This window comes from Tinamus guttatus, unplaced genomic scaffold (genome assembly GCF_059628265.1).
Source record: "Tinamus guttatus ecotype Peru unplaced genomic scaffold, ASM5962826v1 Tinamus_guttatus_pri_ptg000240l, whole genome shotgun sequence".
NCBI classification, from domain to species: Eukaryota; Metazoa; Chordata; class Aves; order Tinamiformes; family Tinamidae; genus Tinamus; species Tinamus guttatus.
In genome coordinates this window covers 7,371,893-7,443,981 of record NW_028288774.1, presented here as the reverse complement: position 1 = coordinate 7,443,981, position 72,089 = coordinate 7,371,893, and the positions used below count along the sequence as shown (strand labels likewise).

At 38.2% G+C, this 72,089-nt stretch overlaps 1 protein-coding gene and 1 non-coding gene across 2 annotated transcripts; both read left to right on the top strand.

Moving 5' to 3' along the window:
* Window positions 1–54,437: 54,437 nt before the first annotated feature.
* On the top strand, window positions 54,438–64,985 carry EIF4G2 (eukaryotic translation initiation factor 4 gamma 2). The gene is made up of 22 exons (XM_088525680.1): window positions 54,438–54,631; window positions 55,284–55,394; window positions 55,526–55,591; window positions 56,032–56,157; window positions 56,481–56,583; window positions 57,239–57,370; window positions 57,460–57,526; window positions 57,608–57,759; window positions 58,172–58,282; window positions 58,878–58,961; window positions 59,042–59,140; window positions 59,452–59,593; window positions 59,687–59,847; window positions 60,296–60,409; window positions 61,257–61,382; window positions 61,583–61,687; window positions 61,772–61,987; window positions 62,321–62,579; window positions 62,769–62,973; window positions 63,297–63,508; window positions 63,694–63,815; window positions 64,140–64,985. Exons 1-22 carry the CDS (start codon window positions 54,438–54,440, stop codon window positions 64,203–64,205), a joined length of 2,973 nt encoding a protein of 990 aa, XP_088381806.1. The 3' UTR covers window positions 64,206–64,985.
* Window positions 60,451–60,612, top strand: LOC148594514 (small nucleolar RNA SNORD97). The gene has a single exon (XR_015913453.1). It is a non-coding gene; the product is annotated as a small nucleolar RNA SNORD97 (small nucleolar RNA).
* Window positions 64,986–72,089: the final 7,104 nt, after the last annotated feature.

Sequence of the window (72,089 nt, the reverse complement as noted above, 5' to 3'; positions counted from 1 at the left end):
TGGTCTGATTGCTGTTCTGGCAGTCAGACATGCATTTCATATATACAGGGACTCTGCTCTTCTATAGTTTCCTCCAGTGCACTCCTCCTTTCCTGAAGATTTCTTCCTGTGACCTGCCTCCTGAACATGAGAGTTCTGCTCTCCGCTTCTACCCTCTCCCCAGAGGGATGGATGCCACAGCGGACAGGCATGGGGAGCAACCAGCCATTTTAATGGTGCTCTCTGTCCCTGCTGCTCCCTGTCACTGTTGCTGACTGCTTCCAGAGCAGTGACAAAAATAGCAATACTGGATTGAAAAACCTTTGGTTAGCAGCTCTGAGCAACCCTAATAGAATACTCCCCCTTAAAATGGATTAAGCTCCATCTTAAAAGCATTTAGTGTTTTTTTTTTTTTTTCCCCTGCTCTTTCTGGTTATAAGAACAATACAGATCTTTGCTTCTCTGAAATTCATCGTTTCCAGTCATAGTACATTTATTTTATTTAATTCCTTTCTTGTGTTCTCACTCAGACCATCCTTCTGGTTCTTCTGAGTAAAAATTTTAGCAACAAGTGATTTTATAATCATTTGTTGTTTATAAATCAGTATGTTGTTTATAAATCAGTATTTTATAAATCAGAGACTCAGGATGGACCAGATGTGCTTGAATTAGGTTACCATTAAAAAAAATACTTTATTCATAGCAAAGCTATCTAATAGAATTTTTCTACCATATCATCCCATAATCTTTTAAAGATGAGTGTCCTCACTTGAGCTAGTTGGACAAGCCAACGAAACTCAGAGAATAAGATCCTCCCACAGAAACAAACTGGATATGAATAGCACCTTCCCCATAATCAGGAGTAAAATGACAAAGTGTCAGTTTCTTAACATGACAAGTCCCAAGTACAGACCTAGATGGTCCACTACTTAAAAAGAGGCGGGGGGGGGAACTTTCTGTTATGGCCCTTTAGTCATTACTATGGCTCTACAAATAAATAGCAGGTTTTTGTATTCATCTTCTGAATACTCCTAAACTGGAAAGTATTTGAAGCACTCAATCTTTAGGAGGAATTAGATAAGCTTTAAATGTAGTTCTTCTATCATCTAGTATTTCCGAGTTTCCTTGGAAACTGTAAGGCATGCCTACAGAACAGAAGGTAACCACTTCATTTTGGTGGCCTTTACTGTTTACTTTTACCACACTGCATGTTGAAAACAACCCAGGTGAAAATAGGCAAATATGTGGATCAAAATTGTTCACATACAAATGAGAGCAAAGGGAACCCAGCTCTGAGATGGAAAAAAGATAGAGGTCACAAAGGGTATAAATGCAAGTAAGAAAGTAGCAACTAGTAGCTGACACAATGACATTTTTCTGAGACGGTATAGAAAATTGATAAAATAAGAATAAAGAGAAAAACAGCTAAGCAGCAAACTATAAATACTTCATATTTAGCAGAAAAGCATGAGACAGAACTTGCATAGAGTGCATACAGTTTGATGTCACCTTTCTTAATGAATTTATTTCCAATTAATACCTCTCTGCCTCAGTGCTAGTGGCATGATGAGATCTTCTAAAAAAAGCTTTCGCTCTCTAAAGCATGATCATTGAAATTTTTCAGCATTACCATCAAGATAGTTTTAGCTCAGAAGGAATGCCTAAAAATTTTCAGGATCATGAGAAGGCACTGGAAGGATTGGTACCAGTCCTAGAGCGAATTGCTAGCCCGTTACAGTCATAAACATTTTCAAATCATTTTCAGAAAGTCAGAATTTCATTTTACAAATGGTCAGGGCTGACAACTGAAAACCAAAAAGAAAAGAGTATGAAACTTTTGAACTTATCTGTTGTTTGATTTTTTTTCTATTTCTTTTATCCTTCAGTATTTTTTCCAAAAAAAATTCTATTTGCTGTAAATTCCTCTAATATTAGGATTATGACAGAAAAAAAGAGATTCAAAATACCGCATCTGTACATATATAAGCTTTCTGGATCACATACTCTGTTACCTACAGGTTACCTACATTAACTTTTTGTGTTAATGATTAGCCTACGAATCAGTTAATGTCCTATGAGTTACCCTAGTATTTCTTCTCCTGGTTATAATCATTAATCTTCAGCAAAATTAGCAATAAACTTTCATGCTGTGCCATGCATTTTCACTACGTGTTACTTTCAACATGTATGTGTTATTTTGCAGCCTTTGAAGATGAAGTTATAAACCTAGCCTGACAAGGGATGCTAGGAAGCTGATTTGCAGAAGATTTTCATGTGAATTTGCAGTCTTTGCAAAATACTTGCCTCACTAGTCTTTCAGATTCTCACAACAGCATCTTAATTCCCAACACTTTCTCCAGTGAAAATATGAAAGGCCTTCTATTTATTTCCAGGTGCCCCATAGTAGTGTAGTGTAAAGTATCCTACAGTAAGTACACTTTCCAGAAATACTACCTTTATGGTAAGCAAAAGAAAGAGATATAGAAAATATTTCAGTCTTGAATTGCCTTTCGTTTCAACATACCAGCTAAAAACCACAGTGCAATTAAATAAAGCCCTTCATCTTAAATACATGCTTTTAGGAGAACTCATCCCAGTTGAAACTTTATTTATATATTTTAAAATACAGTATTTCACACAGTTTACCAATCTTGTGTTAGCTAATATGGAGAAACATAAGCCTTGAGTACACAATAAATTTCTTCCTTTAATACCAATACTGCCTGTAAATTGTGTAGCTCAGCTGGTAGACCATCTGGACCAGTGCCAAAGGGATCCAGTCTTTCCCTCCAAAACAGATGGTTGCTTGAACCACCACCACCAAAAAAAAAAAAAAAAAAAAAGAGCTTACATCACATACAAAGTGCTCCAAAATCAAACTAAACCACTCATTAACTTTCCGAGTAACAGAGGCAGGCAGGAACAGAGGACAGAGGAAGAAGCTTTTCACTCACAAGCTGCTTTATGAAGAGGAGATTATCTGTCTTTACTAATATCCCCACACACATGCAGAAAGCCTTTCCCTCCCTTGGCCTATTTCCTCACATGTAACACTGAGCCATTAACATCCTTCCTGAATTCTGACGTAGATGACACTGATGCAAATTATGGATCTCAGTAATATTGTGCTGCTGAAATGGATATAACTGATATTTAGATCTTTTCTTCCTTTTTCCACAACTAATTAAAATTCCAGGGTATGGACAACTGTTGTCATACTCAGAGAAAGATAAATGGATACACAGAAAGCTCTGTGTAATGCATGTATGGAATAACTATAGCAGACCAGAAAGGGCAGAATTAACAGGGGCTCTCAAACAGGTAACAGCGCTAAAATGCTATCAGTGTTTTGCCACTGTACCCTAGAACATCCTACTACATCTGTAGTCTGTGAAAAAAGCTAACTTTAAAATGTATTCAAGAAGAAATTGATAATTCCTTCAAAAGATCTTTAAGAATACTAAACAAGTCATTACATAGAGATACTACTCAAAGGAAATATTCTCTTATTTTATTAGGAAGTAATGTGAGCATATTTAACTTCAAAAATGCAAATACATTATTGTACCAGTGTAATTATATGATTAGATATATCCAATGCACTTAGACTTTGTATGCACAGGTTGCTCATTCTTATAAAGAACATGGGTAGGAATCGGACAGCTAGAACTTGAGAGATAGGCTTTTGGGAAAAAACACATGATTTTCAAAAATTCTAGCACCATTCCCCATGGAGCTCTAGCCTTTCTCTCTCTCTCTCTCTCTCTCTCAACCATAACCCTAGCCCTAGAACTAGCACTAAGCCTGGCCTCGCCAGGCCTAGTGCTGGCCTGAAGGGCAAATATGCTTCTAGCACCAGTATGTATATGGCGCTACATTTCCTTTGGCCTGCCCTTTCAAGTCCCACTCCCCACTGGGCTCCAGCCTTTATTTCTCAACTCTAACCCCAGCCCTAAGCCTGGCCTCACTGGGTGTACTCCTGGCCTAAAGGGTAAATATTCTCCATATCGAGACTGATGTTACATATCCTTCGGCCAGTCCTGTCTAGTGCCGCTCCCCATGGGGCTCTAGCCTTTCTCTCAATCCTAAACCTAAATCTTGTTGGCAGCCAAATCTCAGCTCAGTGCAGAGGTTCAGGCCATAAGGACAAATGTTTGTAACTTAGTTATCTCTCAATACCTCCTAGTAAACACACTCCTAATTAACCAGAAATTCCAAATCAAATTTCATACGGCTTGTAGCTTTACTACTAACATTTCATAAGGCAACAATACACTGATTTCACAAGACTAATGATGTGTCACTAGAAAGACGGAAATATTGAAAACCCACTATTACTTCATGTATCTGAAAACATATATACATTCAAAATATATATACTATACAATATAGTTTGAATTTCTCAAGGAATAGGTAAATGTATTTTTCAGAAACCAGGGATGGAACATGAAAAAAAGCATTGATAAATAATATATTTGTGGTACAGATTATAATATATCTTAATATCAATCAGGTAGTTTACGTCAAAATGAATCTAGAAGTCATTGACAGTTAAACAACCCTCGATCTCACCACAGTAAGACTTCTCCCATCCCATCTAACTTATTTACATTTTGTCACTGAAGCACTTTGTACTTAGGATAGGATCAATTCACACTGAAAAACAAACAAGGTCAAGAGCATAACACCTCATTACCCCTACAGGAAGAAATTTTAAACTGAACACAAAGTAGAACAGAGGAAGCCAAAACAGAGACAGGCAGTGACTAGGCCAGCAGCACAAAGCAAGGTGCTCCAAGCCTTCTTTCCATAACTGTCTGCAGATTGTCTTACAGGGTTCTCAACATGTACTCGGAAATTCAAGTTCTTAATTAACTTCAAAAATATGACCAATCTACAAAATGCAGCTTTTGATACAGCAAAACACACTTTCTAAAGTTATTTGAATTATAGAAATGAATTAAGTGTTTTTTACCTCTGCCAGTTAGTCATAAGACACTGACTGTATTCAGCCTGTACCCAGGCTTATTCTGTATGTTTTGCTTCATTTATCTTTTGGCACGTAAGTTTTACTGCGCTGTAAAGTCTAGCAAGGAAGATTATCTGTGGTAAAGCCTGGTTTCCTAGAATAAAAGCTCAGCCCATTAGAGACACGCACATTCCCCTCAAAGGGTGTGGTTTGCATGTTTAATGTTCAGCTGTAAATACATTAAAAGATGGCTTAGGGTCAAAATTGTAGGAAATCCTGACCAGAATCAAAATCTGGCACTGTTGTTCTGTGCCAGAAAAATATTCTAGACTCATATGCAGAAAAACACAAATACACAGCTTTCCTAGAGTAGTCCTCATGCCTGCATCAGTCAAGGAACCTCAGAAAACAGTTTTATTTCGGGAGTCTCAGACTCTAGAAAGCAAAGTCATTGTTTTGCATCTCCAGAACCTTTTCTCTCCTACTTTTAGGAAAAGGGAATCACAGACAAAGAGCCAAGTTGTGATCTGATCATGAAGATATTCATTTGTAAGGTCCTGATGAGAACAGCAATCTGCAGCAGATCCGTCAAAGTCCCAGGGCAAAAGAGTTGGGGGATAAAGGTTGCTGCCTTTTTTTTTTTTTTTTTTTTTTTTTTAAAAGAGCAGAAGAAAGGAGGAAGAAAAGAGCCTGAAATTCAAGACAGACAAAACTTTCTGCCTGAAAGCTATTGGCTCTGTGACAAACTCCTTCCTCTCGTTCTTTTACTCTTCAGTTAAACCATACATACACCTTGGCAGGTTCACCCAAGTAGCACCAAAAAGCAAAGCATCAATACCGATACTGTGTTTTCCTCATGAGAAGATTTTAATTCCTTATTTCCTGTGCTAACTCGGCACTGGCGAGACCGTGTTCCTAGTGCTCTTCAGTTTCACCCTCCTCCAAAACATCAGAGATTTGCTTATAGAATAGCTTCTGCAGCCTTTTTTTTAGGAAACAATACACAGGAATGAGAAAACATGACATAAGCACCGCAGGACCTGTCTGAAAAACATTATTTTCATGGAACGATCTGTAAGTGAAATAAAAAGAAATGCCCAACTGAACCTCAGTGTAACATTGAGTTGTGATTAAAAATGATACAAAGACTCATCCTCAGCAATGCAGCTACCCCACAAAAGACATCCTTCAGGAGTTTATATAGGAGGGAAATGGCTCTGTACAGACTTCACATTAAGAGAAACAGCAGTATCATAGAATCTTAGAATGCTTAAGGTTGGAAGGGACCTCTAGAGATCATCTAGTCCAATCCCCCTGCACACGCAGGGTCACCTAGAGCACGTGGCACAGGACTGCGTCCAAGCGGGTTTTGAAGATCTCCAGAGAAGGAGACTCCACAACCTCTCTGGGCAGCCTGTTCCAGGGCTCTGTCACCCTCACTATTAAGGAATTCTTCCTTAAGTTCCTGTGGAACTTAAGACGCTTCAGTTTCTGGCCATTTCCCCTAGTTCTGTCGGTGACTCCCACTGAAGAGAGGCCAGCACCATCCTCCTCACTCCCTCCCTTGAGGTACTTATAGACACTGCTCAGGTCCCCTCTCAGCCTTCTCTTCTCCAGGCTGAACAGGCCCAGCTCCCTCAGCCTCTCCTCATAGGGCAGATGTTCCAGGCCCCTGATCATCCTCGTGGCCCTGCGCTGGACTCTCTCCAGCAGCTCCACATCCTTCTTGTACTGGGCGGCCCAGAACTGGACACAATACTCCAGATGTGGCCTCACCAGGGCTGAGGTAGAGGAACAGGGACCAAGTAGGGATTAAGCTGCGCTGTCAGTCCCCTTACTTGGGCAGATCTCAGCTCTTAGGAAGAGTTCCTTAGAAGAGTCTTGCCTGCAGTATTACAGATATCCCTCCCAGGAAAGAGTTTGATGATGCAGCAAAAACAGGCCAGTAAAGGAGAGAGCAGGAAGCTTTGCCTGCCTGCATCACAGATTAATCTGTATGAGATGTAGTAGGATTATGCTACGGAAGACCATAGAAGTACAATAAACATCTCTACCAACACCATGCCCCCCCTTTCACCACCCCCACCACCCCTCCCCCCCCCCCTTTTTTTTTTTTTTTTTTTTTTTAACTGAAATAACTCTGTAAAGGAGTGAATTTGAGGACTGGGTATCCAGACTGCCTTCCAAACAGGCTGCCTGCATAACAGCTCCTAAAAATAACATAATGTTTCTAAAATTTGTCCACAAGAGTATCACCACAAGGGCGGTAAAAGGGGAATATAAATACAGAAAAAGATCTGCTATAGCAACTTTTTCCCATGACCCGATACCTTACACACTGTAAAACATCAGTGAATGCACGAGCAACGCCAGCATGGGAAATATCATTTTGTCAGTTTGGAAGGAGGTCAGTAAGAAGGTTACAGTATTTTCTGCTGTGTTTTCCTTCCTTCCAGAAGGACAGGCATAAAGATGATTACAAATTTGAGAAATAAAGCAAAGAAACAATAACACATTTTCCTAAAAACCCCAATCCTCCTTTTGCTAACATGGAAGCTCTTGAAAGCCAGCTAATTGATCCAACTGCAGTTTTTAGGAGCAAAAATTTTGTTACACTCCAAAAGTCTGCATGCACAATTACAGCCAAATCAATACTGATACTCAGGCTATAATACCACATTATATTGTAATGATAGGGTAGCCATCATAATGGAAAGATTTGCACAAGAATACACTGATATAAACAGCTTTACAAGCTAACTTCCAGAAAACAAACAACCCAACTAGTTGCACACACTGTATTCTCCAACAAGAAAGCTAACTGACCTGTTCAGGCACCTGCTTGGAGGAATCCCCTGAGCCAGGGCCCTAGAAGGAAAAGAGGTTCAGGAGAGTTGGCTAATATTTAAGTACCACTTCCTCCAAGCACGGAGTTAGTGCATTCTCACAAGAAAAAAGTCAAACAAGGCAGGCAAGAGACCTGTGTGGATGGGCAAGGAACTCTCGGTAAAACTTAAAGAGAGAAAGAGAGCATACATAACGTGGAAGAAGAGTCAGACCACTTGGGAGATATATAGGAACACTGTCAGAGAATACAGGGATGCGGCAAGGAAGGTCAAGGCCTAGGCCTGTTTGTAATTAAATTTAGCAAGAGATGCTACGGAAACAGGAAGCGATTCCACAAATACATTAGCAGCAAGACAAGGACTAGGAAAAATGCGGGCCCACTGCTCGAATGGAACTAGCCTTGATGACTGAGGAAGGAAGGCAGAATTACTAAATGCCTTTGTTGCTTCCAGCTATCCTAGTAAGGCTAGTCCTTTTGAACTAGAGCCTGGAGACAAGAGAAAATCTGGAGGAAGGAAGATTTCCCCCTGGTTGAAGAGGATCAGGCTAGAGATTTTTTAGGCAAACTAGACATCCACAAATCTATAGGCCTTGATGGGATGCACCCACAGATGCTGAGGGAATTGGTAGGTGTCATTGCCCAGGCACTCTCTGTCATCTTTGAAGGTCAGGAGGGGTGTCGGAGAACTGGAAGAAAGCCAGCACCAATCTAGTCTTCAAAAAGGGTGACAGGGAAGATCCAGGAAACTATAGGAAGCAAATTTACTAGAAGTAAATTTATTCATCCTCCTAAAAATGCTAACTGAACCATACATAGATACTACTTTCAAATGAAATATATGGGCATTTTAGACATGATACAATAATAAACCCAAAGAAACAGAACAGAACACTCTCAATAAATTATTTTCAACTTTTTTTTTTTTGATGGAAGGTTTTTTGTATATATTCGTTAATCCACACACCACAATCTCCAGTGTTCTTCCTAAGGTCCTGTCCTGAGACACCTTTCCAAGGCAAAGTCACTACTGATTTAGTGGCAGGATTTATTCCTTGGAGTCCTACTCCATGCTGCAGATTAACTGTCACATTGGGAACATGGCACTGCTTCCAGCAGCACTCTTGCCCGGCTCTGCAGGATCTTAATCAGTGGGATCTCAAAAGGAGCACAGAGAAATCAAGTGCAGAAAACATAGCAGATAGAGCTGTTTGGATTCATATTCAATAATGAACCATCGCAACTGGCAGAGAAAACAAGATGGCTTTGGAAACTGAACTGATTTTCCCAGCTACATGGCTCTGTTCATGGTGACTAGAATCAGACACTTGCAGGTGCATCACATTTTTATGCCATTAACTGCCAGGTATGTGGTATCCTTAATTCTCAGTCCTTTTGTGATCAGTCTGCTGGTCACTAAGAATTATTCAGAACTATGAAGGTTTTTGTTTGTTTCTTTGTTGGGGGTGGGGGGGAAGGGGAATATGGAAGGGGGATGGACTATGCCTTGACAGAGGTAAAAAGGATCAAGCTTTTTTCTTGTTAAGCCAAGAAATTACCTAGCAACATTGACTGTTTTCCTCCCTAAACACATAGCTTCCTTATATATGTTTTACCTACTGAATCACAGCTTTGGGAAAAAAATAAAAATAAAAATTCACTTACGAGCATTCATCCCTATTCAAAATGACACTGTTACTTTTACAATGTCTCCCAACGCTACCGTTCACCAGTTCCCAGACTGCAATATAGAAGCTATTTCAAAATCATGTTAAATGACGTCTTAAAAGGCTTAATGCCACTATGCTACTTCCTTCCTTGCACTGTTTGGAGCAGCTCCTGTCACCTCATTTGATCGGCTTTAACATGGTTTTCTAAATTTAGCGATCTAGGGCATAGCCTAGTTAAGGATTCACTGCATTCCCTTTAAAATTCCTGGAAACAGGAGCAAAACTATGATTATTTTAAAAACTCCAGTAATATGAATATTAATGTTTCTTTATTTTATGCACATAATTTCAGTTGAGATTGTAACTGATCTTTCTCTCACTTACCATTCGAAAGACCTTATTCAATTCATCCTATCTAGCACAGTAATTTATATTAGCCTGTGAAATCTTTGAAATAGGGATCCTATCATTCATCAAGTACCATCTACCTCTGAAAGTCAAAATGCCTGTTGAAATACTAGGATCTCTGTGAACCCCCAAGTCTTTAAGCTTCTACTCAAAATAAGCAACAGTGATGAAAGGACTAAAACAGTTTTCAACCTGTTTTAGCCAGCCATGGAACATTTATTCCCATCGAAAAGTAAAAGAGATTCTGCATTTACTGTTCTCAGTTAGAAGTCGCTGTTGATACTCTGAGCTTAAGAATAGGCAGGTATATTGAAATTTTTTCAAGTTTGGGTTTTCCAAAGTTTGCTAGTATAAACTCTACAAAAATCTCAAAAGAACTGTTTTTCAAAAAACACTCAGAGATTCTACAAAACTTCTTAGAAGCAGCATGTATTCAGCACTGCCATAAGCTGTAATTGCTACTATCTTGGCAATGGAATCTGGATTTGTACCTACTCATGTGCAGTTTACATAGATTTATTCCTTGGGTGTGCCTCAAAGCCTACATTCTTTTTCTAAAAAATTAGATTTTATGAGTGTTAAAGATATCTCCTTACCAAAGCAATGGGGATAAGAATGGGTGATTTACTCCACAACAGACCATCTCACTGTGTATCTTGCACTAAGCACTGGTGGGAACATTCATGTCTTCAGCCTGTACACTGTAGTCAAGAATGCTCAAGAATGGAGATGTGAAGCAGCCTTACACAAACACTCATGCTCATTTGCCCACAAAACACCCAGCAGTTTCACAAGCACAGACAGATCAAACTACTACAGCAGCATTCCAGCAGAACTGACCAACTAGGATACTAACAGCATTTCAGTGCTCAGTAGCAGACCATGACAGTTATTTCACTTGTCCAGGTTGCTGGGCAAACAGAAAGCATTTTGTAAACTCATGCTAAATATATATGATGTATATTTAAAGCATGTTTGTTCTATGTTAAAGATTTTTTTTTCTTTGAGAAATTGTTCTACCTGAAAAAAGCAGCAAGAGTTTCAAAACGCAGAAGCAGAGAGTTAAATATATATATCTTTCACAGCTGTAGACAAATGACTAAGCCTCTGACTGGGTCCTGGCATGAGGTCAAACCTCACTGAACAGGCCATGGAAAATTACTGAATACGACAGGCAAAACTGCCAAAGGCTACATAACACTGTAAGAAGGCACCAAAAGTTACAGACAGTGCTATGATAAGTGGGTGGGTTTTGCAGGTGGAAGGTACTGCTGCTTGGATAAATAAATAAACAAACATCTCTTACATGCCAGCCAAGACTTGCAGGCATATACCCACATCAAACAAACAAGCTCTGGTGTAATAAAGTACAAGTTCTATTATAATTGTGATCCAGGGTCTTTAATTCCCTGCTCTGCAAACAGAGGAGAGTTAGAGCATCATTCATTAATCCAAGTGTGCCACTTCCACACAGCCCCTGCTAGCCAAAGCGGCTGTAAGCAGCGTGACAGCTACTCCAGGTGCCTGCAGTTAAATTTGCCAAGTAGCCTAAAGCTGCATTTGAGACATTCTAGAGAAGGAAGATTAACCTTACACCTTAGTGGGTGGAGCACGTAACAAAGTAAACACAATGTTCAATGCATTGAGGCACTCTGTTCAACTCCTGGATCAGTTTAGTGTTCTAACATCCAGTTATGTCTGAAACATATGGCTGTTGTCTGAATAAAAATGCCAATTTTTACACCCTCTAACTTGGCTTTTTAGTAAGAACTCTTTTTGCCTCTCAGTCTTGGAGGCAGAAAGAGCTGCTGGCAGCCTTTTGTGCACACTGTCAGATGTTATTTCACATTTTCTTCCACTCTGTTTTATGCAGCCAAGACAAATGCCTGGGTAAGCATCTGCATCACCAGCCAAGTAAGTGCAGAACTGTTAAATACCAAATGTATAAAATATCTCACTTAATAATAATAATAATCTCTCAAAGGGTAGCTCAAAGAATCAACTTCCATAACACAGGCTGCCATAGGCCAAAAGCTTCCTTTCCAATGGTGTGTGGTGCATCAGTATGAGCAAGAGAGGTCTGACCACAGGCACCCAGGGCAAACCATGGAGGTGGTTTTCTAAGGAGGGTAAAGACCCTGGTGCATGTCAGGAGCTTGTGTGTGGCCAGCTGCATTAGTCAGGCTAAGCAGTGATGTGCAAACGGGCTCTGACGCTAGGCTGAGCTTTGAAGGACCGCTCAAAGAAAGAAGAGACAGATGTTTCTCTTCTAAACAACTCATGCAGCTACCAAGGCAATCAAAGTCCCAGAAAACGTGCTCCAACCACAGTTTAGTGACCAGTTGGACAGGAACTCACCAGATGATGTGGTCACACACTGGCTTCAAGGCTGGCAACTCAACTGGCATATATAGAGGGAGGGAAGAAGAGAAGCCAGGAAATTAAGGAAAGAACAGAACATAGGCCAAGTAGTACTGAAATTAATGAAGGGAAATATACAGAGCAACACAAAGTTATCTAAAAGAAAAATGATCTCTCCCTAAATTCATGTAAGAGTCTTCAGAGCTTCTACAGATAGTTTTCCTATTGTTCATGACCAACAACTTTTTGGTTAACTATTTTGTTTAATGAATCAATGCATAAAAGCAAAGACCAAAATACAACATAATCTTCTTGTTATTTCACGATGAATGAAACAAGACTGTTCTGTGCTAACGCTCAGTGGAAGCAGACTGATCAATTTTATTGGAAGGCTATACCTGCCTTTCCAGTCAAAAGAAAAAGTAAGTTTGTTAAGTCCTTACAGTATTTTTTTCTAAACCAAAACCACATGAACAGTAGAATGTGAAACTCTGCAGGCTTAGGTCTTTGCACACATTACAGAACCATCTACACATATTTAATCACAGTTTTTATAATAGCACTGAAATAGAAAAGCAGTGAAGTATATTTTGCCTGTTGTATTTGAGGGTCAGTAATTATTTTAAATACACTATAAACCAGTCATTCATGTACCAGTATCAGCACTGGAAATAATCTTCTCCTGTAGGGAAAAAAAAAAAAAAAAAAAAAAAAAAAACAGAATTTCTCCCAGGGTGTATTGTGGCAGCATTTTGAACCATCAGCCTGGAAACAGCACATGCAGCCTTCACGGCAAAAGTTAACAGCACTGCACACTGCAGCACACAGGCTTTTTTTAAATGCCGAGTGCAACAACTGGCTGCCAAAAATCTGTCTTCTCAACCTTATTCTCCAGCCCCCAAGAGGTTTTGTTTAAGCCCCAGGAAAGTAGACAAACCTTGGGATCTTGTGACTCACTCTGCATGTTGAAAACACTGCAGGTATTCAATAATCCTCAACACAGTCACCAGGAGATGCCCTTGGGCCAACCTGACAGAGCTTTTGCTGCTATTTTTAAAGAGAAACTTGCTCCTGAAAGAGCAAACTGCTATGCTCCAGTAGCCAAGAGGAGCACACTTAACCAAAAAAAGAGGAGTAAAGTCCGTGAAATGCAATCATAAGGATTACTGCAACATAAAGCCACTCTTTTGAAAGATCTAATCTAATCTAATCTTTCCAGATTAGATCTGGAAGAGAATTTAATAAGTCCCATTAGAAAACAATAGAAGTTAGATTCAAAGAAATAAGAAATAGAAATAAAATGCAATGAATTGTCAAGGCAGTTTTCTTTCAAATTACTTGGTTAATTTAAATATACTAAACCATTAAATTAACAAGTAGCATTTTGTAAGCTAGAGAATTTACTTTAAAATAATTCTGAAATCAAATTTCATTGGTTTAAGTAGAATCTTAAGGTTATTGTTTTAATCTTTTTCCATGTCATAATTACCTTTTAAAAAAAAAAATCATACTTGAATACTTTAGGACCCACTCCCATATTCCACACTCATCTCTTCACTTTTTGGGCACACTAGGAACTCTCGGTTGAATGTGACGTGCTACTATCCTCAAACAAATCAGGCTCCAGTCTCCCACAAGGCCAGTGAGGGAAAAAACAGGACTAGAGACACTGTAAGAAAAAATGACCAGCTGAACAACAACAAAAAAGAAGACCACACAACACATTAGATCCATATGCATTAATATATTGGAAAATAATGAATCTTGATCTCATGCTTTCAAATATACAGCTGGCACCATAGATGATACCAACAACTACTTTTTCCTCTAAGATACCGCCATTCTGTCAGTAGAGCTATACTGCAGAGAAGCAAGAAATTTGTCCTACTTTTTTGGAGAAAGGGCCAGTCCATGTACCATGCGCCTTCTGTCAGAGGCAGATTACCACCATTACCTAGAAATACTAAAGAAACCAGGTAGAAGCTCTTACATTGTCACACAAACTGGTTCTGAGAGCTCCACACCATTTTTTCCATTTAGATTATCTGACAGATAATTCCTTCATATGCTTAACAAATATGAAAATCAGTAGGATCACTAACATAGGCCTCATAAAAATTTATTTCAATGACTATCCAAAGGCATCGCCTCTTACTGAGCAGTACAGCCATCACTTTGGCTGGGCTTCTTGAATAAAGAAAGAAAACACTCTGTGACAGAGACATTGTGTAGGAGTTTGTTTTAGCCTTAATTTTCTGGTGTAAAACACTTGGACAATGGGGTGGTGGCGGGTGCAAATGAGACACAGCAGTGTTTCTTTTGAACAACAAAAAATTTCAACCTAACAACTATGACTAAGGAAAATCCAGAAAAGCTTTAATAACTAAGAGCAGTTTTTTTTTTTTTTTTTTAAGTAAAAAATGTGTTGTGGTATTCTAGTACATAGTACTTTCAATGCAAAGCATTCCATCCTTCTATATTCTTAGAGGACCCCCAAGCAAAATTATGAGTTTGTTAATTTTTTTTTTTTTAACCTGGTAGATAATTCTGATGAAAGCATAAATACTTAGGTCTGATCAGAACATGTCCTGCTTTAACTGAAGAAGAATAAAAAAAAAAAGAAAAAGGAAAAAAAAAGGCATGTTTGACTCTTGTGAATGTTACCAAATCGTCAAAGCACAGAGTGGGATATTCTCCATTTATCCATATAAGCACTGGCTAGAGGCAGGAATTCAATTTAACCTATGTATCTTAATCCTGACCTAGGGAAAGCATTTCATAACTGACATCTACACCAAACCTAATTTTACTATCCTTTAAAGATGAGCACTAGTCAGAACAAGATTAGAGGCACATGCCTGTTTAAATGCAGTGTTTAAATACTTGAAACATAGCGGGCCAATAGACCTTTCTTTCTTCCCAGGGTGCCATCCATCCTAGAGCCCCCACTGTTGGTACCAGGAACACAGCTGAACTATTAGGTTATCTCCTCCTACCTGCAAAGTAAGGAAGCTATCTGACACTTCAGTTACCATTGAAGTAGGCTTCTTTATGTGATATAAATAGCATAGCTCTGGTTAGCAACAGAGTGTGCTGCATTTTCTGATATGAACATTTTCTTCTGAGACCAGTTCAATCATTTCCCATAGGGAATTATGATTCATTCTTAAATGATTCCCACAGTGCCCTGGAATAGCACACTGGATCAATATCTGATTCATAGCAACAAACCTTCGCACCAGTGGAGGGAATCACTGTACTAGGATGAGTCGCTGATTGGATCAGTGGCTGTGGGAAGAAGATTTGTATGCTGCCAGTGGGCAACAACATCTAAATGCTGCTCTAGTATTTGTTTATGAAATGTTGCATGATTCAGAGGGAATCTAATTCTGCTGCATTTCAGGGCAATTCTTGCCATTCATTTCCAGAGCAGCAAGAGGTAAGGAATAATCTGTACACATACTGTTTTCTCTCGTTTAAAGTGCCTATTTATGAATCTTATTAAGTTTGTATCTTTAAGATTTCATTCCCTTCCTTGCTTTTACTTGCCCAATTCTCTCAGGTGAACCAACTACTCTCCAGAAGCCACATCAAAAAAATAAAGTATCTTTTTCTTCAGTACCTAATAGACAGCACACTGCTGCTTCTACAACGGCTGAATTCACATTCTCCAACATACCGCAAGACATGTGCTGCCAAGAGCAAAAAAATAGAGGGCAACTTCAAGTTCAAAACAAAAAACAAGCCAGTTGCAATCTGACAGAAGCACTAAATACCCCAATACTGAAGCATAATAGAACTTAACAAATGAGTAGTATTTAATGAACAGCTTCTCTACATGATCACATCAGAAAGCATCACCCTGTCTGCAGCTAAGCTGTAGGTCTGCATGACTCCAACTCCAAGCTTCCTTCAGGCAAGGAGATTTAGACAATATTCACACATTAAGTGCCATTATTTTAGTATAGAAGCAAATAAAAAATAATCTGTGATATTATCCTTAAATCACATTATCATTTATGTCCAGTTCTGCTTTTAAGATTAGGAATGTAAACAAGCAAATTTAATATAAAGGTTTCTGTTGTTGTTGCTAAAGTCTACTGAATGAATACAGACATGAATGTAGCAATTATCCCAAGTACCCCTGAAACAATCCCTGAAGAACTTTCCTTTGTAAAGCACTGACACAAAAAATGTTCTGTAAAGCTCTAATACACCATTCAGTTCATTTCTCTTTATTTTGCCAGGGTGGAGGTAAGAAAAGGAGGGAAGATCACACATACCAACTTCCTATCTAACAGGAGAGAGGGAAAAAAAAAAAAAAAAAGGACCAAACTTGCTTGATTAACACATAATCAAATTCATTGACTATTCGCACTTCAATACCTTCCACTTCAGAAGCTGAAGGAGGAGCTCCACTGTCACCTAGTTCTTAAGCCAAGACTGATAAGAAATCAGCCTTGACAATGCCTAAAAGACTAAGTCTAGCTGTGAGAAAGACAGCCCAGGGCCACAAGTAAACTGCAGTAATTTAGACCTGCTTATGTTTGGACTATAACTCACAGATGAGACTGGAATACAAACACACTGACCAGGCATTTAGAGGACTCTCAGGGACTAAGTGTTACTGATAATTGAAAATCCCAGGTAGCTTAAAATAGACTAGAATATTTACATATCTATATCATCTCTGGCTAGTCATGCGACATTAACTGTTTAAACCAGCATCTTAGGAGCAAAGGACAACAAACAACAGAAGTTCCAAACTCGACTTTTGTGCTTTACTTTTAGACCACATGGCCACTGCAGTACATAGTCACAATGAAAGGAGTGGAGATTCATGAATTCAATAAATTTGGCCCCTCTGTACTGATTTTGTATCAAAGCAACTTGACATTTAAAGATACGAACTTCACAAACCACCTCAGGAGGATGCTCATTTCAAAGCTCACACATGGCCAATAAATGCTGACATTGTGTGTGACACGCCAAAGAACTCAACATCTGAGCAGCGCTATTGAAATCAAATTACGAAGGGCCAGCTGTATGCAGTTCTAACCCTGAGGATTACTGGAAAATAAACTGCCACAGCTCCAGAAGCATCCTTTGACAACTTAATGGAACAAAGACAAACAAAACCTGTGTGATAGATTTTAAATTGCTGCTTCTAATGGACCATTACAGAACATTGCTTCAATTAATAAGCACTTTAGCTCATTCGTATAACCTAGAATGACTTTCAGGAGTCTATTTACTTAGGGTCAGATCTTCTTTCTTGCATATCAGATGTACAAAGGACCAGAAGAGAGAGCAACATATAATGGAAAGGGATATAATTTTGCCTGTTCCACATCAACCACTTCTGTCACAGGACTGATCAATATGTTTAAGTACCTGAGGCGAGAATGCAGGGAGGATGGGACCACACTCTTCTCAGGGGTGGCCAGTAACAGAACAAGGGGTAACAGGCAAAAATTGATGCACAGAAGTTCAATCTCCATGTGAGGAAGAACTTTACTGTGAGGGTGACAGAGCCCTAGAACAGGCTAGAACAGAGACATTGTGGAGTCTCCTTCTCCGGAGATCTTCCAAACCCACCTGGATGCCACCCTGTGCCATGTGCTCTAGGTGTCCCTGCTGCAGCAGGGGGCTTGGACTAAATGATCTCCAGAGGTGCCTTCCAACTTTAACCATCATGTGACTATGTGACTGCAGAAAATCTGTGTCGCCCACACTTCACCTTATACTAGAGAAAGGAATTAAGGTATTTTTGGAAGCATCCATGCCACAAATAAACAGATAAGTGCACACTCATGTCTGCAGAGCATTAGGAGCCACAAACACTGTATTGGCATGCTCTCCATCTCACAGTATTACACTCTAAAGAGATCCTACTGTTCCAAAGGCAGCAAGCACTCAAAATGAAATTGGATAAATAAATTGGAACATCCTTTAGTCTGGAGAAGGACACGCCTTCTGTTCCACAGAAGAACACTCCCTGCAGCAAGGGGAAGCAATGGTGTAAACTAGAAACAGGGAAGTTCATAATGTTGAGGACTAGTGAATGGCATTAGTATATGGTAGAATACAACATTTTTTCCCTAGTAGAAAAAGTTATCCTTCACTGTCCAGCCAGCTTCTGATTTATTGCCTATAATCTGCCAAAAAGTAGAAAAATCTTTATCTTTAGCGAATTTGGATTTTTCTACCAAAAGGCACATTGGAAATAAGCAGCATTTAACTTTTTTCCAACTTTATTTACAAGTTATTTTATCCACTACTAAAAATAGACTAAAATGTGAACAAATGCTAATGAATACAGTGTATAATCCATCTTTTGATACTAAAAGCATGTTGAATTTATGTAAAACCAAAATCCGTTTTGTAAAGTTTAAGACAAAATGAAGTTTTCCATCTGTATACTTACATGATGATATTTTAGTAAACTCGTCCACAAATCTGTTTTAACGCTTCAGTTCTTTAAATATATGTATATATATTTAAAAGCAGAGACCAAATAAGACAACGAAAAAATAAAAGTTATTGTGGCATTTTGGATCTGCTAGGCACAGAGGAATTTTTACAATAGATGCACATTAACACATGCTTTTAGTGCCAGAGAAACTCAGAAAGTCCTTCTCTTCATTAGCAAATATAATTTAGCAGATTCATCCCCTATGCAGAAATATACTAGAACACGTAAAAACTAATTCCGGGATCATCATTAACATTTTAAGGATTGTTTTTGTTTTTGTAAATAATTCTTAAGGACACAAAGCTAAATAAATTTTTAAAATGTTAACACCTTTGCATATTAAACAAATACAATGAGTATCAAGCTTAATAGTTAATGTATTAGTATTAAATTACCACAGATCTAAGCTAAGAGTGACATCCAGTGGAAGACAATCTTTATTTTCTTCTTTGCTCTATTGTGGAAATAGCTTTATCTCCGATAAAGTTTATAATATAATATATTTGTGTTATGAATATTTGGAAAAGTATCTCTCAGATTACATGAGCCACTGGGATAGTGCAGATGTGAGAAAACAGAAAATTTCATAGGTTTGAAAGCTATGCTGCAGCTTGATTTCTTAGACCTAAACAGACAAAATACTCACTGTGGTTTCATTGCAATGAATTATCTGTCTTGGACTTAACAATTCAACCAGGCAGTAACTGAAGATTTTGCATGCAAAAGTAACAAGCTTATGATGTTATATTTGCACAGGTATTTACTGCCATAGATAACTAATTAAGTAATCTTTGGTGATATTCTATCTCACTTTAAAAAAAAAAAAAAAGGAGGAAAAGGAGAGACTATAGACATTGAAGATACTGTATCTTCATCTAAGACATAAAGGGCTTGTATGCAGAACTGGAAATAGATTCCTTTTACATGAACAAGTCTGCTCCCCTGCTGCATCTCTTCTCTTTTCCTTTCCACTTGAATGCGGGGAAAGAGAGAAGATGTGCTCCCCAGAAACCTATGTACCCTTCTCTGGGAGCTGTGAGTAGTTAAACAAAGGGAGATGTGCTCCCTGCCACTACTGTCATTTCCCACACTTTTTCTGTATACATAAGAAGGAAGAAGAGCTATCTGTGATGTTATCCCCTTCCTCTCTGGAGTTTCCTGTGGCTCCAGACACACTAGTCCTCAGACCACTGACTGTATGTGGAAGGGAAGTGAGGGTGGAAACAGAACAGTTATCTTCCCACTGCATTGGTGCCACTTCTACTGTCTCTGCTTTCTGTCTTCTTTGAACTTAGATTAGGCACGATTTAAGCAAAAGGAGGAGAGAACGTTTTTCACCATGATCTTTTGCTACTGGCTCTTATAATACCAGTGCTCACCTTTGAAACACATTCACAAAAAGCAGTCATTGTTAAGCTATATTCATACAGCATCTGCTGCAAAAGTCTGATAGGTCTAGGGGAGTCACCCAGCTTTGTCAATAAGACACTCAGTTGTTAACAGGCACTAACAGAAAAGCTCAAGCAGACAAATCAATTACATGCATTTCTTAAAGAAACTTCTTACAAGACTGCTATGCACATGAAAGGCATTTTTAAGTATCTTGTCATGCCAGTTTGAAACTAAATCTGAATGCAATATATTTAGATACTGTTCCATTGCTAGGCAAATTCAAATCTACAATCAGGAGCTCCTTTTCTGTCATCTGCTCACTCACAAGGTCTTTCATACAGATTTGCCTCTCCAACAAAAGTGTCGGTATTTGACTACTAGGTTCTAGGTTTAGGAATAAAAACCTATAAGGTATAGCAGAAAGATTTTTCCTTTGGTGTCATCTTTACAATATTCAAAAGCACTACATTTAAGTCCTGTAGTATTTTAAAGACATGGGTTATCTTTTTCCAAATAATTTTCCCAAAACATTCTCAGGATTCCAAATCAAATAAGTGTTTACAAAGATAAAGTAACTAATATTTCTGCTATTCTGCAACAGACAATGTAGTCAATGACAGCGACATATCAGAGTTATACCAAATCATTAGACAAAAAAGACAAGACTTCAAACCTGGATTAAAGAAACTTCTCATGCAGTTTCCCATGCACAAAATCTAATAAGAGCTTAGTGTACTGAGAATCTCATATTAACTCAATTTCATATTTTGGAACAATAACTGTGCATGATATCATGTGCTGTGTTAAAATGTGTGATTTCTTTTCAGCATTCAGCATAAGTCACCCTATGCAGTATACTTTCCATAATCAATGGTAAAAATCTTTCTTTCCCCTTGTCCTTAGAGCAGTAGGAGCTCACAATGGTGGTAAAGGCAGCCCTACCAAGAGATCAATGATACTATCCTAATGCATTATTTTACTCCACAAGAACAGTTCCCACAGGCATAAATGACTTTCTCAAAGACAAAACAATTCAAATGCAAATCTGCATACAGAGAATCTCTTGTCTAATAAGCATGTGCATTTTATATAATACTACAAATTACTAAATGGGCAACAAGCTGTCCAGTTGTGGCAACGAGTGTCACAGCTAAGCACAGAAATTAAATGCAGACTCGTATACCATTTCCTTTTTTGCATACAGTTGAAGACTCTTCACAATGAAAAATAAGCCTTTTGTGATCATCAGTAAAATAGCAACGGCAGATGAATATTGCTTGCCAGCTTAGCAAGTCTTAGATAATAACAAAGCAATACACAGTGAGAAAGAGTGTATTTCCCTACAGCAGACAGCTAAGTAACTCATTGTCATAAATGGAAAATTATCCCAGCAAAGCTAAGTCTTTTGATAAGCAAGGATTAAAATGAGCAGTCCAGAAACCACATAATAGACTGTATGTAAAAATACATGAGAAATTAAATGAAGCAGAACACTGAAATACCCCTTTGTTGCAAATAAAGTACATGCAGATCCTCCAATTATTGCACTGGAGAAGAGGGAGCAGGTTTAGCCAGGAACATGACGGCAAATGTGAAATATCAGAAAGCAGCTCTTTCTTTTAAGACAGAAATAGTGACAACATCAATTGAGAATGATTATAAGTCTAGTGAGGGACATTCTGCTGAGGAAGCATGGAAGAAATCTTAGATAAAAATCAAAAGTTATGCCTTGATGCACTGGATGTGGTATAATTATGAGTAGAATTTGCTTCAGCAGAGAGACAGAGCAATTCTTAAACACTACATCTTTTGAAAGTAAGTTGTAGCTTTTTCCTTGCCATGCATTTATACTTCAGGCCTGTAGCTGGGGTTGCATGAGGAGATATCTATTCTTTTTGTAACACATCTTTATTTTTGTGGAAGAATGCAATATAGTGGAAAATGCAACAACCTCAAAACTCAGCACATCAAACAGTCCAAGAAATATTCTTGCTAAGTTCAGAATACTGAATCTGCCATTTAGACAAAGTTTGTTAAAAGACTAGAGTTGTCTCACTGCAATTTAAAGCACCCTGGAAAGTAGGTAATCCTATATCTCACCAGCAGAAGCACTTACAGAAAGAGAGATTACACTCCTAAAATTAAAAACCATCAAGCACATGTTAAATTGAATGCATAGTGAATAGCTTCAGCCATTTTAGCATGGCTACTTAGGTAGCTACAAGATAGCAATTATAGCTTAAGAATCTTAAATTTACTTGCGCATATAAAAACCAGAGGACAGACCTTCCATTGTTTTAAACAACATAGCTCCGTTTGAATTGATGCACCTATGAATGCTGCGTTGACTGAAATCCAATGAGACTCTGGCAAATCTAGAAAGAAAGGTAGCTAATCTATAGAATTGTCATTTTCCTTGTTTCTGTATTTTAGCATAGTGGGGAAATTAGGTAATGAGGGGTGCTGATGTCACCAAATAGAATTAAGTGCGTCTCCAGACTAGAAAGGCCTAATGCCCTAAGTGAGGAGAGCCAGGTCTCGAATACAGGATGAATCAACAGTCACCCCAACAAGGTCAATGGGTTTTTCCTGACGTGAAAGGGAAAGAGCAACAAGACATTAGGAATCACCTGCAGGCAGCAGAGGGCAAGGCGCTAGAGTCCTCTTTTGATGAAGCATTATTAGGAGGGATCATAAAGGCTAAGGAATAGAAAAGAACATTTATGGTCCTTTAATAACTGAAGAAGAAAAAAGTTCCCTCAAGTCCAAATTCTGAAATAATCTAAGATAGACAAGAAATAATCTAAGATGTCTCTGCATCAAATTTTTAATGAGCATGGGCTGACATGTTATAGATCCAGTGTTTGTCAGTAAAAGCTCCTTGCAGGACTGAAAACTAACTCCATTGGGCAGAGCCCAGCAAGTTTAAAAGCTGTGTAACCATGTATTTTTAAATAGATATTAAAAGACAAATAGAATTTAGTATCACAGTGCAAACTAGTATTATTAAGACAAACCTATATGGCCTATATTTTGAGGGACTGTGGATCCATACTCCAGCTTGAACTCTTACAGCTTTGAGGGACAAGCAGTCAATAACCAGGAGATACAGATTTTCACAGTACCTCATGCAGCATGGCAGACAAATCCTAACATGGACCTGGCGACTACTCTCTACAAAAACAGGAGGTGGGAGAACTTCAAGTATCCAGCCTTCTGCTACTCTGTGTGTCAGGACACGGCCTCAAAGATTGTGAACAGCACTACACAGAAAGACATTGTGTTTTACTTGGCAAAACAGCTTCAGAGGGAATGCAAGTCAAACTACTCCTTTTATAACAAGAATTCTACTGGAACTATAATTAAATACAGAAGAAGCGAGACGAATCTGCCACCAGTATCAGGAAAAGCTAAAAAAAACATCACAACAACAAAACATAATAGTGGTGATGCGCCATCTAACAATGTAACTGTCCTTAAATGCGGGGGAAGCATGTTCAATTTGCTGAAAATTATAACCCTGATAAAGCACTGCACATTAAGTAACAACGTTCAGTGACTGCGGTAGCAGGTTTCAATTCCCCATAAGCGCTCATTCCTACAGTGGCGCCAATCAAAGTGCTTGTCCCTGAGGCACTCTGGAAAAATACCACCGCAGGGGCAGTCACTGCAGATTGATTTCATCAGCATTTGCTTCAGCAAAAACAGAGTTGTACGTTTGATCCAGTGTGTTCATGTTAAAATTAACAGTCCAGGTTAATACCTCCTTTGAGAATCATAAGGGCATCAAGCAGTTTGACTTCTTTTTGAATCAAATGTATTGTAGCACCATCTTGAAGAACCAATAGGGATTATAGCCCCATTAAACTGGCAGAGCAAAACGCACAAAAAGAAATAGCCCTATGCAGAGTTGTTTCCCATGGGAGGAGAAATACCTATGACAAGTATCATAAAAGTAAAGTCACACTATCTTCAAAAGACTTCAGATATGTTCAGATTATAATTCTATGTCCAGTCAATACTCAAATTTTATAGTCTCATTTTATACAAGATATAATTAGAAAGTGGAATGAACACTAAAGGAACAGGCAAAAATTGATCAGCATAAAACATTTGAAAGGATTTGCATATATATTTGTAAATAAGTGACAGGAGGAGTTGGCAGTCATCTTTTGAGGCTTCTAGAGTCTATTTGTCTTGCTGCAGACAATCTTACCCTCAGGTTGCTAGTTTACATCCTCTTAAGGACAGATTATTTCTAACCTGAAACCTGATTTAGTAAACCTTTTACTAAAGCTAACTAATCATACTGACTAGTAATTGTGGATTTGTATGACAGGATATAGCACTGTAGCAAAAGAGAGGCTAAACATCAGATATCGATCAAACTTTTTTTGGATATAAATATTATGGTTAAACCAAGGCTAATTTTTTAATTACTCTTTCCTTACAAGCTTTTGAGAATCCTACATGACAAGGAATAGAACAGACAGTGTTTTATCCAGCCATTAAAGCAAAGGAGCATATACAGTGCTGTAAGCTTTTCAAAAGAAAAGTCCATGCTGCAATCAAAAAATTTTGTGATTAAGCAAACCTCCGACTGTATTAAGATACTGCCCTGCATAATACAACAAAAACATGTAGCATTTAAGAATATTGTTAAAAACAGAATAGAGGCTTTACACTTAGGCTACCAATTCAGCCATTGCTCATCAGAACAAATTTACATTATCTCATACCAGAAAATGGCAAGTGCACATTCCATTAATCTGTATGTATGTGGGAATAATTCTCTTATCTTGGGAGTGAATCTAAACCATTTGAAATTACTTCTAATTATGCTAGAGCAGCTGCACAAAAGCTCACATAAAAATGTGAGTTCCATCGCCCTGTCGGTGTCACAGTCACCCTGGGCTCCTGGCTCATCCTCTCTCTAAGGCAACCCTGCTCTTGCTGGTCCCTAATAGGCTCTCTGAAACACAACTTATTTCCTTGGGAATTGTAAGCAAGGGGGGAGTAGCAGCTACTCATTCGATCTAAGTGGCTACAATGTCAATTAAAAGCCATTAGCACAATTCCCTCTCTCACAGATACAGCAATTTCCTTTCCCTAAAATAAAATTTTAAAAGTCTGCTTTCCCCTTCCAATTAGCTTGCCTGCTAATTGCCTTATCTCCCATTTAAAAACATTAACAGATAACAAATCTCAGATGTTTGGAATACAGGCAGAGAAGGTGGGCAGTGATAAGGTCCTGCCAGAGATAATACTAAGCCAGATAGTTCAGTTCTCCAAGATCAAAACTAGTGCTGCCTCTGCTACTTACTGCAATGAAGAGGCAGTGCAGAGCAGGAGCACTGGTCCTCACCCCACCACCACCACAGCAGGACAACAAAACTATTTACATGGGAAAAAAAAAAAAACTGAAGAAGCTGATGCTTTGGCGATTTCATGGCAAACAAGAGGACTAGAAAAAAATGGCTGAATTTGGTCCAAGTGTCAGGTACATAGTTCATAATCTTATAGACAGGGACTTTCAGCAACTTCCTCAGATTTCCTCAGCTCTTAGAAATATTACTCAAACATATTGCTACACTTTTCTGTGATCAAAACAATTAACTGTTTTGCTTTATTGCCCTGCATGCACAACTACAGACTCCAAAGTAGTTGGAGTTGGAACAGAGGATGCAAGAGTTTCAATCATACAAAAATTGGAACAAAATGAGAAAGATTTCAGCACAGAACTGAACTTGGATTCCAAAAACAATGGAAGTGAAAGTGTGATCAGCTGCACAGCTGCTTAATTCTGTCTCCTTTCTTACTACATTAAAGAACTAAGTCACTTCTTAACATATTTGCTTGATAATCCTTCTACTGTTTTGCAAAGTATCAAACTGCTCCTGAATTAAAGCACTGGTACATCTTCAATTGTCCCTATGCCTGCAAAAGAAGTTCTGAAGTGTGAGGCATGGAGAACATAGACCAAGGATGAAGAGACTGTGAACCACTGTTCGGCAGTTGAACTGTGCCTGTCATTTCAGTAACATGATCATTCCATAGGTCATACACTTAAAAGGTTAGTACCATTTTTTCCCCCCCCCCTTCCTCTAAAAAGTTCAACTTGAGCAAATCAAATGCTTTTACTGTGCTGTGGTGCACACACTATTCTCCAGGACTACAGTGCTGACACCACTGCTTTTCATTCTAGCACTCAACACTGGAATTTGGAAATTAGTATGTATGTTTTTCTAGCAAAGTAAATTTTTTTTGTTTATGTTTTTTTGATCCAACAGCTTCTTCCAGGCCTACATTCAAGTGTATTAATTCAAAACTTTAAAAAAAAAATCAATATTCCACAGAAGGCAAACTAATTGCTTGATAATGACCTTTTAAATGCACAAATTAACCCTAATAGCTTTAAATGGAATTTTAATGAGTCGTTTTGACTATAACTACTTATTTGCTATTTATACCCATAAAGGTGGACAGGGCATTTTTAATTAACTGCAATTTTAGCCTAAGATGTTTTAAGCTGATTCTTCCCACAGAGAAAATACCCTACAATAAGAGACGCCTGCATATGTATACGTTCCGACACTCTCGTACTCTCACTTGACAGTCACTATTGCTGAACTCCTGTTTTCTTTAGCCTCTCGGTCCCCTGAAAAGTTGAAGACATCCTCTGGGTTTTGCTTGGAGTGTTGCTCAGTGTTTAAGAAGTAGCCAAGCAATATTTTTTTCAAATCTCTTACTCCAAATTCTGCTAATCCTATTATACGAAGATTGAAGCACTAGACTGCTACTATTAAAAATTATAAAAGATAGAGAGAAGAAAAATAAAAACTTTTGATGGATACGTATATTTATCATCTATCTATATATTGGATAAAAATAAGATCATCCTCTTCCCTCAAAGAGCTTTTTTTTTTTCCCCCCTCCTGTTAATGTATCAAAAGGAGTTCTAGATGGAGACTTTTCAAATTGAATCCAGAGTTTAATTTGAGTGATATCTATTAAAGTGTACAAATTAAATATTAGAATTGTTTTGCTACTTTTTTTTGGTTTTCAATAATTGAAGGGCTTCAATCCAGACTAAAGGCAATAAAACATTCTCTCTTGCCTGACTGACCAGTTCGTGATCTACATGTAGCCAATAGACTACAAAGAACCAAGGCTGTCAGAAGACTCAAAAACATAAATCACCATCATCAAGGGGTTTTGCCACATAAATAAATTCAAGTCATGAGGAGTTTGCCAAAGTACGAGGCATTTGTCATTCAGGCACATCATAAACCTTTCATGGGTGATGCTGTGTGACATACAGCAATATGGCATGCCTAAATGATGAAACATCAGCTTTTGACCAAACAAGTACACACTTACTGTCAACTTGGCAAGCTGCAATCACCTCCTATTTCTATGATAAAAGAAAGCAGAAAATTGGTATGGCATAAGTGGGAAAAATGTCCATGTGCATTAGGTGCTTACAAGCTGAAAAGTGAAAGTTAGTTGATCTCTGAGAAAAGAGCCAAACTACTTTATTTCACCGTATTATCCCTTTTTCCCTGCTTTGTCTTACCATATTTTGATTTCTCAGGGTTATTAGTTTTATTTATTTTTCTTTGCCCTAACCTCTTTGACTCATCCTTCCTCTATTTTTCAGAGGGAGCACATCTGAACTTAATTTAGAATATGAAATATCTTCCCCCCCCACATTCAATTTCTTCCCGCAAGATGCTTATGAAAGCTGCAAGCCATGGAATTGAGCTGGAAATCTCATCTGAAACTTCTCAGAGGAGCATATGCCAAAACAAATGCTTTAGAATTTTTACCAATAAGCTGACTCTTTACATTACTAATTAGAATACCTACATACATGCATCAAATAACAACTGTACAATATGGTGTAGTAATGGCTTTCAATAAAATATGATCACTGAAAGGAAAGTTGAACACTGTGGACTTCCTTAGTAACTGCTTAAAGACATTCAAACAATGATAACAAACCAAGATTTATTTGTCGTAATAATTCACAAAATCTAATGCAATTGTGAGGCTTACTTATCAAATGCCATTTACCTATATCATACGCTAAACTCTTATGAAACACATACCAATTCTAAAATAGAATTTTCACAACAGATTATTTCTTACAGCTGGAGTGCCCCACGTTTCAAAAACTAGCTTTGAGAACATGCAAAATAAAAGGATATGAAATACATTGTTCCTGATCCAAGATTTCCTCCTAATGGTCCAAATGCACAGTTCTACAGGGTCATTCCAAAAAACTTATCATAGGCTAATACTGTTACTCTCTAATATAATAACTCCTGTAGACATTCCTACTCATTATAAGATAAAATCTTTTGAATAGATGTTTCTCTTTAAATAAAACTTGCTTCCTACATCCTTCATATAAGAAAAACATTTTCTGAACCCTAAAACAAACCTTCACATGGAGTGCAGGTGATAAGCAGGGGAGAAGAGCACAGCTATCCTAAAAGTTTTGAGAAGCTAGGTTCTAACTTGCATATATTTTCACTATATATTTTCCTAATGCTTAATCTGCAGCAGAGCTGATTGTGAGATGCTAATACTCATCATGCATTTTTAACATTATCTTTATTTGAAAGTACAGCTGTTCACCAAATAAATATGTATTAGTCATTATGCCAAAGCTCAGTAGTATGTATTTTAATACCAATATAAATAGCTAAATCATCTAGTCTCCCTTTCAGCAAAGTAATGGAAAAATTAAGCTTTTCCCATTTGCAATGCTTGCAACATGAAGATATTATTTAACATTAAATTAGAGGTCTAGATATTTGACATACTCAAAGTTACAATTCTTTCATACAAGTTTTTTTGAGGTATAACACTGACACTTACTGTACTTCACAAGCACAAACGTTTACCACAAAATTCCCATAAAGTGAACAGTGGTACAGACTATTATTGATACTACTTCCAGCTTTATTTAATTTACAAAAAAAATCATTTTAATCTCCTTAGTATCAATGGATTAGAAATTCAAAATTCATTACGCATTTTTTCCTTCAATTTCAATTAAGCATACCTTTGCCAGCAGAGCATACCAAGCGCAGCAGAGATTCTTACCTTCTTACAATACTCGTTACTGTCCTGTCATGGTTTTCACAAATTTGTTTGCGAGACAGAGCCTCTGAAAATCATGATACAGCAAGTATAGGAATGATAAAAGCAGTCCACTATTAGCTTAAAAATTACACACAAAGCAAGAATAATTAGAGTAGAATGAAGTGAGAAATGCAATAAAAAGCTTACATACTGTGCCATAATAGATAACTATTGACACTTGATCTCAAATCATGTCAGGAGCTTAAGCAGCTACCACATGCCCTATGCATGGCTCAAAACAAACAGGGCATCCTTAAATCAGCAGGAATCAGCAGTACCATTAACAAAAGCTAGTCTAGACAAAAATTTTATAGACAAGATTATATCTTTAAATTACATTTGCAGGTGTGATGGAAAGTATTTTCATTCACTACAGGTCTACAGTCCAGGCTGCTCTTCTAAAGAAAGTCAGAGATTCTTTAGAGGGCCGAGTGTCACCTAGTCTACTCCTATCAAGCACGTCTGAAGGCACTGAAAATTCTCCTGCTCATGTAACTGCTTAGTGAACACCTAAGAAATAGAAACCTAAGGTTTGACTTCCTCCTCATTAGGTAGGAGCTCAAATCCAAATCTCTCCATTTTCCCACTAAATATATCACCAAGAAAGCCAGAAACTATTTTGTGCTATTCAGCTGAATCTGCACAACTATAAAGAAAATGACTCAAGCCCTCATGGACCAGAAGGAAGGAGTACACCGAGTTGCATTTACATCTTATATTTGTTATCAGATAAAAATTATTGCCAGAACAGAAACCTCAAGATGTTACTCTTCCAAGATCGTGAAGTCTGCCCATCACATACTTAAGGAACAACAAAATTACAGATTTCTAATGCTCAGTCGGTCAAAAGTGAGTAGGTTTCAGCCCTACTAAGGAACTTTCCATTTCCATATTAACAACACATTCATTCTTTGCCTTTTAATTAGGGAAGTCAATGCACCACCAGACAGCAGTTTTAAGTGCCTCCAGGAGGGCATTTACAACATATAAATTTGACCAAAAATCAAGCTTTTAAATGCCTAAACTTTAGGGAACTGGAATGTAACTCTGGCTTTTATTCTAAGGCACTGAACATGTATAAACAGAAGAAAACCACGCAAAGAGAAAAAGAAAAAAAAATGAAAAAAGAAAACCCAAATGTTTCAGTCTTACACCGTTAATCCTCTGACAATTTTACAAGGGATTAAGGGTCACATAAGGCCTATCAGCTAGATCTGATATGTCAGTCAGGTGACATGCAGATTAAGCTTCTGCTTTCAGTAACTTAATTTTCCAACACCCAATGCTATATAGAAACAGGCACGGGGTTTTCTACATGTCTGTTCATTAACAATAATTCTCCTTCAAGACACGTCCATCAAGGAGAAAGGCAGCATCAAACTGACATCCTTTCTCACATGCTAAAACATTTCATTACTTCTAACCTACCATGCTACAGAACTGAAGTCCTTCCACACTATTTGTTACCACTACCGGATAACGATTCTGTCCAAGCTTAGAGAATAACTTTTTGCAGCACACAGCATACCCCTACATCTGATAAATGTAGCCATAGCTCTACGTGGACCAGAGACGGAACAATTCTCTCTGTCCTCATAGTTGGTATTGCCAGCACATAACAATCCTGCTTGTGATGTGTCTGCCCAGTGGCAAGCCACAGGACAATGCACTTGCTGCCCAGTAAAAACGACAGTATGACATCTTTACTGGACATTAAATTAGGTACGAACCTTCCAGAGAGGTAGCTCTGCAGAAAGTTCGTTCAAGAACCTTCTCCAATTAGTGTTCTCACTGCAGGTGATTAGATAATTGCCTGAGAAACAGTAAAGATGTCCTAGAGAGTAATCAGAAAATTGGACTAACAAGAAGGCAAATATCACTGCTTAATGGAAAGTTAATTTAAAACCAGCTGTTATTTCAACGAAATCTGTACAGAAATTATGTGTTGTTATCATTAAATTAATGAAAAATATTTGGCATTAAACATGCTCAAACTGATAAAATTTCTTGTCACAATAACATTATTGAAAAATAACCGAATAAATGAGTCAGGCTTAGTCTACTGCCTCTGAGGAGCCAGAGGCTCATTACCAATATCATCATCTAAAACTAATTAGTAGTTGGTGATTGTGGCCTTCTGGCACTAGGAAGCTGATTAACATTCCTCTGAAGCAAACTGGGCTGGGTTGGGAGGGTAGAAGAAAATATTTCCCTTTTGCTTCAGCCTCAAACAGCAAAAAGGGAATTAAATAATTAACTATTTATACCTGTGCACAATGCAGCTCAGTTGCTTTCATTAATCTGTAAAACACAGTGATATTGGATATGCTGGTGGCATTTTCATTATTTGATATACATCAAGTTCTTGAATTTTTTGCCTGGTTGAAAAATAGGAGTAGAAACCTTAGAGTGCAATTTAAATATTTCATTACTATTATTTAATTAAAGAGATGCTTGTTTGACTTGTCAGAACAGATTTCACTAGTGTGTTACAACAGCACTGTCATTTCTCCTCTTGAATGTAATTTGTGCCTAAATACTGTGATGATTAGTGTAATTACCTTCAACAGTACTGAGTGCATTTACAGAAGAGGGATGGAGCAATTACTGAGCATGCCATGAAAAACAGTTCCTTCTATTTCCCAAATAATAGCCTACTTTCCTTCTTTTATCACAGCAGGAAGACAGGCTCACTTAAAAATCCCAAACTGAATTTTAACTCAAATTTATGTTCCATATAAAAAAACAAAACACACACTGTAACGTCATGTGTCAGTAGGCTCTTACTCAGGGGGGACAGACTTGCAAATAAAACTTTCAAAAAATTTAGCTATTTCTGTTAGGAAAATTATATTTTGGTTATTATTCAGCCACCCTGTAAAATGTGTGTTAGCATAAGTTACTTACGCTCGGTGTAAATCCCCATATTAAAAGACCATATGAGCAAGAATACAATAAATTTTACTTGGATCTCCATTCATTTCTAAATGGTTGGAAATGCATGTTTATTCATATACATGAGTGTGTAGAGATATATATGGATAAAGTACAGCCAGAAAATAGAAGACCAGTTGACTCTCTTGAAAATAAAGCAAATGGAAAAAAAAATGTTTGGGTAATATTTAAACATTGTGAGAGCTGGAAGGGTTCAATGGCAAATGCCACACTGCATCAAGTGCATCACCGGCCTCTAGTGGATGTACCTCTTTAAAACTGCCACAGGCTCTTCTGCAGCCTGACTTAGATTCTCCTTTAGTTCAAAAACATATTTTCTTTTATTTGGAATAGTATGATGCAAGACTAACCCCAATCGCTTATCAACTCCACAAAATATAAAGATGCACAAATTCCTAAGTAGATGAAGATTTGTTACATTAGCATTGCAAAGAATACTCATTTTTGACAAAAAAAAAAAATGCTAAACACAAGAAATACCTTGGCACAAATTTGAGGAAAATAGCATGTCACATTCAAAATTTAAAGATTATTTGTGCCATTCCTCAAACACAAGTACTTGAAATGTTGTTCAAAATCACTTCTTCATAAAAAGATTCATCATAACTCTCACATAATTTTTACAACATTCCAATTGCCTTGGTGAAAGAGAAAGTAGCACAAACTGTACACAACTGACAGCAGTAGAAGTAACACTAGTGGATTGTATTCGTTAAAGTAGGACAAACTGAGAATGCTTAAGCCTCCTAGACTTTGGATTTTAATACAGATATTTCCAAAGGCTAATATTTAGAGTGCTCCGACTCAAAAGAAATCTTGACAGTGAAGTCAGCAGTAAGTTGCAGCAATTATTTGGCTTTTCTAGAGTAATAGTAATCGGTAAGGAAGATCAATACCATTTCTAGAAATACATGTCTGAATGTTACAGTATTTCACACTGCTGAGATTTGACTGCATTAATTCTCCGATTTTAACCTAGGTTAGGAGGACATCATGTGGCAGAACTATGTATGACTAAACCAAACCTTCCACACAATTTAAGTGAATAAGTAACTTTTACAGTTTCAAAAAATTACTGCTATAAGTTCAAAAAGTGTTGAATGACTTTGTGAGTGTAGAAGCAATGTCCAGTGTTTACTATTATAATAAAGGAAGAGATTACAAGTATGATCTGCTAATTCTGTTACAAACCATGGATGAAGTAACAGTTTCAAATGTCCTCAGCAAGTAGTCCTTATGTGGGCATTATAAAGTTGTTTTTTTGTTCTGTGTTTAAACTTCTACTATGCTGTCCTATTTATAGGACGAAATTTCACCCTCCTTTGGCAAAATGATCAAATGATCTTTGCTAGAGCAAAGCAATTACCTGTGTACCTGTGACTGAAAATAGTAATAAACAATTCCAAGAAACATTTCAGAGTCCCATCCTATCCCATTAGTCAAATCTCTCCTGAACTCAATGATTGCCAGTGCATGAACACCAAAAATACAGTCCTACCAGATATTTTTGAGATTATATGATTTCTCTTACATTTCAAAATTAATAAATAAAATACCATTATTATATTATTTCCCCTTTCAGAAAATTTCAACAATTCCTTGGAGTAGCAGCTGAAGATAAAACTTGTGTACAGTAGTCTACTTAAAGCCTGATTTCAAAAATTAAAAAGGAATTGTAAAACTAGTAAAGTATTATGGCATCAGTTTTGCTCTGGTGTCAGTCTAAGTAATTATCTAGATCTGGAAGGACAAAAAATAATTAAATACTATGACTAATACCAGACAAACTTTTCTATATCTCCATATCAATAATTTAATTTCAGAAAATCACTAAGGTACCTAGCAGTTCTGAATCAGCAAGAAAGCTAGAAAATAAAAGGAAATTCTTTCTCTTTCCAATTCCTGGTCAAAGGAGATAGATAAAAAAAAAAAAAAAAAAAACACAATCATAAGGACATTAACACTACTTTTCAATAGAAAAAAACCCTCCCTATGGTCAAGAAAAATGTTGTAATGGTAAGTTTAAACACATGATTGAAGACATCTTGAAATATATCTCTTTACAAGAGTTTTGCAACCTATGCTCAGAAAAGCAAAAAATTTCTTCCATTACTATATCATAACTTAACAATCTTGAATTATCTGCCACATTCCTACATTCCTTATGGAATACTTATTGCCAAAAAGAGTATTTGTCCATTACCATAGTTTGACTTAGTGAATAATCTTTGACATACTTAAAACAAACCTTTAAACAAATCCCTGCCGGGCAGCTGGGACAATGCAAAAGAAGAGAAAAAAAAAAAAAGAAAGAAAGAAAAAAAAAAAACACTACCAGTTTTGTGACCCGGGTAGCTATTTTTCAAGCACAGGTTACCCAGCTATGAATAAATAGAAGATGCAAAAAAGAAAACAGATTGAGGTCTGAGAACACCTTTCTCACAAGAATAGCTGGAAGAAAACAAACATTTAGCTACCAAATTTTCACTTCTGTATCTGCATTTTTGTCAATAACAAAGAAAGCTTATTTAGCAATAGTGCTCTTAGATGAAGGGAAGCTAGAGGACACCTCTGCTAGCAGTGAACAGAGGTCAGGCCCTTAAATTTGAATAACTTTTTTTTTTTTTTAATTATGTATGATATTTCAGGACAAGTGAGGTGAATGGAAAAATATATATATTTTGTAGAGGCTAAGCTTGTGTAGAGGCTTGGTTTACAAGATGTGATACCTGCTGCAACAAAAAAATGAATCCTATGACCCAGAGTCCCTTCTAGTCTCACTTTCCTATTCTGTAGACACAGACAGGAAAAATATCAAACAGCAATAACTGAACACTGAAAAAAACTACCTGTAACTCTGCTATTCAGCTTGCCCTAATAAAGAAAAAAAAAGGTAAATCTCACCATATTTGGGGGGGGGGGGCACAGGGTCACTAGTCTCATAATGTTCACATCAACTAAAGTCCCTGAGTTTAAAATACACATTTATGTATTTTGCCCTTCTCACTTGCTGTCGTCTATCCTGCTGAGTACAGCCAACAGCATGGAATTGCTCTTCTTTTATGCTTACTTGCTCTCTTCTACATTATTTGCTTTTGCGCTGTTTCCTCTGCAAATGCATCAACGGAAAGCACATGCAAGAGAAAGAAAAATAGCATCAGTGAAAGCAGACTGGTACTGCAGGGGAGGCTTCTATTTGAGCAACAGATCCCTTTAGATCCACCCCACTTGAGCCACAGAGAAATGAGAATGAATGTACCATCTGAAGGTTATCTTAGCAAACAGGGGAGGGGAAAAAAGGGGCATTTATAAAAGAACAGCCTGTTTTTAGAACCTTGAAGGTACAAGATCCATCTACAAAATACTTTCTGCAAAGGACAGGGAAATCTCCACACACCAAGGGGAAAAAAAAAAAAAAAAAGGAGGTTATACAATGGGATTTCAGTCTCACCTGCTCTCATCAATCCTGTTTGGTAAAGGCAGCAGGATAAAAAAAAAAAAAAAGGCAAATTTCTTCAGCCACAGTGCTCAGACAGCAAGGAAAAACCCTCTATCAGCCAACATCAAAAATAACACAAGGTCATATTTCCTGGAACTCACTGCAGAGGGCATGCCCTGGAGAATGCACCCCTCTGCCATTTTCGTATCTCCTGATTCTCATCAAGCTACTGATTTACATCTCCCACCTGCTGGGTAATCACATGCTATCTACCAATAAGATTTGTTTGCACCATCTCAAGGTTTGCTGTCTTTAATCTTGGGTTTGCCGGTGTACAAAATCTCAGGTGACTGCCCTCCCATACAATTCCAAAAGTAACCTGAAGGAGATTTTAGTCGCCTTAGAGCAGGTTATGCAATCCTGCTTGGCAGGTGTTCAGAGGGGACTTTTCATTTCATCTTATTGTCTTTTAGCAACTTCTTAAGTATTTGGGATGACTTGTGTTTGGCATTTTTACACTTAGCCCTATATGTATACATATATGTGTGTGTATATATATACACACACAAACAGATGGAAATACGATACACTAAAGCAAGCACACCTTTAGAAAATCTGATGTCTGAGTCAACATCGATAGTTGGCAATAGTCACCCTTTCAAAAGTGCCATTGAACACCAGTGAGAAAAGTTATCATTCTGCTATGTTCTTTGTACAAACATAAAGTCATCTCTATAGCCTAAGAAGCATATGAGTAATCTGAGTAATTGAGAAAAATTAGTAACATAGTAGAGCTATTTATACAGAAGGTAAGTCAATTTTTTCTTTATGCTGTGAAATAAGTCAATGTGCACATCCACTCTTTGCAAAAATTCTCAGTAAGACCATTTAAATGTTTTGCCATCTGAGCAGGGATAGTTAGAAGGATCACAAAAAAGAAAAAAAAAACCACCTTCTCACTACTTGTACACAAGTGACCTTCCCCAGGGAAGTCTCTCTGAATTCAGAGGCTGTCTAATAAATAATATTAGTAAAGGTAAGTGTTTGTAGGGTCAGGCCTTAGTACACTAAGCGAGTGTATAGTAACACTATACTCGCTTCTTTGAAAAAAAAAAGAAAAATAAAAGCACTTATAACTCCTGTATTTACTACTCATAAACTGTCACTTAGCATAATTTGTTCTTGCTCTTCCTCTACATCCACAATTTTAATTAAATTGCCTCTGATTTCACCAGCAGACACGCTGAGGAGCTCTCACACATACCTGAACATAACTAACCTGAGCAGTGCAGCTGTGGATGTTTTAGCCACTAAATATGCATTGAGACTCTCAGTATTTAATTTAATTCTGGCTACCATATCTCAAAAGGTTTATGTAGAAAAATAATTTTAAGCTTCGTTTCAATCAACAGTAATGAATGAACTCAACACAAGCAAAAAAATGTTGAATAGTTGTTTGTTCTTGTAGGTCTCAAATCAGCTGGCAGCAAAATTCCTGACCCTCCCTGTAATTTGCAGTTACCCCGTTCTACAAAAGGTTGGTAGAGGGAAACGCCTTTTTATATTTTACAAGAACAGTTTTTAGCATGCTTCCTTAGCTGCTGAATACATATGAACATGCAGAAAGACAGAAAATCAGACTGGGAGTTTGAAGAGAATACAAAACCCTCAGGGAATTAATTAAGGGCTGTAGCCTATTTAAAAAAAATAATAATAAATAAGAACTGGGTAGCATTTAATCAAGCAATGGTTAGAATTACTCAGGTTCAAAATATGATTAAAAACCTGATGTTCACAGCAAGATACTAAGGTTCAAATGTTCAAGGATTAGGGATTTTCCAAGTGTCGTGTACTAGATTGTACACTTTCTTCCCAAATGAGAGGTTGAGGACACTGGAACAAACCTCACAAAGCCTAAAAACCACACCATCTACAATATGAATTGGTTTTTGGATTAGCTGTTAAGAAGAAGGGATGTCTAAGGTCTGGAGCCTCTGCTGAATTCTGTACAAGAAAGCCCCCTTTTGCCATGGATTCTACAGGTTGCCAAGCCTCGCTTTATCCTGTACTCCAGCAAAATTCCCACTGACACGCAGACACGCCGACTGAGTGAAGAAGGCAGTATCGCATGTGGAATGCCAATATGTATAAACAGGTTCAGAAAATGGGGAGAGTAAGTTTGGGTTTAAAGAATGCGAGTTCTACATATTTTTTTACAAATGACAGTTTTCACTGCTGGATTAATTTCCTGTATATAAAACAAATAATTTACATATGTAAAGCTGTATAAGCACTGCAGCTCTTGTGCTAAGGCTTTTCGTTGCATTGGTAACAACTTTCTGTATGCATCATAATCCCTGCTCATTTGATTAACTATTCTTAGTGAAAGTCTGTATAAAAAATGAAATTACCTGTGTCTTGCTTTTTATCTGTATCTCACATACCATGTTATTTTCCATTAAGAACAGTACCAAGTACGGATGAAATAAAGCACAGTGCAACCAGCTACTCCATTGGAGTTTGAACATTAAAATGTAGGGTCCAATTCCGTCATTACTTTAGTATTCAATTATTAGGCTGTCTTCTGGAAATTAATGCACATATTGCTCAGAGCAAGTCTTGTTTCATCTGAGTAAGACTGCAGAATCAGCCTCCTCACATTGCCTTCCCTCACGGGAATCTGCTGGAGCTTTTGTAAACAACTGCAGTCTCAGAAGACAAGCCTTGGCAAGAAAGCCATAATTTTACTAATTTCACAAGTGTTTGAATTATATAACCTTCTTCAGTCCCATCACTGCTATAGAACTGTAATATTTCTCTGCATAGGTGCTTACAGTATTCTATAGGAATGACTAAAAATAATACAAGTAACAACACTGTCACTGTATTATCTGTAACTAATGCTGTAGAGTTACTGGATTTCATGCAAAATCTTAAATTTACCAGGCTCAGAGGTTATGCAGTGTAAGAAGAGATTTTAATTCACAGTCAGTTCTCTTAGTTGGGACTTTAAAAGATAAATATTAATAGTTTTCAAACAGTAAAATTACATATAAAGAATATCCATTTCTGTCCGCATACCCTCCATTTTATTCTTGAAACACTCACTAAATTAGCCCTTCCTTATTAATTTAAGTAAAAGTGGCTTCCAATACACACTGGTGGGTTTTTGTTGTTGTTGTTTGATTTTGTTTTGCAAACTGTCAGTGAATATAGGGACAGTTCATAAGCAAAGGGAAACCTGACAGTCTGGCTGAATGTGCTTGCTCTTGGAACCATCCAAACAAATTTACTTTCAGGTTGGGATTAGATTTTTCAAGGGAATCTCCCATTCACACCCACTTACTCTGTTTTTTTCACACTGCAGAGATCTCAGCACACAGCTGGATTCCTTTCAAGTGAAACGAAGCTGAAAGTTGCATTCTACAAAGCACTTAATGTGCTTCAACTACTCCCGGACTTTCAGTTCACAGCACCAGACTGGATCTAGTCCAAAGCAGACTCTGTCCTTTCCCCCCAGTTGCATAGGGTGTGCACATCAGGGCCTCAGCTTAACCATAGATCAGCTCTTACTGCATTACGCTATTTCCTCCCATAGACAAGGCAATACCAGCTCTGGAGGGGTTATTTTAGAGTCAAATATTGCATTACAGGATGTATTTCCTTTTTATGGAAATAACATTTCCTTCGATGGAGTAACTCAGAAAAACAGATCTTTTTATTTGCATAGGAGGCATGCATGCAAGGTAGTTTTAAATATGCTAGAGTTTTCACGGTGGAAACTCCAAGCTCCAGTGATCACAGCCTAGCATGTTAAGCATCTCAATGTACAAAAATGCTATATATGTTTTATATAGCACTTTTCATTATGCTTACAATCTGCTCCAATACATTTTACCTTAAGTTTAAAAATGTATGTATTTATTTCACAGGAATTTTTAGCAAAAAACTTTAAGTAACTATTGATGCACCGTAACAAAAAAGCAAGTTTAGCAAGCGCAGCTAATCAGTAAGAGAGAAGTACAAAATACGATCGTTTAATACAACACACTTATTTAGTCTGGATATAAGCTCATGATTAACAGCAGTTTTGCCATTTTTGAGGCACTGTTACGCAAAGGTTAAAAAGACCACATGGACTCTATTAGAAGAATTAGACTGTGTTTTTTTTTTTTTTAACTAACCTCGGTCCTTTGTCATACAAATTGAAAAATAAATGTACTTATTCTAAATAAATATCTCTAGAATCTTCGTCCGTACAAAAAAATAGACACAGGCTTTTATAAACTAGAGAATTTGTGATACAGGGTGAAAAAAAAAAAAAAAAAAAGTCCTATAAGAAATGCAACCAACTTCTTCTTTTTTCTTTTTTTTTTTTTTTTGGTGGAACCAGTCTAAAGTCATCAAAACTGGGAGGTTTGTGCAGCATAAAAAACAGTATTTATATTGCAGCTTTTTTTTTTTTTTTGGATAACTGTCTTCATGTTTTCATCTCTAAATTGTTTAGAAGTTGTCCCTCTGTGGCAGAAGTCTCACACACTAAAGGAGAAAATACCAACTTCAACCAGTAAGAGAAAATATGCAGAGTTCTTATTTTTACAGGAGATACAGCTCAGTCCCATATAGCATTTTGGGGGGTTTAAACTGAAATTTATAACTTAACGAACAATACTAAATGTAATAATATCATTCTATGGACATTGGACAGCTTAGTAGATTCCTAATGGGGAGAGGGGAGCCTCCCTTTAAACTGAAAGCTATTCAGTAGCTTGTATGAAATATACATGACATTGTTAAATCTCTGAAACAATCCACCACCAAAACTGGCACTAGCTCTCATCTTTTTTGCAGTTCAATCAGAGGCTAATGCTTGCAGAGATATGTAAATGCAAGATAAGTGTTTTCTTTAAGATTGTCGGAGATGGAGGGAAGGAGAAACTCCCTGTTATTACCATATGTTCTTTATCCCCTACTACACAATATGCCTCTTCGGTGTACTCAGACAGTTAAGTGCACTCAGCCAAGGATACACCATGACCACAGACTGTCATGCAGACTAGAGAGAGGAACAGTGTGCTATCACTGCTGCCAACAACCTGTGAATGTCCCTTGGACCCCACCTGCCTCTCTTCCTTCACCCCAGAAACCCAGTGATGTTTCTCACTGTATAATCCTGCATGTCTGTCTGCACTTCTGGGAGGGCAAGACTGGAACATCTCCTCTTCAGTCTCCCACTGCCATACCACGCTTACCAGCACCACTAACTACCAGATTGCCTCAGTTCCTAAATACAGTAAGTGACATTGAGGAGGTGTGAAAAGCTGTGATAGTGTGTGGGAAACACAAATAATAGCAGTGCTGTGACTGGAGAGTAGAAAACAGGGTTTAAATTCTATCTCCACCTGAAGCCCCATTGCATGGGATCACCCACAGCATGTGATTTCTATTTTTAAATGTTGTATTTTCTAACATGAGTCAGCTACCAACCTATATCTGATCTCAACAGGAAGGACGGCCGAACTTTAATGACAGCTGAACCAAAATTAGAACAGAAAATGGATCATTTCAGTTCCTTCTTTTAGACTATCCAACTTCAGGTGTATCTAACTATGCCATTTACACTGACAAAAGACTATCCATAAACTCCTTCTGTAGACACAGTCAGAAACAGCTTTAAAGAGTAATTCAAAACACAGCCTAAAGTCTCTTCTACTAGAAGAGACCCGTTTTCTCCAACGCTTTTACTTAGAAGACTGACCAAATAATTCAGTCAGCTAAATTAAGGGATTATCCAGTGGGTGATATCACTAATGGGTGACGACAATAACCTTCCGAATCAATCCATACCTGTGAGAGTCACGCCTCCCCCATGTGGGTTTCGTTATGGTGTTTGGGCATCATGAAGCACACTGAGCCCCTGACCCGAGACAGGAGACTCTAAACACTAGCGCAGAAAGGGAAGAAGGGTCCTGGGAGGAGGTAAGTTCAACATCAGTCGTTGATGCACTTCTGCAGTCATTAAGAGTGCAGACATATGGAGCTGCATCAACAGAAGCGCAGGGGAAGCACCAGGGAAGCGATTAGTCTCCTCTGCTCAGTACTGCGAGGCCGCATCTACAATACTGGGCGCAGGATTCCTGCAAGGAGTTTTGGTAGTCAGTTATGAGAGATACAAACTGGAAGGAGTCCAGTTTGTACTGGCCTCTGACTAGGGGACTGGAGCACAGGACATGAGTTGAAACTCAGGCAACTGTCTCGTTTCCAGGAACTGTTTGTAGCTAGGAAAAAAAAAAATGCAGTCAATCTGCTACCATGCAGAGAACAGTTAAAGAGAAGACAAAAGGAGATAGTTTCCAGAAGTGAACAGTGGAATTACAAAAGGCAATTCTGATCGTGCACAAGAAAAATGTCCTTCACCATGAGAGAGGGTAACTGCTGGAGCAAGGCCATTAAAACCTCTGTGGAGATTTCCAGAACTGCAGAAGGGCCTGAGGAACCTCTGAAATTAGCCCTGTTTTGAACCGGACATTTTTTATTTTATCATTCTAAAATTGAGACTCACCTAAAATGTATATGAAGATATATGTTAAATGCATGACATGAATTAGCTAAAAATTAAACTAGTTCAAAAAAAAACGGTCAAATCAATGTGTGACTTAGAAGCCTTCTTCAAGGCAGAATAGGGACACTCTAGTTGCAAAATCACATTAAGAAGAAAAGAAAAATAAATCATTAGTAATAGATTATGATTTTAGTAGAGCAGCAAAATAATCTGGGTAGCACTGGAAATGCAAGTAAAGAATAAGATGGTAGATTTGAAGTAATCGAAATATTAAATACATAAGTTTTATTAAAACTGAAGAATTATTGTGTTTTCTGTACTACTTGCAGTTGCTTTTAAAACTAACTGATCTGTCTCATGATCACTATGGAAAATTTGCAGAGAATAATAAAAATCAATATGTTACAAAAACAATAATAATAATACTGAGCATCCTGATGTAAAAAGATAGATTGTGGCGGATAATATATAAATAGCTCTTCTAAAAGCCCGGAAGATAAAAGTAATTCTCAGCAGCAAGGCTGTCCTTAAAGCTAGTTGAATATGACAGAAATATTTCTGAAAAGGGAGGAAAGAACAATCAGTGCTTGTTTCCAATCTGTTTTGACTGTTGATAACTCAGTTTCAAGATAAACTGAATATGCAAAATATACACAGTATGCTTATATGTGGAATTTACATCTGTATTTAGGTAATTTTGTAGCTGTATATATAGATAAGTATAGGACTTATACAACAAAATGCTTAATACAAATATGGACGGGTTTTGTTTAGTTGCCTAGCAATAAGATCCGACTCCTGGAAGCTAACAAACTGATTAGAGAATGCAATATAATTATTTAATGAGTCTAATATATTGTGAAAAAAGTCAATTCTGTCCAGTGAAATCTCTTCAGAAAATATGTGACACAGATACCACAATACCTAAATTAAAGATTTGTCAGTCTGTTCAGTCTGTCAATACTTGTCATTTTTCCTTTCCTTTCAGTAGAAAGTCTGATTTTATTTTGGGTAATGGATCTGTTTTATAGCTATCTGTAATACAGAGTTTAAAAAAACTAAAATGGCTGAACATTCCTGTACTTGGAAAATACAATATGATTGTACTGAAATGGATGTCATTTACTACACTCATGGAGAAGCAAAAGAATACACCAGGGTTTTATTTCTTATGAGGAGTTCTTATGAGAAGTTGTTTGTTTTTTAATATTTGAGAGGTAGAACAGGAAGGTTACAAGCTGAAGACATCTAGTATGCTACAAGCCAAGCACAGAGTGGAGATACTTCCTTCTTGGAGCTTTACTTACATTCATCTTTTTCCTCTATAGTCTAAGTCGGAATAGATTAGTCTAAATTTCAAAATGGGAAAAGAGAGACCAGTGGATGGGATTTCAGCATTACAAGAAGTGTAGGCTTGAAATGTGCTACCCATGCATTATTTAAACTTGAAACAAGACGTATAGCAATTCTTTATGCCCTTTCAAAGCTCTTTAAAACATTCTCCTTTAACAAAATCTTTCTGACAGTGCTTCACAAGATTTGCTGCTGTTGGAGCTGTTGCTTATCAGTATTTGATCAGTCTGCCTGTGACAGAAGCAGTCATCAGAATTCACTCATTTGTTCTGTTAACACCAGCATAAATCTAAAGTAACTCCACAGATTTCCTATGGGACATATTAAGAGTTTGTCTACACAAGGAAGTAAACACACTATAAAATTAGCCTGAATTTGTAGCACAGTACTCACTGTGACTGTGTCAATCATCTCTACTTATCTCTATTGCCTCAAAATATCTGACATTAAGGAAATCCATGTGGCTAATATAAAAAATCATAATCTAATTGGGAAAAAAAAAAGCTGTAAAGGAACTGGACACACAGACTGGTCTCTTGTTGACTCTTAGAAGTTCTGTATACATTCTGGATTACTAACAGTGATTTCATAGATTTTCCTAAAAGGAGAAGTTCAGTAGAAACTTCTGAGTGTGAAGTTATCCCTCCCCTCTATTTTCCTTCTTTGGGACAACATGGTAATGTTTGCACCTATCCTACTACCAGAAATACACAATCCAAATTTTACTTTTTTCCTATGTCATAAGAAATAATAGCTTGAGCTATTAATTTGACTATAAGGTGTTTCTGGAATTTGAGCATTGATCTCATTTACTTTAATTCCTTTTGCCATGTCACAAAAAATCTATTAAGTTTGAAGTCTTAATTCATTGTGAAAGTAGTGTATTTTACAACCCAGTTTCATATCTCCACATCACTACCAGTTTAAAAACCATTTGAGACCTGCTACCAATTACATAACAATCTAATTTGAATTGAAAGGAGTAAGTATTTATATTTACATGTGACACTTGCTAACAAATCCATTTTGCCTCATGCTGAGATGACACATCTGTGATTGATTTATACTGAACATTTAACATACTGAAATTCAGATGCAGGATAAATCTTCCATTCATTTGCCAATAATTTGCTGTGGAATCTGAAAAACTCGACAAGAAAGGCTGAATACTAGAATAATTTAATCAGTAACTTTCTTATAAAAAGAAATTGTCAGATACTAACAGTCCTGCATTGATAATCTTTAAAAACTGTGTTCATGTGAATAGAAATATTTAATTGGCATTAAGAATCAGTGCTGAATTAGTTGTCAATGTGTAGAAGACACCATTATCTTACTTAGTATGTAACAGGTTACTTTGCATTTGACATTCTCTAATGCCTCACGCTGCGCAAGAAACCAAAATAGTTCACAACCCCAACCAAGGCTCAGTGATCCTGGTTACTTACAGTTTCTCTAGTGTGGAGAAGGCATAAAGAACATCCTAATTCAAGACTTAAGTAAGTTTTTCACATTTCAATATGAAATGTGATTACTGTTTTCTGTATCGTTTTATCAAAACTATTCACGAGCAAATACCCAAGTAATTGTCTAATAATTTCATCTGATAAAATACAATATTATAATATACGTATATGGCATATATATATCACAAAATATTGTTTTAATTTGGCCTAAGATTAAAGTCCATCAAGCAATTTAAATTCCACTCACTGCATCATACAAGAAGTTAGTAATGCCCCTCTTTCTTCAATTAGAGGTCAGTATGTGATGCACTGCTTTAAGTAATCTTCCCTTTTTCCCTTCATTACCATCCACTCCACAATCCTTGCGTTCCTAATCTATTTCTAAAATTCCTTTCAAAAAAAAAAAAATGTAATTATAAGGTCTGCACAAATTCTGCAGATGAGTAACAAAAAAGCCACTCTGGTTTATACATACAAACTCTATATGCTTTTGTGTGCAAATTTGGAGATCTGTGTTCACAGTCTAAGTATCCATACTTGAAACTGGGGGCAAGCAGAAGGGTTGTCCTCTCTCATTGTAAGCAGGAAATATCCATCCCTCTCTCTTTGTTGTGCTCTGAACCAGGTAAGCCTCAGGCATATCCTGGCTCTGAGGCAAGTTGTTGTCCCTTTAAGTGAATTTCTGTGAACTCTCCTTCTTAAAACAAAACAAAACAAAACAAAACAAAACAAAAAAAAACACTCCAAGACAGCAAATTCTGTACTATAACAGTCTGGCTGAAAATTTTTAGGAACAACCATTACATTTGTTACCTATTTCCATGATATATATGTTAATCAATAGGTTATACTATCATACCGTGGAGATGGCATCATAAGAGTCTAGATCATCAGCTGACATCTAAAAGAGGCCAGCAGCATTCTCAGAAAAGGTTTCTGCCAGACTACCCTGGTTGCAGTTACTAGTGATGCCCCTTGAAAAGCTGAGTGACAGCAATTCTGAGAAGGGACAGTAGTACGACAGCTTCCTGTAAAAAGCAAGAACAGTTTGAAATATCAGTGCCAACCCTTTCAATATCAGCTCCAGCAAGACTGAGAAGTGAGATTTCTAAGATGAGAAGTTTCTTCATTGACAATTCAGCAAAAATTCTTGCAGCAAAAGCACCATTTGAATCCTGGGGTTCATTGATTCTGAAATCTTACTGGCCTCAAGTACATATATTGAAGTGCTTTGAGTGTTTTTTCCCTTGAGAACTAACTAAGGCCCAAAGAAAACAATACTTCTTAAAAAAATTTACAGGATTTACTAAAACTTACATATGAGATGAAATTTAGGCACCTGTAATAAACACAGAATATTCTGGATATGAATTCACATCTGGAAACATAAATATTGTAACAATGTTCTGCATTTTTAAAGAAGCCTGAAGACTTCTTTTAGGTTCCTTCTGATTCTTATCTCAAACACTTAATGCAATTAAATGACACCTTGAAAAAGCAGGAGTGAAAATCTGTTTAATGACTGATCAAATTTTGAAGTACTAACAAGGATGTGTTTATTGTTGAAATACCCCAGACTCAGTAAAGGCTTATATCTTGTGAAACCCTGCAAAGAGAACCGCTATCACAGTAGAAGAAACCGTTAACAGACAAAAACTGCTTTTTGTAACTTGTCTTCTAATGCTTTACTATTTTTGCTGAAAGACCAAGAAGAGTAATAAAATGGCTACCTTCTAATAATCCTATATTAGAAATCAGAGTTGGGTTGTTTGAAACAGCTTCACTTTAAGAAAGTAAGCAAGTACCCTATCATTTTACTCTCGTCTACTTCTCGGAGTGATGCTGCATTTAATGATTCAATAAATTCAATAAATGGGTGGATGTCAGTCAGTAAATTATACAATATGGATAAGGTGCTGAGTCAAATTCATCTCCGATACATCACACTGGCTCAGAACTGGCTATGAAATCAACTCTTCACAATCATCTCTTTTCAGACCTTTCAATTTTACTCAAAATTGCACAGGAGAGAATCCAGAGAAATAGCACCATGTTTTTTTCAGATTTGTTATATGCCATAAGTTCATGTCACATGAAGGCAGAAATGTCAGTTAGTTAATAAAAGCTAGGTTCAGTGTATGATCAAGTTCTTTCTTAACATTTGAGGGTTTTCAGATGTGAGACCTATTTGGGTCCCATTCTTGTAATGGTTTTGGTCCTCTCTCTTCTCACACTGGGCATAAGCAACAATCTTGATCTAAATGGGAAAAGGACCTTCTTGAAATGCTTTTAGAACCCAAACCATTTCACAAAAACAGCAGAAAAAATAATGTTATTTCAGTGAGTAGGTGCATTTACTTTAAATAGATTAAAGAATAAAAAAAGTCAATAAGAAAATATTCTACAGAAATAAAACACAATTTTAACATAAGCTGGATATAATTTTAACATACCAGGCTGGATATCAAAAAGGGAACGATAGTCAAGCAATGAAAATGCTGTCTACTGTAATCCAGTGGTCTAATGTTCTTGAAACTATTTAAAAATGCAAGTGATACGTACAGCAAGTAATAATCATTTTCATTATTGCATGGGAAGATCTTGAACTTCTCTCACAACTAACTATGCAAAAAAGAGGGACCTCACTGACTTCAAAAGGGTTAACCTACATCTATAACCATTAGTTAAAATAACTGATTTCCTGTGTTTTTGCTTCCTCTTGATGACTAAAAATGCTATACAGATTTTCTTTGTCCTAGGTCAGGTGGAGTTTGGAACCAAATAAGAGAAAATCTGGTCCTTACAGAAACTTAATACATCATTAATTTCATCCTCTGTCATTATTGTAAACTGTATTAATGTTAAACATTTATTGATAACTATTTTATTTATATATATATAATATATATATACACACAGTAATTTAATTTGTAAGAAGTCATGCTACATTTCTGTTAAGGGAAATGTAAAGTAAACAGCAAAGAGTAGCTAAACATTTCCTACAAAAGTTTTCCCTACAAGCAACTAATAGTATATATATGTTCAGTGGGGTATTCCTAGCACTGCCTAGATACACCTCCACAAACAAACTGTGACACAGCATTTTGGTCAATTAAAAAAAAATACATTTGTAGCACAAAATGTAGCATTTTAATAATAGTAAGTAACTTCCTACCTACAGTTCAGTATTCAGCAATAACGTATTTCTATAAATAATGGAGTTATGTTGTGCAATATTGGACACTAATGTTTTTTGGCTGTCATTTATCAGCTCCTTAGGTGTTTATGGTAAGTAGTTCATATGGACATTGACTGCCATAAAACCACTTAAACAAGCATATTACAATAGAATTAACACAACACATTTTAAATCTGATACAAAGATTATTACTTTTGGAACATTTTACTATTAAACCATAAAACTCATTATGACATAATATTTCAGATGCATAAATCTGGTGTCAAATTTAGACATTAATAGAGAAAATTATAACAGTAATAACTGTAAAAATGTAAAAATGATAACTGTTTTTTGGCAATTTAAAGATTAAAAAGATTAAAGATTAAAGATTAATTGGCAGTTATTAGGAGAAAGAAATGTTCTTTTTTTTACAGTTAACGAAAATGATAAATTACAACGCTGTCCTACCTGATTTTAAAGCTGGTGCTAGCTGATGTCAGAAACAGAACAGTGGACTATGCTGTCCAGCACAGTTACTCTGCTGATCCTGCAAAGCGTGGACAAATCGGTCACTTTAAAACATGCTTACTTGTTTCTTTGAAATAGACCTACTGAGGAGGCAGGAGGCAGTTACTATTTTTTCCCAGACCATTCTGTGAACGCACATGAACACATGCAACTTCTGTCTTTGAAAATTATAACACTTTTCCCTTAGAACAATCATATTGTCTCTGAATAATCACCATTCTAAACAGGACTGTGAAAGCAAAGCAGGCTGGACTGTTACAGACATTGTCTCACGTTCTTTAGTTGCCTATATAAACATTTACAGGCAGAGTATCAGTATCTCTGACACCTTAGTAGTCTACAGTTACTTTTCACTGGCTCACATAAGGTTATATCCCAAATATCTTTCCAAAATTTCTTACAGAGAACAACCATGAGAATCTGGACAATTTAAATTCCTAGACTGTTATATTCAAGAAAGACTAATGAGTTTCTGGAGCCTGAAACAGACAATCATGAGGAAAAAATCTTCAAATATACCTGACAGACTATGAAGGTCTAGTAGTTCTGAGCAGCAGGAACTCTGGGGGCTGAGTTAAAGTATACAGAGCAGCATTTCCAAAGACACCTGGATCAAAGCAAAATCACTGGTTTTAATAGTCCCAAGATCCACATAAATCTACTAGAAATTATTTTTCAAAGAAAAAAAAAAGTGGAGAAGTGACTTTGCAGTGCAGGGGTTAGAACTTCAGCACTGTTTAGAAGGATTCAAATGCTACTACCTCTGTGAGTATTTAACTATATCACAGAAGGTCATCACGGAAGATGCTTCTGAAGAAGAAATATATGCCAATAATTTTCAAATTAAAATACTGCAGAGAACAACCATGGTGCATTTTTCCCAAACACAAAGCAAACAATTCTAATAATAGTGCAGCTGCATCAGATAAATATGTTTTCCAAATGTCATTGCATTCCCTTTCAGTAGAAGCACTGAAAATAAGTTATTTAAAAATGAAAAATATAGATTTTTTTCAGTTCTTTCCCATCCTTCTACAGTAAAAAATGTGCTTCAGACAGACTCTTATTGTAAGAAAAAGTATGTATTTGGTTAAAATGCTGCTGCTAGCTTCTTCATTAATGGATCAGGAACTATAAATCATCTTGGAGAAAAGTTAGGGTCACAGGAAAAGGCAAGCAGAAAAGCAGTTTGATATACAAGCAGGTATGTTGGAAAATTGTCATGGAGTCAAGTAGGGTGTGAATTTTCAATAAATTAGTTATGCCACACATTCTCTATATGGATGCTTTGGTTCATATTACACCTATACTACATAGTGGGGCGCTCTGACTAAAAGCCAGCCTGCCCAGACCCAGAACTAGTACAGCAACATGAGCACAATGATGAGATGTAGTGCTCTCTGGAGATGGTACAGTACTACACTACTGCAGCTACCCTGTTATCAGGAGTCAGGCTACAATCTCCACCCAGCAGCGCTCAGCTTTGTAATCATTGCAATGCAATCTACTACACAGGATAAATCCGGGTGATGCAAATTTGCCAGTAACGAGGAACTTAGCAGTTTTGGAAACCTCCTTTCCAACATTTCGTGGACTGTTTTGGTAGGTGACAGCAGCTGTACTGGGATCTGAGCTAGGCCACATCCACAAGAGAAAGGCCTTTTCCTCTCAGCCAGATGCTGCATCTGGTTCTGTGCCATGCAGCCTGCAACATAGTAGGTTCCTCATAGCATTTCTGTAAAGACAGACTCTCTTCTCCAGATAACTAATGACAGTGTACTCATGGTGAAATTATACATAGATTCTACAAATTCAGACTGAAATCCAGAAACATCACTGTCAATTGTAACCCAGGTTCTATGAATTAAAGCATCACTGATGTTTAAGATAAGTGGCAGACAGAAAGGGAGAATATGCAGTGCAAAAAAATATAATGGAGAATAAGTGAGGTAAGGCTAATAATGGGTGAAATTTGCTACTGAAATTGACAACTACTGAATGTTTTTTTTTTTCATGGAGTCAAGGGGACAAATAGAAAATAAAAAGTCTTGATTTAAATTTCTTACTGAACAACCATATAAGCAATTGGGCTGTTTCATTTTCAGAAATGAATATTGGTGTGTCTTCCCTATTAATTTATGAAATTTAAGAAGTAGGTGAGAGGTATAAGGCTTTTTTTTTTTTTTTTTTTGGTCCTTTGTGCTATAGTTCATTGCCTTCATCTACTGTGCTGGTGGAGCTGGAATACAAAGCTGGCAAAGCATGGTGCAGATGTGGAAGCAAGCCAATGGCAGGAACTTCTCAGGTTCCCACCTGCCAAAGCACTGTGAACTATGAAACAGTATACATCCTGCTGATCTGAATGAGACTTAAACCTAGCATGCATGTTTCCAGGACTGAGGCCTGAACAAACAATCACAATTTTAATAAAACAATGATAATTTGCTATTATTCTCTTACCAAAGACATCTAGTTTATTTTTTCTGTTGCTATAGGTGTAAATATTTATAGTGTGCTCTGAAATAAGCAAATAAAAGGTGATATCTGTGAAGTCAGAAGGTGAAAGTCTGTTAATAGGCACTTACTATGCTTTGAAGGTTTTTCATCCTCTTCCAAAATAAGTTTACAAGATAAATTCTCCTTTATTTTCATTTGTGGGGGTCTCTGCATATCCTGGGTTGGAAATGGTTATTCAGGGAATGCCACAGGAAAACATTCTGCCATGAAAAGCAAAACAAAACCTTATTGTCATGTCAGGTTTTAAAGCTTAAAAGTATTTTTATTACAATTTTAGTAATTATTTGAAAAATATAACCTAGTTTTAATATTGCTTTAAATCTTGTTGGCATTTTTGTTACATCTGTGCACATTGACCTCTTCTTTCAAACTGCATTCCACTGATTTCCATGGGGTTCTGCACAGTTCTGTTCTTGCAGATTCACGTTAGTTTAGTGATTCAAGTCCAAGTTGTTGCAGTAATAAAATGGCAATCTCTGAATGTACCAAAAAAAAAAAAAAGAAAAAAAAAAAGAAAAAAAAAAGGGGTTGTGATATGCAATTCTGCCTGGAAAAGTACTCATAGTTATGTTCAGCCTTACTCAAAGTATGTGCTTACTCCCAGATAGTTTGTTCATGATTTTCCTAGATCTATATAAACTGTGCTTCACTTAACTGATAGGTCTTCAATGTTTATGTGTATGAGATAGGGAAACCTACCTTGAATGAATTTCATCCTAAATAAAAATATAAGAAGCTGTATACGAAGGCGCCCGTTAGGCCTTATATAACTCCTGGGACATAGTGATACATTGTGTTGAAAGCATGAGGAATGAGGCTAGCTCTGGGAAACTGCAAGTTCTGTAATACCATTTGTTTGGACTTGCCAACTGAATGGTTCAAGAGTTAGCATATGTGTCACTTTCTCGCAGTCAATCTGCGTTATGAGTCATGAGAACTGAAAGCGGAAGGTGTATATGTGTGAACAAAGCAGATGTGGATGTTTGTGGGGATCTGTTGTTAGATTTACTTTGCTCTTGTTTTATTTTTGTCATGCCATATCTAAGACAAATAAGGTTATTTTTTTAGAAAAAGCCATGTAAGCTGCTCCCTCAGTGACAACCTGGGACTGGAACACAGCGATTAAATTCTAGAGCCATAACTCCTCAAAGTGTCTCATGACTCAAACTTCCACCTTCAGTTTTCTTTAACTGAACGGGAGTTAAAAACAAAACAAAACAAAACAAAAAAACTCAAGAGCTGTTTTGTTTACCACAGTAAACACCTAAAAATGGCGTTAAGATTCAGGCAGTCTGGTTGTGCTTGCAGGATGCCCTGCCGCGGATAGGAGTGTTCACAGCTAAAAGTACATGCAGAAACACAGATCGCTTCCAAAGTCAGAAAGCAAACCTGAAATTGGATCCACAGAGCCGTGCTCTGGGATCTCAAATGGCAAGCCTCTTCCTTCGGATCTGATTGCAAGCCCAGGGCCGCAGCCTGCAGTCAGATAACATTTTACCACAGCCTCAACCACATCTGAAACATGGTCACAGTGAAGTAAAATCTCAGTTAAAAAAAAAAAGTCTTTACGCACACACACATATATATAAAGCCGTCTTTGCTGTGAATGTGCTAGAATCAACTGCAACTCACACAGAATAACTTTGGGGCTCTAGAACTGGGGCCCTGTAACCGTTAAAGCACAGGAACAAACAGTGCAGCAGAGACGCAGCCAAGCTGTCCCTATTGCCTGGGTACGCCACTTGCGCAGGTTTCCCTTCCCCCTTCGTCTCTCTCGCCAGCCAAATAGCGTAACTGCTTTTGTGAATACAGTTGCTGCACTGCGGCGGTGGTACCACTCAACCAACCTTGCGCCGTCCCTCCTCCCACTTCTGCTTTAGCACCACCCCTTTCTTCGGCGGCGATTGGCGGGCTGGGCGGGGCCCTCGGCGGCGATTGGCGGCGGTTGGAGGGAGCGGGGTAGGTTGCGGGAAGGGCAATAAAGTTAGTGGAGCGGCCTCCGTGCGCGTTAGACGCGGCGGCGGGTCGGCTCTCTATGGAGGTGGCGGAGGGAAGCGCTGGGAGGCCGCTGCTCCTGCCGTGGTGACTCGGAGACTCGCCCTGCCTCGCGCGCTCCCCCTTCCCCTCCCCAGCCCCGCTCCCCGGCTCCCCTTCCCTTCCCCCTCCCCTTCTCTTGCCTTTTCCCCTGCCTTTGGTAGCCGCCGGGATCCGGGGAAGCTGACAAGGCCTTAGGGAAGGTGAGCAAGTCGCGGCCTGAGCAGAGCGCTCCGGGTTTGTCGGCGCCGGAGGGGAGGGAAGGGGGGGAGAGAGAGAGGTACTACTGCAGCTGCCGTTTAAAATGGCGGCTTCCCAAAGTGGCCGCCATTTTCTCGTCGGCTTCTTGTCTTCTTCCGCACAAAATGGCGGCTCGGGTCGATGGCGGTCGCTGTTGCCCGGATCCGGATCACCGCGGCCGCTGAGCAGAGCGTGCACAGGCAGCCGCTGCCCTTAAGCAGTGGCGTTAGCGGTTGGAGCCGTTGATAGGCGGCGAGAAAACCGCGTAGGTTAGGGCCGCTTCACAGCTCCGCCTGGGGGGACGGCAGATTCGCCGTTGGTCTCCAGCTACGGCCTCCAAGGGCGCAGAAGGGCCGAGAGGTTTCTCGGGTAGTCGGCTGGGGACACGCGGCCGCCTGCGGTCCCCGCCTTCAGGCTGCGACTTGACCAGGGAGAGACGATTGCTTTTTTTTTTTTTTTTTTTTTTTTTTTTTTTTTTTTCTCTCCCTCTCTCCGGGGTAGGGGGCGGGAGTTGGTTTTTTTTTTTTTTTTTTTTTCTTTTTAAAGTTTTTGTTGTTGTTTTACATTTATTTATTTATTTGTCTTTTCCCGTACCTCGTGGGAGGGAGTGGGGTGCAGAGCCGCCTCCCGACAGGCGCCCACCTTGGTTGACCACTGCGGCGGGGAGGGCGCCGTTTCCCTTCCCCGGGGAGCCGAGGCGGGCGCGGCAGGCGGCGAAGCGGAGCCCGGCGAGAGAACAAAGAGGCGGTCGGGCCCCTGGCGGTGGCTGAGCCTGGAGACGGGCGGCGCCCGGCGCGGAGGGGAAGGGGCGGGGGAGGCGCCGGCGGCTGCGGAGCGGCTGCGCCCGGCGGGGGGCGCCGCTGCGCTCCGCCCGCTCCTGCAGCCCTTTTGTTCGGCGGCGGCTGCCGCCATGTTGGGTGCCGCTCCTCGTGCCCGCGGCGCTCCCGCCGCCTCGGCGTGGGCTGGCGAGAGCTGCGGCGCCCGCGAAATGGCGGCGGCGGCTCCGCGAGGCAGCGGGCTGCGGCGCCCGTCGTGCCGCGCCGCAGTGGCGCCTCGGAGCGCATCCACGGAGCCGCCCCTAAAGTCTCCGGCGTCTTTAGCGCCGTACCTGCTTTTTCACGACGCTGCTGCAACGATTTTTTTTTTCTTAACTGTCGTGCACGATAAAACCAGTGTGTAGAGGAGCTGTTTTCCTTCTTTATGCATTTTTAGTAGCGTAACTGCTTGTTTCTTATGGGCAATACGATCTTTTTACTGTAGTAAGCTAACACTTCATATTTTGGTGGCGTTCACCTTAAAACGAGTGGTGCACCAAATGTTGCTGTAATTGAGCATATCGATGAAGGATTTATTTAGTTACACTGTGCAAGCACAGAAATAATCTGCCATTAAAACAACAGCAGTGGCGTGTTGCTGAATGCAATGTTGTACGCAAATCCTTGGGGCTGACATTGGAGAAAGCTTGCTAGGGTTTTCTTGGTCTTAGTCCATCCTCCCCAAAGATGGAGTCCGCCTCCCATCTCCCCCCTAAAGCTTTGGAAAATATGGCAGCAATGATTAATTTGGCCCTTATTCTGAGGCTTGGGTATCCTGGGTATTAAATATGAGTTTTCTTCTAAACATTTGGTTAAACATTTGGTGTTCTTACTCTAACAAGTATTGTGTGTTTTTTGTGCTTGTGGGGGAATGCTTTAGGTTAAATGCTCTGTTTGCTAGTTAAACACCTGTAATATGAATACTTGATTTGTCTTTCTAGGTTTTGTTTTTCCCCACCCCGTCAATTTAATTTTATTCTTTTGAAGATTCTTCGTTGTCAAGCCGCCAAAGTGGAGAGTGCGATTGCAGAAGGGGGTGCTTCTCGTTTCAGGTACCAGTGCTTTCTTGGTTTGACTCTCATTTGATAGTGGAAACTCAATTGAGAAGTTTTTTTCTTTTTACCTAACAATAAGAGTAATTAGACCAGTAATCTTACGCAAAAATCACTGATTGTTTTAACAGTGCTTCTTCGGGCGGAGGAGGTGGTAGGGGTGCGCCTCAGCACTATCCCAAGACTGCCAGCAACAGGTATTTTGATCTTTTGTTAAAAATACTTCTAAGGTAGAGACTGCATCATAGTGAATGCAGAATTCAAGATATGGTAACTTTATTATATGTATACAACAAAATGCTTCCTGGGTTGGTGATAAGGATGGTGAATTAACCTTATCATTCAGGCTGTCTGAATCCGTTTGAGTCATGGTATCAAACGGACAGGGTTTTTGATTCATGCTCCCCCTCCTCTCCCCGGCTTTAGAGAGGATTTCAATGTTTGCCTGTGTGATAGCCTTTTTTCCCTTCTACCTGTTCAGTGAATTTTATGTAGTTATTGTTTCATTGTTAGGGCAGACTGAGTGTGATGTTATCAAAAGTAGCAATGGAATTAGTGTAACACAGTACTGAAAGGTGAAAAATGACAGTTCTTGAAGTAGCTTGGTGGTTTAAACAAGCTTTTCAAAACTTTGCAGCGAGTTCCTGGGGAAAACCCCAGGGCAAAACGCTCAGAAATGGATTCCTTCACGAAGCACTAGACGAGATGACGACTCCGCAAATGACAAAGAACGACATGATGCAATCTTCAGGAAAGTAAGAGGGTAAGTTCTTTGAGGATCCATTTCCTTTATGAATATGAAAGGAAAACATGAAGTGGATTCCTTTCTTTCCAGTGAGTTGAAATAAGATGGAAACCGATGGGCCTGCAGTGGCAAACACTTGCTGTGCACCTTTAGTTGTGTGATATTTGTGTTTGTTTCTTTTTTTCTTTTTTTTTGAGGGTATTAGTTTTCTGCATGGTAGCACTTTAAAACAAAATACAACCTTTATATTTAGCTAAAGAATAAGAGGTCTTAACTAAAAATACCTGTAGCGTGTTTGCAAGATCTGTAACGTGCTGTTTATTTCCTTTCTGTTTATTTAGCATACTAAATAAGCTTACTCCTGAAAAGTTTGACAAGCTATGCCTTGAGCTCCTCAATGTGGGTGTAGAGTCTAAGCTCATCCTAAAAGGGGTCATACTGCTGGTAAGATGGCTCTGTGTGTGTTTTGGGGGGTGTGTGTGTGTGGATTTTTTTTTCTCCTTTATCATAGCTGTCTTCTATGTTTAGAGGTTGGCTATTTTTGATTTGGGCACAGAAGACAAGTAGCTCATTCAGTGTTTTTGATCTAAATAAGTAGAGAAGTATCAGTACCTTTTATTGTGTAAGTGGAATATATGGGAGGGGAGAGACACTTTTAAATTAATGAACATGACAAGATTTTTTTTCTTTTCCTTGAAACACTTTTTATTTTTTCTTCTCTTCTCATGTTCCACTTTCTGTTCATTGGGACTCCTTAAAAAGCAACCACTGACCTCTTTGTATACAGGTTATAATAATTGTATTTTTTTTCTTTCTTGAGGTCAGCTTGGTCTGGTTATTTGGTCTGATTATCAGTATTGGTCTAATGCTATGGTAGGCAACTTAAACTGCCTTTTTTATTGATTAAAGATCATAGCTCTTTAGTAACCCAGAGAAGCTTTTTATCTTGTCTCATGCAGCATATTAAGAATTTTGACTTGTACATTACTTCTGAAAATCTATTATATCTATAATGAAATAATAGAATAGCAAAAAAAAAACTGGAATGTTTGTATAGAATGGTATTTTTCACTATGTTAATGAAACGATCTTTACTTAGATCGTAGACAAAGCCCTTGAAGAGCCCAAGTATAGCTCATTGTATGCTCAACTATGTCTGCGACTGGCAGAAGATGCACCCAACTTTGATGGCCCATCAGCAGAGAGTCATCCAGGACAGAAGCAAAGCACAGTAAGCATTTTACTTTCTCAGCCTGAAACAATTCTGTTAGCATGGATAGTTGTACTGATTTACTGCTTTTATTTTTATGTTTTGTTCAGACATTCAGACGCCTCTTAATATCTAAACTTCAAGATGAATTTGAAAACAGAACCAGAAATGTTGATAGTAAGTTTTAAAACAACTTCAATGTAGAACCTGCTTTTCCTGTTTTCACAGCCATGTTTAACAGGCTCTTTGTTTTTTCAGTCTATGATAAGCATGATGGTCCCCTCCTCCCTGAGGAGGAGGAACAGAGAGCCATTGCCAAGATTAAGATGCTGGGGAACATCAAATTCATTGGAGAACTTGGCAAGCTTGATCTTATTCATGAATCTATCCTTCATAAGTGCATCAAAACAGTAAGTGTTAAGATTTTTTCTGAAAGGCGGGGGGGAGGAACTTGAAACTAAAAATTTTAAATAATACACTACGTTTGGAATCTTGAAGCACCTTGTTAAATGTTTGTCAATTATTTAAAAAAAAAATGCTTAAAATTAACAATCTTTTGGTCTGATAAAATACTATTTGAAGCCATGGGACTTGTCTCCAAGTGAAGATGTAGTTTGGTCTAGGCGAAAATACTACAAGTACTTAAAGTACAATAGACTTGAAAATTAAGCTCTATAAATTTAACTGTTTAGTGAAGACAGCAGACTTTCATGATAATCTTACTGAAATGTGTTTCTATAGAACTAATCTTTAGGTACAAAACTCATCTATAATAAACTGTAATATTATGTTAAAGTACCTGATTACTACTTAATATTCCAGCTTTTGGAAAAGAAGAAGAGAGTCCAGCTCAAAGATATGGGGGAGGATTTGGAGTGCCTCTGTCAGATAATGAGGACAGTGGGACCTAGATTAGACCATGCAAAAGCCAAGGTATGTTCATATCTGATACAATTACCTCAACTAGTTCAAATCTGTTTAGTTCTCTGTACATTTTGTGTTCTGTTCCTAAGTTTCAAATCTGACTTCTTGAGAGCTAGAAGGGGCCAACTACTATCAAGCTGCCCCATAGCACAAAGGATCAGTGTGGGAGATACCTTTAAAGTTTTGTTTTGTTTTGTTGTTGTTTTTTGGTTTTTTTTGAAAGGCAGATTGCTTTTACTAGGCAATGATAAAAGCAAGATGGGCTGTGTTCTAAATGCTACTTGGTGGAACATGTTGAAAAACTACTTGTTGTAAAGCATTAGGTGGTATGGCAGATGAATTTTGTGCTCTGGCTTGTGAGCTTTGAATTTAAACATTTGTGACGCTTTTGTGGTAGTAGGTGAAGTCAACTGCACTTCTGACTGAGATAAGGAAAGCAAACCGAGGAACCTACCCTGGGCTGCTGTCTGCCAGATGGGAGATGGCAGGAGAGGGCAGTCTGTTCATTATACAGTTTTGAATGTTTTGGATGTGGCAGTCTCTTCAGGTGCTACTCCTGATACTGCGAGGTTCTCATTTGTGATTTTTCTTTCCCCTCTCGCAGTCCTTAATGGATCAGTACTTTGCCCGTATGCGCTCCTTGATGTCAAGTAAGGAATTGCCAGCAAGGATTCGTTTCCTGCTGCAGGTATGGAGATAAAATTTTCAGCTCCTTTTTTCCTGTGAGTTTGCCTTGAATCCTTTTGTAATTATTCTTCCTTCTTTAAGGATACTGTGGAGTTGAGAGAACACAACTGGGTTCCTCGCAAAGCTTTTCTTGACAATGGACCAAAGACTATCAATCAAATCCGTCAAGATGCAGTAAAAGTAAGGCGTTTTTTTGAGGGGATGGGGGATGCGGGGGCAAGGGTTGTTTTGTAAACATGGAGCTTTGCTTCTGCTTAAGCCTTGACCTGAATCCTTGGTCTAGTGATTCCATGTCACAGTCTGTTCTCTGAACACATAATTATTTCTACATGTAACTGGTTCTGTTCTTGTGGTAGTGTGTAAATTGAGCTGCATTAAAAGTAGTTAAGAATTAATATCCCTGGACTTAAAATTTAGGACACAATCCAAGCATCGGTACTTCAGGACCTATTACTTGGAATTCACTAAAACTGTTAATTCCTGTTTTAAAGGATCTGGGAGTCTTTATTCCTGCTCCTATGTCTCAAGGGATGAGAAGCGACTTCTTTCTGGAGGGACCGTTTATGCCACCCAGGATGAAACTTGACAGGGACCCACTTGGAGGGCTTGCTGATATGTTTGGACAAATGCCAGGTACATTGAACCTACCAGGCTGATGTGATGCCCATAGCTGTATTGGTTGGAACACCCCAAGAACTAAAACTGCTTTTTGTTGCCTTAATATAGGTAGCGGAATTGGTACTGGTCCAGGGGTTATTCAGGATAGATTTTCACCCACCATGGGACGCCATCGTTCAAATCAACTTTTCAATGGCCATGGGGGTCACCTCATGCCTTCTGCTCAATCCCAGTTTGGAGACCTAGGCAAATCTTTTCTGAAAAGTCAGGTAAGGACAATGTCAACAGAGTGACTCTCAGGTACATAGAAGCTCTTCTACAGATGCGTATGTTATGGATTGTAGTCTACTGGTGTTAAAAGACTTCCTCAAAAACACTTCCTTTCTGGTTCTGATAAGAACTGATGCTCAGCTGATTTAAAAAAAAAAAAATCCTAAAAATTCTTAAATTTCGCAAGGAAGACTTTATTATTATTCTTTTTCTTTTTACTGCAAGAAAAGGTGCATGTGACTTTGGTGGGTCAGAATGGTGTGTTTTGTTTAAAAGGTAGCCCTGTTTTAGGGATAGATGCTACTTTCCCACCACCCCTGCTCCTTCTTTCTCCCTTCCTGGCAAATAGAATCTTTGTTCCTCTGGTCCCTCTGGTACTACTTACCATATGATGTACGCCACTCCATCATCTGCACTTCTTTCTCTATATCTCCCTTTCTGAAATAGGGGCAAAGCCAGCTCTACCATAACCAGAATCAGGGACTCTTATCCCAGCAACAAGGACAGTCGAAGGATATGCCACCTCGGTTTTCTAAGAAAGGACAGCTTAATGCAGATGAGGTACATTACATGCCTACATTACTTAAAGCCTATTCTCAATATTGCCCAATGATTATAGCAAGACGCGTTATTATGAGGACTAATGCTGGAACTCTTTCTCCTCCTCCTACTTCTCCTTCTTTGTCCCTTCCTCTTTCACCTTCTTTTTTCCCTTTCCTTAGGGTATCCAGCGTCCTGTGAGCAAGACTGAGATATGAGGGCAATTTCTTGGGGTATCCCCCTTCCCGCCCCCCCCACACACCTCCCCAAGAACACTACTCTGACATCAGTTCCCATGCATCGTATTGATAACAATACATTTAACTGAAGCTTCAGAGATCTTAAATTTTAGAAGCCTGAAGTGCTGGACCAGGTTCAAAAACTTTTTTCTTCCCCTTCCCCCTCCTCCCCTCCCAAGCTAGCACAAAGACACAATTTCAGGTGCAGAGTAAACCTCACTGTTTTGAGTGGGTGTTAGCGAACTTGTATCCTAATTTCTGAGCAGTGTTGGTGAACTTGTATCCTTATTTCTGAGTGATTGGTAGAGCTTTATCTTAGCAATAAAACTTGTCAGCAAGCACATGCTACGTATCTTCTTGGGTCTCTAACATACTGCATCTAAAATGAGCAGTTCTGCATTTTGATGTAGATTGAACTAAGAATAACTCGGAGCAAACAGCAATTCATTGCGTTATGCTTTTAGGGGGTATTTTAGTACATCTATGTTTTAGCCTGGATTTGACTGTAAACACTATAGAATCTGAAAATGCATGTTTTAGTAGGATTTGTTGGTGTGAATCTGTGGCTGTGTAATGTTTGCCAGAGTAATTAAAAACAGTTTGAGGTTTTTCTGACTCTTTGTTCACAGATTAGCCTGAGACCTGCTCAGTCTTTTCTAATGAATAAAAACCAAATGCCAAAGCTTCAGCCCCAGATAACTATGATTCCTCCCAGTGCACAACCACCACGCACTCAGACCCCACCTTTGGGACAGGTAAATTACAATATACATACATTATTACATTATTGACTATGCTTAATTCTTGCACGTGGACAAAATTTGGTCTCATATCTAGCACAGGATGGGGGATGTATCTTGCAAAGCATAAAATATATGAAAAGCCATGAGAGTATATGTATAAAGGCAGCTTAGTCTAAATTTCTCCAAGAAACTTAAAGAACTCTCTCTTTCAGCCTCCTCAACTTGGACTCAAAACAAATCCACCACTTATTCAAGAAAAGCCTGCAAAGACCACCAAAAAACCGCCTCCTTCTAAAGAGGAGCTGCTTAAACAAACTGTGAGTTACTGCCATGTGTCTAGAAGCTTTGTGTACTTTTGGAAAACAAATATTTCAATTTTAGGTCTTTTTTCCTCTTTCCAGGAAGCTGTTGTGACCGAGTATTTGAACAATGGAAATGCAAATGATGCTGTCAATACTGTGAGAGAAATGAGAGCTCCAAAACATTTCATTCCTGAGATGTTGAGCAAAGTAATCATTCAGTCCCTAGACCGATCAGACGAAGACAAAGAAAAAGCTAGTACTCTGATCAGCCTGCTCAAACAGGAAGGAATAGCCACAAGTGACAATTTCATGCAGGTACTACATTCAGCTGGCATTGCATGAAAGTCTTTGTTTCTTTGCTGTCCGTAATATTTCCTCTAAATAAATTTAGCCCTACTTGAAACATTTGCAAAAATGTGAACTCAGAACTTCACAAGTCCTGTAGATCTAAGGAGATAGAAGCAGCATAATAAGACTGTGAGGTGCATAACAAGTGATCAGGGAAGAACTGTTTAGCTTGGGATTTCAGAAACTATTGACAAATGATTGATCAAAAAAAGCACTGTCCAAACACGCATAGTGAAGAGTATCACTAAACACAAGGGAAGTGCTTGTGTATTCTAATCTGATGCATTTACTGTTTTTCAGGCATTCCAAAATGTATTGGACCAGTGCCCCAAACTGGAGGTGGACGTCCCATTGGTGAAATCCTATTTAGCACAGTTTGCAGCCCGTGCTATTATTTCAGAACTGGTGAGCATTTCCGAACTGGCTCAACCACTGGAAAGTGGCACCCATTTCCCTCTCTTCCTGCTTTGCCTTCAACAGTTAGCTAAGTTACAAGATCGTGAATGGCTAACAGAATTGTTCCAACAAAGCAAAGTGAATATGCAGAAAATGTTACCAGGTAAGAGTTACTGCATGGCTTTCTATGACAACTCAATTTTTTTGTGCATGCAGTTGAGAGTTTTGCAGTCAACTCCTAAGAATATTTAATGGTGATAGGGTTTAAGTACTGGTGAAGACGTAGGCTGCTGATTGTAGGTTCCAGTTAACACTGATGCTTGAGCATGTGTGACTTGAATTTTTACTACAGAAATTGACCAGAACAAGGACCGCATGCTGGAGATCTTAGAAGGGAAGGGACTTAGCTTCTTATTCCCGCTTCTGAAACTGGAGAAGGAACTGCTAAAGCAAATAAAATTGGATCCATCCCCTCAAGCCATCTATAAGTGGATTAAAGATAACATTTCACCCAAACTTCATGTAGATAAAGGATTTGTGAATATATTGATGACCAGGTAAGAAAGTTGGTCTGATTCAGGCACAAATTACTTAAACTACAATATAACAAATATCTCTTTTTAAAGGCTGAAATAGAGCTTTGCATGGAGCAAAAATGTATGGACTTAAACTGGGATGAAACATGTAGGCGGGTAACAGCCTAGGATTGTGGCTGTTAATAGGGAGGAGCAAGTCTCTCAGCTTTGCTCAAGAAGATTTTTTTAAGAAATAAATTAACTGAGGGAACATTTTTCTTAACCTATTTCGGGTTTTTAATGGGATGTGAAATATTAAATGTTATACAAGATTTTTACCCTTTCTTCTCCCCCACACCCTCCAGTTTTTTGCAGTATATTTCTAGTGAAGTAAACCCACCTAGTGATGAAACAGATTCTTCATCTGCTCCTTCTAAAGAGCAGCTGGAGCAGGAAAAACAACTGCTTCTGTCCTTCAAGCCGGTAATGCAGAAGTTCCTCCATGACCATGTTGATCTGCAAGTGAGTGCTTTATATGCACTTCAGGTGCACTGCTACAACAACAACTTCCCAAAAGGTGAGCACTTAGTTTCAGTGGGGTATGGGAAGGTGGGGGAGGTTGACTCTGAAGCACAGTACTAAAGATATGAGATATAGTGGTGCTTTGGCATGTTTAGAAGACGCAATATATTGGCTAAAGCATCTGTGATGTAGTTTGCTTTCCTAAAGCTGGTGTGATGTTGAAATTGAACTCTTCCATAGGCATGTTACTACGCTTCTTTGTTCATTTCTATGACATGGAGATCATTGAAGAAGAAGCCTTTTTGGCATGGAAAGAAGATATTACTCAAGAGTTTCCAGGGAAAGGCAAAGCTTTATTCCAGGTAAGTGTGCTTGCTTCAGATTTCTACTCAAAGGTATCTAGTCCTCAGAAACATCAGTGCAGCAGAGATCACACTTCAGAATGTTCTGTAAAGACTTACGGTTGAACTTGATCTAGGAGGGTTTTTTTTCCCCACCTTAATGATTCTGTAGCTTGTAAATAAAACTATACTGAGTATTTTGTCAGGAAGGAGCAAGGCAAGTTGTTTCTTTTGTGTTGCAGGTCATTGCTAGAGAGTGTATATATAATATAAGCTATGGTGTTGATAATATGAAGTATGAAATTAATTTTAAACTGAGCTTAAACTAGTGTTATGTAACTGCAGGTAAACCAATGGCTAACCTGGCTGGAAACTGCTGAAGAAGAAGAATCTGAAGAAGAAGCTGACTAAAGAACCAGCCAAAGCCTTAAATTGTGCAAACATACTGTTGCTATGATGTAACTGCATTTGACCTAACCACTGCGAAAATTCATTCCGCTGTAATGTTTCACAATATTTAAAGCAGACGTTTGTCAGTAGGATATCCTCTGCAAAAGGTTTTTGTAGTATGTCTTAATAGTCTACAATAAAAATATTCTAGAGTATCTTTAATGTTTAGGTAACAGTGTATTAGCAGCATGCAATAATTACATCATAAGTTCTCAAGCAGGAGCAGTCTATTGCAAGGGTCGTCTTTGCTGCCAGTTATCATAGGCTGTTTTTAAGTTAGAAAACTGAATAGCAACACTGAATACTGTAGAAATGCACTTTGCTCAGTGTAATACTTGAGTTGTTGCAATATTTGATTATCCATTTGGTTGTTACAGAGAATCCTTAACTGTAATCGATGGTTGTTGCCGTAATAGTATATTGCCTGTATTTCTACCTCTAGTAATGGGCTTTATGTGCTAGGTTTTAATATCTTTGAGCCTGGGCAAGTGCACAAGTCTTTTTTTAAAAAAAAAAAAAAAAGAAAAGAAACATTTAATTGCACAAAAATTGATCAGCTTGGAAAGATGGTTTAATGCCCTTTGGAAGAGGTTTTCGTGGGTGTGAAACATGAAATGTTGAGAAATTTGAATTGGTCCCTTTATAATAGTATTGAAATTAAGTCTACTTTAATTTATCAAGACATGTTCATGCCCTGATTTTATATACTTGTATCTTATCAATAAACATTGTGATACTTGACTTGTTTCTGAATGTCTCCCAGTAAGAAGTGTTAACAACTAGTCTGCTTGCTGAAAGAGATATCAGCAGGAGTTGACTTAGACTGGGACCAGTTTAAGATTGTTCTTGTATCAAATCTATCCAGCATGCAAATAAACCCTAAACAGGGTTATAGGCAAGATTAGAGATGGCAGGTGGGAAGAAAACTTGTTGAGCAATTCTGTTGGAGAAATAGCAGGAAGGAGGTTGTATGGGCTGGTGCACTTTGTGTGTGTTTGTTTTTTGTGTGTGTGGTTTTTTTTTGTTGCTGTTTTTTGTTTGTTGTTTTTTAGTAAAGTTGCTTTCTAAGGTTTTAAACTTTCCTCAGGTTACAGGTGTGCTTCTAATCTGGCACTGACCATTAGCTGCCTGTTCCTCAAAAAATCAATTTGGCAAAAGTTTGACAGTATAATAGAGTTGCATTGTATGGCCTTGAAACATCCATCTAGTAAATACCTTACTTGCTTGAGCCTTGTCCTTCACCAAATGCTTTTTGTTCCTCTGTCCTCTTTTCTTATGTTAATTGAGAGGAAATGTGTGTTAACAGTAAAATAATTTCTGTACTGAAACTTTCTGTCCAGAAACTGGAAATAGCCTCTCTTTCAGACTAAGAGAAAGCTCTTGATCAGGGAAGGGCTTGCTTTAAGGGAGGGATAGTTTGCACTTCAGTGTGTTAAAGTGCTGTGGATGGGGGGGCTGGGAGTCTGGTCTCTACCACTGTTAACTCAGTGTGAAAAGAGATTTCCCAGGTTGCCCCTAGAAGGTGAGAGGACTCCATACCTGTATGGTGGATTTGTTTGTGAGTCTTCATGAAGACACTGTCTTTGGCCAGTTCCCGAGATGTGATGTTCTGTATCTCTGCAAGCTCTAGCCCAATAAATGTTATTGTGCTGTTACCAAGTAATTTCAGAAATTATGTCCTCTTCCTAGATTACTAACTGGTTCTTGAAGAGCTACACTAAGTTATGTGCTAGTCTGTTTTTGTGTCATCTGTATGCTAGGATGTAATGCTGATACAGTAGCAATTCTTACCTAATAGTGAAGCTCAGAGGGATAATGGGAGGCCTCAGGAAATTTTCTAGTGAAAGAGCCTTTCCTCCTTCCCTCTCCAGTCCTCGACTGTCTGTGCTGCCTCTCTTAACTGTCAAGGAATGCAGTTGATAGATACATCCTCCATAAGCAGCATTTGGAGCAGTTCCGTCTTGTCCTGATCTTAATTCTCAAAATAAGATTTCCTAAGTCAATGACTTTGCTATTTGCTAAGGTTCATCAAATACTATATTTACCTTTAGAAAGTAAATAATGCTCCAGCTACTTGCAATTTCTGCTGCTCTCAATTTTTGTGAGGAGTGAATAGTAAGATTTACTGTTGCAAGACTTAGCATTAATTTTTATATCAGAGTCGTATTTCATAAGCTGTGTTAGGTTTTTGCTTTGGATGTGTTCAGGGGTATGTTATAATAAAGTGCTGTGCTCCACCTTCAGGTGGAGACTGTTGAGGAGCATTGCACATCCAATGTCAAGTGCTGCAAAAGCTAATCAGAGGGAAGATCAATTAATGAGAGTATTAATTAAAGGGTACAGTAGAGGTGAAAGTAGAAGACATTCTTAGAATAAGATGCACAAGAGGAAAAACATTGTTACCCAAACTTCAAAGTTACTATTGGAGAACAGGCCCAGAACCTGCCCCTGACTTCTGCCTGGGCTTTTTGGAGAAGCCTGGCTTCTGCATGCTTAGCTCCCATCCCCAGGAGCTCTGAAGGATGGGATGAAACTTGTGTCCTTGCCCAGTCTTAGCTGTAATTACTAGAAGCTTGTATAACCAGCCGTGTGTATGGAGGCTTTGCTTTTTGGCTTGCTTGTAACTGACCCTGAGTTTAGAACAGATAACGTACACTTAAGTCAGCAAAAGTAGAATACTTCAAACAAGGCACCACATATACCTAAATTCTTACATCTGTGTGTGAAAATGTGGAATAGGGAATAGGTAGTAGAATGCTCCACTGAATTGTGAAGCTGCTCTTCATCATGAGGTACTTGTATGAGAGATTGGTCTCTTGAAACTGACATAATGACTCTGAAAACAATAAAAGAGTTGTGTACACTGGAAAAGCTAAGGAAGAAGAGCTCTTTGATCTGTTGTGTTGTAACTTGTTACATATTCAGCAGTCTCCTTTGCTAATCAGTAGTTTCTGGTCAGTGAAACCAACCAGTAAAAGGGGATAAGGATTGCTCTTAACTTTGTGTGACTTTTAATTACCCATTGTGTTATGTTTTTAACTGTCAGTAGAACCATTTTAAATAGAGTAAAATTGTTATCCTAATTCAAGCAGTGTAAATCTGATGAATGATGATGATTTTTTTTTAAGTATTAAAAATTCTGTTAAACACTAGCTATAACATTACAATCACCTGAGAATTGGAGAAATATATTAAAAGTTTCAAACATATAATAGTCATGAAGCTTACTTTCTGTAATGTGAACTATGTTCTAACTATGGGTCACTGGAAATCCATTTCAACTTGTCCAAGTTGCATACTCCAATTCTTAGCAAAGTAGTGAAAAGGACATTTTAAATCAGTCACTCCATATAATATTGATTCCTGAAAAGAGTAACTTGTTAGCTAGCGAGTGCCCAGTCATTGTGTAATCTCTACCTTTCCAAGAGCTATTAGGAACTTCAGAGCTAGACTGCTGTTTATCATAAAAAGTGCTTAAAAGAGAGAAGAAGGGAGAAGAAAAAAAAAAAAAAGTTGGTAATAGTTTCCCTGGGTACTGTAAGCTGCACTTGGTTTCTGGCAATTATTTAAGCTAAAAAGGGATACTTGAGAGGGTTCTGCTGCAAGTTTTCAAAAGTCAAAACATCCTTATCTACTGTATAAGTTTGTATAGGTATTGTTTTCCTTAAAAATTGCAGGAAGGAGCTGGGTAGAGGGAAGGTAGAGGAAGAGGAATGGCTTGCTGACCGGTCTTGGGCAAGTGGAAGCCTCCACCTGAACACTACTTGGATTCAGATGTTATCTTCACAAAGCAATGAATGAATGAATATGACTGAGTAGTCTCTGTAAGTTCTCAAGATCTGAAATAGCAATAGCTTACAGTAATAGTTGGATTGAGGAAGGAATGAGGTACAAGAAGCTCTGTGCCCTCCTGACTGTGAGGAAGGGCTGGAGAAACAGCATGATGATTGCCAACTTACGTAGATGACTTGGGCTGTCCGCAGTAATCTTCAAAAACTGTAACTAAAGGTGCCTTGGTTGCTTGAGGTTGTGTACAATACAAACAAATGTAGAAGCCAGAAACTTACACTACTCTTAACATGGAAAAAAGAAATTAGAAGCTGAGATGGTGTTGGTAGAATATGTTAAAATAACAAAGTACTTAATGTATGAAATGCACCTGTGTTAAGTTTACTTTATATGAATATGTGGGGAAAAAATAGTGCTTTTATCTTTACTCCTTCTTATCTTGAATGTATCAGCAGCCAGAAACTCAAAAGTTTTTTTGTCAGTCTCCTGCCAGTACTGACAGACACAGCCTCTTCTATTTTAGAGGTCAAATCTGCTTAGCCAGAATTAGTAGTTAACTCTGTCCTCTCTCGTTTTTCAGGATAGTGATCCCAGTGCAGCTCCCATTTAAGCTGTTGAATACAATAAGACAGAATTGTGTAACAAATCCATAGTTGCAGATGTTAGTTCTATTGAAACTTTAATAATTTAAGGGAGAACAACATCAGATGCAGGATTTTTGCAGTGTTTTTTTTTTCTGCATCTATTTACAGAACAATAAGCCATTACTGCAACTTGAGTTACATGGAAAAACTTCAGCTGTCTAATGAAGGAAAAATAAGCTGTAGTCTCCTCCATCCTTACTTGCCATTCACTTTGTAGCTTGTATTATCTCAGTATTACTTCATCATTTCTGAAAGACTTAAGAGTGTATAATGAAATCTGGATGTTAGTCAGAGACTGTTTGAGCCTATTAGATAGAAGGAATTCTCTAAAAAGGGGTAGGTCTGTCCTGAACAGGGTGGAAGCATTGATTTTAAGGGAGGGTGGTGGGTGTAGTGTAAAGCAGTTAAGTGATCCAAGCTAATTTGAATTGATTTTATAGACCACATCCTAGGGACAATGGAAAACCACTTTGCCTGGCTACCACATGATCTCCTGCCTCAGTCAGTCACCTGGTTCTGTGGCCACTTAAGTTGTTGCTGGTGGGCTTCGAGCCCTACTTTGCCAGCAAGAGTGCTAGCAGCAGCATTTCCCTAACCACACTTACCTTCCCACATTGTGTTAGTGAGAGTCTCAGTCTGATTCATCTGAGGATTAGGCTAGGATTTTTGTGACTTGAGTCTTTCCTACTACTCCTGACCTGAGTACTTCAAAGAACAGCAAGAATGTAGCTTTTAACTCCCTCAGCTCCCTACTAGGAACTTTCCCTTGGGCTCCAAGAACCTGAAACTTGGGCTCAAAGACTCTCCTTGGTCTTTGAGCTTTGACGCTGACAGTGAAGCACAAGTAAAACTTCATGCAAGATGATACATGGTGACTGACGATTCTGCGTTCTGATCTCTTACTGAATAGCTCAGCTACACTTTTTCTTTGAGGCATTTTTTTTCTTTAAGCAGTGAAACACTTTCCATCTGAAGGTTTATATACTAACCTGTCAGGACTCTCTTTGTTTCTGCTGCAGGAAAAAAAGTAAAAACAGGCCTGTCTTCTTTCCTGAAGTTTACATAAAATGCAAATCAAGTCAGCCCTCTAAAACAAGTTACTTGGTTTGAAGGGGTTTGTTCTTGAAATTGTGAATATATATGGAAGGAAAATGATACTTGAGAAAACTGATTCTTACTTTTTACTTATCTTTAACAGCCACTCTCTGCCCCCGTCACCTGAGTGACCTGTGCAAATTATGCAGAGTTTGATCAGCTATTTGAGAATATGTGAAACTGATGACTTACTTCAAATGTGGGAGAAATGTTAACTCCAAATCCTAATAGTTCTTTGGCTTGGGAAAATAACTTTCCAAGGAAATTATCTTTGCAGATTGCTGAGTGTGCACTGCCCTTATGATCCAGTAACAACTTGACATTCCAGAAGGCTGGAGAAGTAATCTGCAGTTGTTCCTTTAGAAGAGTTGATCTCCCCAGCAAAGAAATAAACAAAGAACTGAGCACAGACAACCCCCATCCTGGCAAAGGGACATGCACAAAGCAGGGGAAGGTATTTGGGGCCTGATACTTATGTATAGACACATGCATGCGCAGACATTCATGTTCCCTTTCATCTAGCAGACAGACACTTTCCAATCACTCAATTATTTAAGGCTTACAGTGCTTGATGAGTTAATTCCCATTAAGAGTAGAAGCATAATGTCACCCTCCCTTTCCCATACAGATGCAACAGGACAACAGGAGCTGTGCTCAAGGTTACAGCTGGCAGTCTGACCTTAAAATAGGTCTGGCAAGGAGCCAATATGTAAAACAACAGAGGCCTGCATCTCAAATTGTTTCATACAGAAAAAACTACAGTACAATACTAACCCCAAACATGACAAAGAATGAACGCTAGGGCAGATATACTACAGCTTTATTTTCCTCCTCCAGTATCTTAAAAGTTAGTAAAAGCTTAATCATAGGTATGCCTGTTTTTAAGAGGACATAGGTATGATAATTATTCATGAGACCAGTACCCAAGAATTTATTTCCTATCTGTAATGGAAGTTTTCATCAACTGACACTTTTTTTCCCATCTATAGCGTAGATATATTGACACTCAACCTCATCACCTCATGTCACTTTCAACACTATGAATGAACTAGATATGATAAAAGATCATAAAATAAAAGGGTAGGAAATACATTAATAGTATGAAGCCTAGGACAACAAAGTTTAATATCAGAGACCCTTACTAAGTTTTTTGTCACTGCAAATTCCATAGGAATCATCATGAAGAGCTGAAAAGGGCCCAGCATTACAGGAAACACCTCAACATGCAAATACTTTGATAGTCTACATTCTCCCACAAGAATCTGCAAAGTTAATTGTTTATAAGAGCAAGCATCACTGATACAAGCTCTTCCCTTCGCTTCCCTCATATTTACGAACAGACTACCTCTCAGTCTAACAAACAGTATAAATCCAAGCCAGTGCTATTACCTGACATCTACAAACTTTGGATTTGATCTTTAGGTATGGAAACACTCTAAATAGTAAAAGCTGAATGCTGGTAATGCAGCTGTTATCTGCACAACAGAATACGTAATCAGCAGCTGAGAAATTTGGCACTACATTCTAGAAACAAATTTATCTTTGAGCACAGACTATTTTATAATGTGCTTTAAAGTGGCTAAATCTTATTTATCAACCTGAGATATCAGTGGTGTCAATAAATATACTAACAGCACAGGAGACCCCCCACTCACTGCAGTATTCTAAATTTTTGGGAAAGAGGTATACTGTGCTGGGGAGAGCTAACTTACCCAAAACTTCCAGTTCAGCTTCATTGCCTAGGATGCTAGTTTGCAGGTTACCCTCCACAGATGCATAAGAAGAAATTCTCAAGTTTAATTTGAGGCTCAAAGAAAACCTTATGGTTGACATTTGCTGAAATACTGAATCCAGAAATGTTTTGGAAAAAAAGAGGTTCTATAAAGTCCAGTATACAAAAGGAAATGGGAGATGGATACCATCTGTATGCAAGACTGTTCTTAGATATCTTCATTTTTAGAAAGCACAATCAAGACTTGCATAAACTCCATAATCCTACTCAATTGTTATTTGACAGTGGAGGGGAGGCAGAAAATATTCAAGTTTGTAACTGAAAACTAATTCAAATGAATCACAAAGTTAATGTCTGAAACAGGTACCCCAAAGTGATTCATTCCAAGTACAGGAGGATATTATTGGGGGATAGCATGGCTCTCCACAAGATGTCTGTCTCCCTGCATGGGTTGTACAAGCCATCTAGACTAAGATAAATGAAAAGCATCTAATGCACTGAGCCATATAACACTGAAATACAATGTGCCCTAACTCTATAAGCACCTGGCTGTCATGTCCCCTGCTGTCTGGGTCACTCAGGCCT

Excerpts from the sequence above, each read along its gene's own strand:
- EIF4G2 (XM_088525680.1), top strand. The coding sequence starts at position 54,438 with ATGTTGGGTGCCGCTCCTCGTGCCCGCGGCGCTCCCGCCGCCTCGGCG. Across the intron at positions 61,383-61,582 it reads AGACCCCACCTTTGGGACAG|CCTCCTCAACTTGGACTCAA; the intron begins GTAAATTACAAT and ends TCTCTCTTTCAG. Across the intron at positions 61,988-62,320 it reads CAAGTGACAATTTCATGCAG|GCATTCCAAAATGTATTGGA; the intron begins GTACTACATTCA and ends ACTGTTTTTCAG.